This window comes from Lonchura striata, chromosome 1 (genome assembly GCF_046129695.1).
Source record: "Lonchura striata isolate bLonStr1 chromosome 1, bLonStr1.mat, whole genome shotgun sequence".
NCBI lineage: Eukaryota > Metazoa > Chordata > Aves > Passeriformes > Estrildidae > Lonchura > Lonchura striata.
Window position 1 is genome coordinate 36,300,175 of NC_134603.1, and position 67,650 is coordinate 36,367,824.

General features: G+C 39.0%; 1 protein-coding gene across 1 annotated transcript; it reads right to left on the minus strand.

Moving 5' to 3' along the window:
• Positions 1-31,784: 31,784 nt before the first annotated feature.
• YTHDF3 (YTH N6-methyladenosine RNA binding protein F3) lies at positions 31,785-60,287 on the minus strand. The gene is made up of 5 exons (XM_021555626.3): positions 59,985-60,287; positions 57,966-57,990; positions 52,756-52,841; positions 49,874-51,466; positions 31,785-38,394 (listed from the first exon to the last, which is right to left on the minus strand). The coding sequence occupies exons 1-5, from the start codon at positions 60,006-60,008 to the stop codon at positions 38,371-38,373; spliced, it is 1,752 nt and encodes a 583-aa protein (XP_021411301.2). The 5' UTR covers positions 60,009-60,287; the 3' UTR covers positions 31,785-38,370.
• Positions 60,288-67,650: the final 7,363 nt, after the last annotated feature.

The following is a 67,650-nucleotide window of genomic DNA, read 5'->3' on the forward strand; positions in this document are numbered from 1 at the left end:
CTTTGTAGTAGTTTTAAATCATTACTTTTTGCTTTATCTATACAGGAAGTTCCAATTGGAACTCTAACCCAGCTCAAGCAGCTTTACTAGTACTACTTTACTACTACTGCTACTGCTACTATGAGTACTATTGTTGTTGTTGTTGACACAGGGACCAAAACTAACAACAGACTGTTCATCTTGAAAGACCACATCTAGCAGACAAGATTAATACATCCCAGCGGATTTGCATTTTTTTGCAACAGCAGCTTGACTCATCCAATTTGCATCCACTATAACGTGTGAATCCTTTTCTATAGATGAATTTGTCCTTCCTCTTGTATTTATGCAGCTAATTATACATGCCTAAGAGTAAAATTTCCAGAATTGAATTGTATCTCACTTTTTCTCTTAGCTCATTTCTTATTCTAATTCTCTCCTCCAAGGTCTTCCTACCTTGATGTCATCTACAGATTTAATAAACAAACTTTTCATTCCATTAGCCATGTAATGAACTAAAACATTCAGCAACTTAAAACACAAGGCAGGAACAAAACAAACCCCCAAAGCAATGCAAAACACAGTGTTCCATCTTGAAAACAAACTACTGTCAGCACAATTTTTCAGTGTTTACACCTGCAATATAGTAGTTCTATCCAGAATGTTAATCTGCAGTTTAATTTTAAACATCATGCAAGTCAACATCAGAAGCTTGAATATCTATGGTTCTCTCTTTCCCCAGAATATCTGTCACTTAAATAGAAAGATATTAGACTGATTTGATGCCCATTGTTTCCAACAACTCTTCATGATGATTCCATTGCAGCTCATTAATATTTTGCAAATAGCTATATTATAATTTCTGTTTGTTTTCTTGCCTGTTTATTTTACCAGGAATTGAAACAACATTCATTTTTTTCCCACAGGCTTTTTCTTCATGCCTTCTGAAAACAGAAATTTTATTTGTCCTTTTCCAAACTTCTAAAACCCCAAGTACTGTTCATGAGATTTCAAAGGTAACCTTTCAATTTTTGGGATTTGCTTCATCTTGCACTCTAAGGAGCTTTGGATAAATGTTAGACACTTTTGAATTGAATGAATCAGTCTTCTGAATACTCTCTGACCTGTACTTTCTTTAATTCTGCAAAATACTTCTGGTTATCATTCTTTTTTGTTAACTGTATTAATAATCTGAGCAAGGTCTTTTTTTGGTGAGAAGTAAACTCCAGGAACTCCAGAATTTCAGACTTCATCACATTTGATAGTTTTTTCTCTGTTTTGAATAGTGACAATTTTTTCCTTGACTGTCTTCTTACTAATAACATAATCTCCTGTTATTCTTTAAGGTCTATGGAATATGCATCTTGATTTATTGATTTTGTCTTTTTGACTTTTTTCTTTCAGGCAAACTTTATTGTTTTATACTTATGTTTAGCAACTTGATGTGTTTTCTGAATCTACACAAGTTCTTTTTCTGCTCAAGTTCATCAAAGTATTCAGGAGTTGGACATACTTGCTTTTTTACTCTTTAGCCTCCCTCTACCTTCAGTTGTAGCCTCAGAGTAACTTCTTTAAAGGTCTGCTGTCTCTCTTGAGAAACATTTTCCTGAGACTTATTTTCTATGAAGTCTTATCAGTCAGTTTTCTGAGTTGACTCTGTTCTCCTTGCCTTACTTCTGTAAGTTGCTTCAGGTTGTTTGTACAGGAGGGCATCATAAATCACCAATAAATATAGACTTGAAATTTTGTCTTCGTTATAATGCATTGCCTATGACAAATGTGGCACTTTTTTTTCTTTTTTTACATGTTTTCTGATTTTGGGTTTGGTGGGAAATTTGTTGGGTTGTTGGTTTGTTGTGGGGTTTTTTATTATTCTTTTTCTGTTACATAATAAAAAACAAACAGAAATGGTTATAAGCAGACCAACAGCAGGATGAGGGATCATTTTGGTGGGCAGAAACAAGCACCCTCGGTCTCTCTATTTACCCACCTTCACAGAAGGTCAAGGAACAGATACGAGAGGTGTAAAAGCAAACTTTAAACATATCGAGGCAATGATAGCACATTAGCAGTCGCAGCTGGAAATGAACTCATGCAATCAAACACATCCCCTCGGACAAGTCTGCAGCACAGGCAGCTCTCGGGGAGTCTGCACCAGCCTCTTTCACAACGCCATCCATACATGACAGAGCAAGCAAACACCTCCAACCAGCACGGGCTTCTGGTACAGGCACACAGGAATCCACCCCAGGAATTCTGCAGCATTTCAAGGTCAGTCTCGGTGGCAAGGGCAAGAGATTTCCGCAGCAAAGCTCGTCAGTGCTGCGGTAGTAGCGCGGTGCAGCCCCGCAGCCCCAGTGCCCCGTCAGCCGCTGCCGAGCCGGGCAGCCAGGGCTTTCCGCAATTCCGCGGTCACACACTCCGCCCGATCTACTTAACCCTTCCCCGCGCTGTGCTCCTGAAGCAGTGACAGAACAACCTAAACGCACGGAGCTCGGCGTGAAACGTCGGGAGAGCCGGCAGCAGAGGCGAGCTCTGCCAGCCGGCCAGGGCGGGCTCCGGCAGGACGGCCGGACGGGCAGCGGGAGGAGCGGCGCCATGTGCTGCTCCCGCTCCATTGACGCGGGAGAGCTGCTGCCTCCCGGGCCTGCTGAAGACAGCTGACACCCCTTTGTGGGGCGTACCCAGACAAGCCCCGCTGCCAGGCTCAGGCTCCAGTGGTGGTGTTTCTCCTCTCTCTTAGCCCCTAAATTATCAGGCTAGCCCAGAGATTGGAGGCCTTGAGGGGAGGAACATCAGGAGATGGGCAAAGATTTCCAAAAGAGGCTCTCACCCCGATGTATTTGTCCAGCTCTTTCATGTATGGTCCGAGAGGAAGAGCGGGGAAAAGAGGGCGAACAGGAAGGGGTATGGCCTTTTCTAGGCTCTGGACAGGGAGGATTTCTCTGGCTCTCCGCCAGCCCCGTTGGGGCATGAAGGAGGGGACCAGGCTTATCTGATCAGAGCCACAGGGGTCCCGGGGGATGGGGGAAAGCATGGCCTGAGCGCGCTGTAACACCGCGGCACCGCAACCGAGGGAGGGAAGAGAGCACCAGCACAGCCAGGCTGTCGACTCTCCTTCCCATTTCTGGCATTTCAAAGGGATTTTGTTCGGCTCCAATCTCCTCACTCACGTCTCTAAGCCCTCAAGCAGGCACAGGCTGTCTCACCTTTATTTCTGGACTGACATGCCGTGCTGGAGCCTGGAGCTGGGAATGTTGCCCGCTCCTTTGCAGACCCTGCAGAGCACAAGCAGCAGCACGTAGGTTTTGCAAAGCTTTAACCCAGAGCATATCCACTCCAGGCTCACAAAGGTGACAGCTCTCCCACAGTTTGCCACAAGCTGGTCATGTGAAAACTAGAAGTGGAGGTACAAGGCATCCAAAACCATCGCCAAGCTCAAGTTTCCTTAAGATCTGGATGGGTACAGAGGGACATAGAAGAGGGATGGGAAGTTTGTCACATGAACAGTTATGAGACACAAAGAAATAGTTCATATCTGGCTTGAGCCAGCAAAAAGGCCCAAATTTTCCCATCCTCAATATATTGTCCAAAGACAGAGAGTTTGTCCAGCTAGCTGGCAGAAGTTCACTGTTCACTGCAATTTCAATGCTTTTGCACTTTCATCAGCCTGGCAACATTCAAAAATCTCTGAACTGGCCTCAACACAAGCATGAAGTGCAGAAGTATAAGCAAGGGGGAGTGGAAACCTTGCAGCTTCACAGAAAGTTCTTCTGCCTTCAGAGCATTGCCTTAGAATTGGTTGGGACTTTAATTGTGGGCAGATATTTCTACTTTCACTGCAAAGCCAGTTCATTCCAGCTTAGCCACTGAATACATAAATCTTTACAGCATTATTCCACTCTCCAGCACAAGCACCTTTGCCTTACAAGCCACTTGGTTTGTCACTGCTATACAGAAAGAAAACAAGGAAATTTTTCTTTTAATAAGAAGCCTTAAATATTACAAATTGGATGCCATTCAGGACAAAACTTTCAAAAAATTCATCTCTAATGTAAGACAAGACCTGAGCTAAATGAACACGTTTTTACATATCCAAGATTTTCTTCAATTACTGAATATTATTCTTTTTTTTTTTCTTTGAAACATGATGACAGTTCCTGAAATAGCATTTACTGGTAGTAAATTCTCATAAATTATCATACCAGCTATTGCAACTGATCAATTTAATTTTGACTGATACGTTAAAGTGAATATAGAAGGACCAGGCTCCTGAATATAATTGAATTTCAATAGAACTGTGGCACTTAGTTCCTTTCAATTTGTAGAAGATTTCAGACTTTAAGACTAATTATTAAAGCTGCTTAAAAAAATGCTACAAAAAATTTCCAAACTATTCTGCTTTTCACTTCAGAAAGTGCTCTCAAATTTACATCATTTTCCACCACAAAAAAAAAAAAAAAGATGTCATTCCTAAAAGAAAATCATAAGAAACCAGAGAAAAATTTTATTGAATATGATTCACAAAACATTTGTTTAACAGAACACATACAGGCCACCAATTTTCACATTTTTGATTAAAAATCTCACCAACTAATGAAAAATTAACAGATACCTGATCTAAATTAATTTAAAGGTAAGATTAAATATTTAATAATTACCATAACCTACTGTTAGAGGGTTGTAGAAATTTTTTTCTTTTCTTTATTCTATCAGATGAGCTGAGGTAGATTAATGTGGGGTTTTTGGCACTTAAGAAAATTGAAAATAATTAATCTGTAATGGCATTGATGGAAAAAGTGTTCAAAATGTCAATAAAAGTGCTGCTTTAACAGTACTTCAAATAGTCTACTTACGCAACTTTAGAGACACATTATCTGCCAGACTACACACTCTTCCATTAAAATCTATGAAAATCTGCAGGTGTTTAATTACCTGCTCTCCCATTGTTCCTTGGCTGCACCAGGAGTAGTTTGAACACTATGTAAAAATTAATGTACAATTTAACATAACAGTTATGCAGATTAAAATTTTCCCTAGTTTCTGTTTTGTATGAAGAGTCTCAGACAAATAAACCATAAGTTGCTTTTCACCAGAAAGAGTTGTTTTATTATTTTCACTAATTTAAAAATATTTTGGACTTACAGAAAGAGTTAAGTATCACTATTATAACTATCAACATAAGACCATAAAATACCTGGGGAAACACTAGAAGGAAAATTACATCTCATGAGAACAGTTTAAATACATGCTCCTTTTTCCCAAAGCAAGAAGCTGTTCAATAAATTTTTGTTCAGGAGTTCATTTGAGTTTTCACAGAGTCGAAGCAGGACTGAAATTGGAAGGGATTCCTGGGGGCATTTGGTTCCAATCCTGTGCTTGAGCAGGTCCACATTGCTCAGGTTTATGTCCAGACAACTTCTGAATATTTCCCTAAATGAAGAACCGACAACCCCTCTTGGCAATCTATGTCAGGGCTTCATCACTCCCACAATGAAAAAGTATTTCCTGATGTTTAGAGGGAACCTCCCACGTTTCAGTTTGGGCCCATTGCCTCTGGTCCTGGCACAGAGCAGCAGAAAAAGAGCCTGGCTCTATCCTCTTTGCACCTGCACTTCAGATGAGATCCACCTGAGCCTTCTCCAGGCTAAGCAGCCATCACTATCTCAGCCTTTCCTCATATGAGAGAGAGATCTCTTCTCCATCCTTTAGTCCTTTGTTAATTCTCTCTGGTATGTTCAAGTCTCTTGTACTGGGGGAGCCCAGATGTGGGCCTGGCCTCTCAGATCACCAGCAGTGAGCAGAGGGCAGGATCAGCTCCCCGATCTGCTGGCATTGCTTGGCCTAATGCAGCCCAGGATATCATTCACTTTCTTTGCAGCAAGGGTGTTTTCCTGACTTACATTCAGCCTGGTGCCCACCAAGACCATGCCAAGCTGCTTTCTAGCTTGGTGGCCTCCAGCATGTACCATGCATGAGGTTGTTCTTCCCAACATGCAGGAGTTTGTACTTCCACTTGTTGAACTTCACAAGGCTCTTGTTGGCCCATTTCTCCAGCCTGTTGAGGTTCCTCTGGATGTCACCATGATTTTGAAGCCTATCAGCCAGTTTGGTGTCATCAGCAAATTTGCTGAGGGTGGACTCTGTCCCACTATCCAGACAATAAAAGAAAATGTTAAACGGGATTGCACCCAGTATTGAAACCTCGGCATCACCTCTACCCCCTGGCCTCCAACTAGATGCTGCACTGCTGATCACCCCCCTCTGGGCCGAGATGTTCAGCCAGTTTTCAATCCACCTCACCATCCACTCATCCAGGCCATGCAGCAACAGCTTCTCTATGAGGACCTTACAGGAGATGGTGTCAAAGGCCTCACTGAAGTACAGGTAGACATGCTGCACTGCCCACCCTTCATCAGACTAGTTGCTCCACCACAGAAATTTATTAAGTTGATCAAGTCAGAAGTCAGCCACGCTGACTACTCCTGATGATTTTCTGATACTTAACGTGCCTGGAAATGGTTTCCAGGATTAGCTTGTCCATCACCTTCCCAGGGACCAAGGTGAGATTTGGTCTGTAGCTCCCTGGATCTTGCAGTGCTTCCAAGTCTTTTCTGTTAGAGTTTAATCAATGTCAGAAGGACTCACAGTTTGATTATTTTGGCCAAGAGCATCTAGTATCTTGGGTCTGAACATACAAAGAAGGTCAAGATATCTGGGATTTCTTTTGGCATTTTTCCAGGATCCAAACAGCTTTTTTTGGCAGGCTTCTTGTTTTTCTGTTTCATGCTTCATCCTTTTAAGGCAGGCCCACAAAAGACAGTCAGTATTTAGATGTGTAGTTCATTAAATCTGAATCAAATATGCACATATACTCAAAGACCACGAAGGGCATTGCACTACATCTTCATTAATCTGCCCATTGCATGGACTTTAGTACCATGCTTCACCCACCAACAGTCCAGGACCCACTTCTGGGACCAGGCATCTGCTTTCTTTCATTACAGAATACACCTCTTTATTTCTAACACACTGTAGGGTGAGAAAGCAGGAAAGGAAACAAGCCATATTTTGTGGAACTGCTCAGTGATGCTAAGTTGCATACACTCTGCAGGCTTATGTGTTAAATTCAAAGCATCACTCTCCAAGCCAACAGGAGCTGAGGTATCCTCTACCCTTGCCATAGAAACTATCCTACACTACAAAAGGAGAATTAATTAGCAATGGAACAAAGGAAAGAGGAAGTGTGGATAAACAGCATGGAATAGTCTCCAGGATGCACCTGGACCACTTCACGGATAGTAGTTTTAGGTCCCACTCACTGGTCCCTTTTAAACATTTGTTTATCTGACCAAAGCACTCCAGGATTTTGCCATCTATCTTGAGATTAGCACAAGCTATCTATTTGCCTCTCAAGTGAACCAGATGGGATGCCTGTCTGAAAGGACACAGCTCATTTCTGTCAGCCCAGGTCATTGATGCAACTCTGAAGAACCATGTTATGTTCACCTGCCATGGTGCTACACACTGGTTCCTCAGCATCTTGCAACCCCAGTGCCAAAGTTTTTATTCTTCCTGAACCTGGCAAGACAGAGACTGTCATACCACTGCATCTGTATTGCAGACAGGCAGGTCACTGGACAATCTGTGTTTTTTTCAATCCTTTGTGAAAACAGCTCATTGCTTTCAAAGGTATCCTGGAATATATTTTACTGTATTGTTGTTTCTTTAGATAAAAGGGCATTATTAGACCTTTCACTTGGCAGATGTCCCTTATATGGGAATTACTGTCCAGCTCTCAAGGTGGCCATCAGAGGTAACTCATGCCCTAATCTGTTGCGAAAATGTGAGATGGATGAGATGGCTTTGTTATTCATGAAGGCTGTCTGATCAAAGTACTATTTTCCCTGCATAGAGAGCACAACATGTCCTATCAACACCATTACAGTTAGTGATGCTAACTTTAGTTTTATGCAAGTTATTTATAGCTTTCTACATAATCATTTAGGAACTGTAGAACTCCTACTTTCCTCTTTTCAAGGCAAATTTCATCTTTTTCTATGCTCCAGTCTTCTTTGTTTACAGAAAAAATAACCTGGAAGCTGTGTGGTCCTGTTAGCAGGGGATTGCACCCCAAGTAAGATGCTCTAAAAGAAACACCCCGAAAGGTAATCCAGACATTCCCCAGTTTTGGTGACAACAAGATTTTGATTGAACCCCTTGACATAGAAATAGCACAGTCTTTGCTGTTCAGGGCTAAATGTCACTCTCAGTCCTGAAAAGTGCTAGTCCCAGGTTTCCCCACAGTATGTCTGATAGCATGTGGATGCTGTGTGAGGCAGTAGTGAAGGGCTCACCAAGGGAATTTCCTCCCTCTTTATACCTGCTGCTGTTCACCATCAACCCTGACCAGCTGAAAAGATATCATTTCATAGGAGACTTACAGATTTTGCTGATTTTGCAGAAACAAATTGCCTTGTGTAATTTCAATATTTTCACGAAGCTAAAAATACCAAAATAGGGAGTGGAAGGGAAGTGATGCGGTAATCATGTTGAACACTTTAAATATATAGAATAGAACTAAGAGAGCAATACTTGTATTTAGTAGCTGGAAGAACCTTTCGGAGCATGAGAAAGAAAGAGACAAAGACTTCAATTCAATTCTTTTCTTTTCCTATTATGCAGGACTGCAGCATCAACAACCAGCAATTGAGAGAAGAGATACATCATTAAACTTATTTATAGCATTAAGTACTTTGCATTCATCCACACAAGTGAAACTGTAAAAAGAAGAAAAAAATTATAAAGGCAGTGTGTGGTTCTTTCATTAGCTTGTCTGTAATGTTGGATTGGTCCATAAATTAATGTGTAAAAAAGGATGGGGAAAAAAAATAATTCAAAGCTTTGCCATTGTAATTATAGCTCTTTAAATATCAAAAGACACAAAGAAAGATTTCTTTTGAAAAGAGTACCGATTCTCTTGGCAAGCCACTATTAAATACTTGCATAAATCTACAGTCTGTTTCCTGCAAGTTGAGGTGACATTGCTATCATGGCTTATAGGTCTCTTCACATGACTATTGGTGCACTTCAGTATTATTTATATTTATATATATGTATTATCAGGACACTGATAAGATACCTTCTTTCTGTCATGAGTGAAGGGCTAGTAAGTAGCAACCGAGAAATCTTGCAAGTAAAAGGGCCTTGATGAAAGATTACCTAATTGATTTGGGCTGTTCCAGATACAAACTCTGGAAGTCTCTTTGGTACAACTCAGACATGCAGGTGCAGTTTCATCTCAGGTTTGCAAGTAGCTCCTCCACAGTGTGCACTACATGCAAATACCATGCCATAGCAGCAAGACATCTGTCTGCATCCCTCTATCTTCAAGTTCAAACAGTATTTGGGCCCAGAGAGCCACTAAAACTAACAAAATATAGTAGCCAAACATCATCTAATATGCAGAGCAGAGTGGATTGTTGGGCTCTGCAATTTCTAAATTAAATGCCACAAAACTCAGATCTCACCCACAATTCATTCCCTCACAGGCAACCTTTCCTCACAGTCTCCCAGCAAGTCTTTTGAGGGGTGCCACAGAGAACAGATCTCATTCTTGATACTTGCCAGGATAAATCAATGTCTTTTGTTCCATTACAGATTGCAAGTTTCCTCAGGTCCAGTCTCAGAGCAGTAGCCCCAGATATTTTCCAAAATGGCCAAATCTCACACTGCATGTGGTCTAATCCTGAAATAAATCAGATGCAGGCTTTTGATGAAATTGAACCACTGCTCCCAAAAGGTTGAGATCAATACCTTTGTGAGCAGCTGCAGCCCCTGTGGGTTTTTCAAGGGGCTGGTTGTTCCCTCAAGCTGCACAGAACTTGCCCTGTTAATGCTCAATAGTCATAGACAGAGCCTATGTGGAGTGCAGCATCATTAAGCCTTGGTAATGGCACAGCCTTTCTTCTAAATGGACACTTTCAAACAAAATCCAAGACACAGCTCATCAAATACACAAAGGAATGAGAGAGTTCTTTGGTTAAACACAGCAACTTTTCCCCACATGCTAGAAATATAAGTCAATGCCCAGAAATGGGCACTTGCAGGACAGTTTTTTTAGGCCAGGGAACCTGGGTGCTTTCCTCTTTCTGGTCCTCAAGCACACAGTCAGAGGCACTATCCTTACTTACTTCCAGGTATTAACTTAGTTTTAAAGGATAATCCAGCTGAAAAGAAGCAGGGTGGTTTTGTTGGTCCCCTAATGGCAGTGAACTGGATTACAGGAGGAGAATACTGGAATGGACCATCTCAGACTTCATAACTGGGACACGACAGAAATGTAGAGCCCAGAGGCAGCGTGGGGCACACCACAGAGCTTCTTCCCATAGCTCCTACTGAGAAACTGGGTGAAACAGCTAATTTCTGTGTGCAACACATTTTCAAAGCCAGCCATGCGGTTTGGGTAGTCTCTCTTTGGGTAGTAGTTTCATATTTGAAGGAAATTTGATTTAAGATTCATAAGGAAAAAAATGCAGTTGCTACCACAGATGCCCTAACTATTTAAAATACACAGTATTTTTTCCATGGACTTGCCTAATTGCAGTGAGGAAGAAATTCAAGAGCAGACCCTATAGGTACAGTGTACTGCTTTCTAAGAGTGACTTGACACCATTTAGCACAACCTATATGCATTCTTCTTCATGAGCTAACAAGCCAATTAATTATCAAATGCAATGGGTTTTGGCCTAAAGCCAAATTACAGTGGTGTCATTAGTCTTTGCTTTGTAGCAAAATCAAGAGTCCTGCCTGGATTACATTCTTTGAACTCTTCAGTTCAAGGATACTGTGCCGTACAACTCTAAGTAGGTGCTGACACTCACACACACATCATAATAAGGGGCACTATAATAGCAATAATCATCCACATTTGTAAAGGATTTTTCATTTTAAGTGTTCAGAATCTCTTGGTAAAACATGTGACCTCAAACAAACACCTTTCTTTTGCATCTACCCATCTGAAGATGAAGAAAGACTGTGTATTATTAATACATAAAGTTTATCTGGAGGAGCTGATCCACAGCTTGCCCCTGCTCTCAGTAGTGCCCCTATTTCTGACTGCCTACACCTTATACTTTTTGCACATTCTCCCTATAGATAGATTGCTCACAAATGTAATTTAAAGGAACAGTATTTTTACAAAATGGATGAAGGATGTTTACCTGAAAAATATTTTGTTTCAATGGAGATATGTTAAATTAGAATAATTTACACTAAAAAGCAGCTCTGCTGGGTCTACAATATACATTTTAAAACTATAGATGCGCAGAAAAAAAATCATTAAGCTCTGAAGCAGAGACATAATTTCAAGAAAGATGGTGATCCCCTAAAGTTTTTCCCCAGTTAGGCTGCACCTCTACCACAACACTTTAAGGTCTTCCTCCTGAGATATCTTCACTTTCCACCACATTTCATCTGCCAGCACTGCTGTGCCACCCCCTGGAGTCACTGTCTGAATTGCTGAGCAGGCTGGAGAAGCTGCCATGAGCTTCCCAAGCCATCAATGCAGCCTGCATGGCTCAGTGATGTGAGTGAGAAGCTGCAGCCAGCCAGGCAAACGCTCAATTCAGAAACTGGGAGGGCTCAGTCTGAATCCCACTCAGCATTATTTACTATAAAGCATCATATTTAAGCTAGCAGAATCAATGGCTCATCTCATCAGATTTCTGTGTTATGTGAAACAATGAGAATTCACCTTGTGACTTCTGTGGTGCTGTTGCTGCTTCTGATAAAATATTATACAAACACATTAAGGAAACCAATAGAAAACACCTGAGATGTCTGTCTATGTTAAAGTTTTATTACTTCTGGGATCTCAAAAGGCTTAGAAAACATCACTGAACATTGTTTCATACATACTCATGAAAGGGTAACGTAATAAAACCAGGTCAAACAACACTGAATATTAAATTTAATATAAAGTATGCAAAAGAATGAAATACAGGAGGTGTTTGAAGAATTATTAAAAAATAAGGAACTGTACTTGTGATTGGGGGGAGTGGTGAGGATTTTCTGGGGTAGTTTGATGGGTTTTTAACTGGCACGCAAAATTATTTGACACCTATAGAAAGATGCAATTAATTTTTACTTTTTTTTCTGACTAAATTTGGAACAGCTGAGAGGTTGGTTATTTCTATCTTTAAAAATGGACTTATAATGTTGCCATCTGTTGGCATATGACAGATATAGCATCTCACAATTCCAGACAGAGTCACAAAAACACAGAAAATTAAAGGGACAGATGTGAGAAATACATGCTCTCATTTGGTTCCAGTGTTCACATCTGTTCTGCTCAAAGATTTTTCAATCATATAAATCTATCCACAGAAGTTAGTACCTTGAAATGTTATGGCATTTCTGGTAATCATAAAAATCATATTCAAGTAGAGTTTACTGCATTCCAGAACATCACTGGATTCATAAAAATCTGTTTTCCATCAAGAGGACACAATGTACATAGCAACACTACCTGTCTGCTTAAGTTCCCTCTCCTTCACAAACCATGAGCATGTCTCACACAGCTGTAACATCATTGCAAGAACACAATTCCAACAGGTGTCTGCAGGTACTGTGCACACCTAGAAAGGAAATTGGCAGCTCTTTCTGATGGTGCCTGTGCATTGCCCTGTCCCTGTGGGATCCTGGAGAGTGTGATCTCTGCTGGTGTGAGGGCTCTTCTTGTCACTGAAATGGTTGCCTACTATTGCAAGCACGTCTGTCTTTATTTGCAAAGTCACCCATTTCTTTTCACCATGTTTTTGACAGGTTGCTTGCTAATGCTTCCAACAACAACCAAGACTTTTCCCTCTGCCTGCTTCCCTGTCCCAGCTCCTCTAGTCACATAGCACTGTCTCCCTCACTGATTTGGGTAGTGTAAAACCTCACTGCTCCTCACAGACAGAGATGAAATAACCACAAAACCAGTCACACAGATTATTACTCTTCCCTCTACTACCTCATTTTCTACACCTGTTACCTGTTTTCCTTTGGATTTGAACTTTGCATATTTATTTCCATTGAAGAAGACTGAAAAAGTGCAATCCCTCCCCTCCCTCCCCCCACCCCTATTCTCTTCATGGGAGTGAGGACTAAGCATGCTTGCATATTTGTGAGACACACATATTCTTCCATGGGCAAACTTGTACCTCCTTTTTTATTCATGGATAGGTTTTAATGGAGAATAGAGAAATGATGCTCAAATTCTTATTTCGTTTTTGGATACGGCGAGCCCATTTTCATCTTATGTACAACACGCCTCCTCTGTAATACACTACATAAATCCTCTCTCAAAATGGCAGCATCATCAAAAATTAAAAGGTATAGTACAAAGCAAACAATATTGGAACTACATAAGCATGTTGATTATTCACATGAACAGTTTTTGGTATTTACAGAAAGCATTGACTGATGCAGCTCACTGGCCCCATGAGCACTATGTTAAATCATTAAAGTGCAAGAAGTCTTTATTTGTATTGCAGTAATATTCTGTATCCCCATCCCAGAACCCCAGTGTGCTCACCACTTACAAACAACCACCAAATCACGACTTGTATTAGAGAATTAATTTTTTTTTCCTTTAAGAACTAATTTAATCTTTGACAACTCCTCATTTTTCTACCTATTTTCAATTATTTTGAAGCACAACATTACCTGCAGGCTACCAAGTGGAAGGCCGAATTCTTTCACATGTCTCCTGGATGAAACACCAAAATAAGTAGAAAATCCTAATTATTGCATATTCCAGAAAGGTCAGTGACCCATATAAAATTCACAGTACATAAGCAATTACATGCTTGGCTTTAGCTGATAAGTGATAGTTGAAATAGACTTTCTGGTCCCTCTTGAACCCCAGCTAAATGAATAAGAATGTAATGAAAATATCTTTTTCTGGAAAAGATTCTGAATTTATGACCAAAGCAATTTTTGTATCAGCTGGTACTTAGCACTGCTTATCTAAACATGACAGAAGTTTAAAAATAACCATAGATTCAACCATAGAAGCAACCATAGATTCTTAAATTTCAGATGCCAGTAAGCAGTAGGACCAGTGATTCAATATCCCCTCTGAGGGTTGCCTTTTGCTTAGATCTTGTGGCCGCATAGCAGAGCCATGATTTGTGTTGCCATGAGAAGCCAACCAAGGGAATAAGGAAAATACAGCAAATTTAAATAAAATTAGGGTTGTCATTGCTAATATGGAGTCTCTCAGAAGCACTTTGGATCATATTAAATTCCACTAAAAAATAAATTATACTTATATACTTACTATAATCCAGTCAGAAGACAGGTTTAGGCTAGGATTTTTTTACAGAGAAATGCACACTTGCAGTGTTGATCTACAATTAACAGTTTCTCTTTTTTCATGTTTTCCTCCAGACCAATAATTCTGTGCAAGACATCCCACTTTACTCAATGACTTATAAAACTCTTAGATTCCTTCTCAAATGAGTTGGTTTTTGTTTGTTTTGGTTTTGTTTGGTTTTTTGGTTTTGGTTTTTGGTTTTTTTTTTTTTGGGGGGGGGGTGGTTTGCCTTTTTTTTTTTTTTATTCTAGAACTATGAGGAACAGCCACACAAGTTAATTTTCTTCACTCAAAATCCTAGCTACGGTAGAGAGCTGTATCACCTAAATTTAATCATCTGACCAAAAAGCCTACACCAAGTCTAGAGATTAGTAGTTCTAAACTCTTTACACAACAAAACATCAAGAGCCTCTGGGAGTTGTTTTGATGTTCTTATGACCCTGGTCATGAGGCAGGAGAAAACCTGCCTCTTTCCTCCATCCACCGGGAAGCCAGCTCCTGACCAGCTGTAGTGAAGCTGAGCTGCTGACTTCAGGAGCTTTTGAGAAATACTTGGTTCACTTATGAAATAAGATGTTACATAAAAGAGAGTCACCATGATATCAGACTCCAGCTCTTCAGTAAAAAGAAGAGCAGAAGCAGCAGCCAAATTTGTCAGGCACCCTATTCTGTCAGTCTTGCATCTCGTCCACTGTCAGGGACACAAGCAGAGAAACAGTCAATATTCTGAATCCTGAAAAGGCTCAAGCACAAAAAAGGTAGTGGGATGCCTGGCACTTGCAAAATGAAAACAATGCTGGCCTTGCTTTGAATGCATTTAAACAGTTTTTAATTAATACACAAAAATCACTAAACTTGTAGTGTGCAGATTTAGAGAGCAGGGGGGTTCAGTGTGAGACCAAAGCACTCACTCACCTCTTCATCTGTGCATTGGAGGGTATGGCCCATCAGCAGAGCACACTGTGCAAACGGGCACCCCTGCAGCCCCAGGGCGGGAGGAGGCTCTGCAGTCAGGACTGCAGGTGGAAGCAAGACCCACACCCACTCTAGCAAACAAGGGGTTAACAGCTCGTTATATCCCCCTCCAATCAAGCCACTGCTGATAAATGCAGTGCGATGCCACCTTAGGAATCAAAAGTTACCAAAACAAGTCGATTTCAAATCCTGCATTGTGATGCAAACAGATTTTTTTTAAAACAAATACAGAAATCAGAAAAGGTTCACCTGGCTATTTGTAAGAGGGAAAAATGCTTGAAGATGCCCAATGCTCCTGTGTAATTAGGGAACGGCCACGTAAAAAGTGCTTCTGTTTATTTCATTAGCATCCATTTTCATCAATACCCAAGATGGTATCATTTCACACACTAGAAAGCAATTGCCAAAAACACGCTTTCAAAAATGTATCAATTGATCAGAAAGTGCTGATGAGATGAATCAATTTATGCAGACCAAGGAGAAATTTGCTCATAATCCCCTTGCAGCTGGAAAAGACTGAGTACACAGCAGCCTGGAAACAACCGTAGCAAAACCCTTGGGATTTTTGCTGGTCATGCTTAACACTCCTACACCACTGCCACCTGCCGGCAAACAGAAAGGTACACATTTCATTCTGAAAATAGAAGTAAAACATTAGTAGTATTTTTAACCATGAAGTGCTAAGGCTGGAAGCAAGGCTTTTGCAAGATCCAGAGCTGCAGCAAGGCACCTTTGTCTCTCTGGAGACACCACAGGCTTGGAAAGCACATCACCTTCCACCACTGATTGATGTTGCTGCTCCCTTTTAGGAAGGATTCGCCTTTCCACAAGAAAAATTAAGTCTTAAATGTTCCTTCATTAAAGACAATGAAAAAATTTCCATTGACTCCGGTGGGAATCTACAGGTGACATTTAAAAAGCACTGACTGGTTGGATAATACTTTTTTTTCTGACAGTTTACCTATGCAATCAAAAGAAGAAACAAAAAGAAAAGTACACAGCAAAGTCAATACATCACAACATTTTCTCCTCTTACTAGTCAGTTTAGGTTTTCTATAAAATACAGAGGAGTCTTTGGTGACAGGCACAGCAATATGTGCACAGACCTCAACAAATCTTCCTTGCACCTCTTTGAGTGCCAAAGTGCTACGCTATTTACACAAAAAAAATTTACAGCATGAGTGTTCTTTCATTTTCCCTGGCCCTGATCCACAAAGGGTGGATCAGCTGATCAATACAGACTGGAACACCAGCAGTGAGTTTTCCTGTGCATTTCTTTGGGATTAACTGATGAGAAGGAAATACATTCAGTTCTGAAAACTCAGGCATCAGCCCCAAAAGCAGAGCATAAAATTTTTCAGTTAAAAATTAAACTTTGTAGATATATAAAAAAAAATAATAGCAAAAAAGCAAACAATTTCTTGCCAATGCAGTGATGTTCTTTTAGGAAAGAATGTAGATTTTGTGATTTAATGAGTCTTCAGAATTTTTCAATAAAGCAAGATTGCACCTTAGGAAATAAACAAAAAAAAAAACCCAAACAAATCTTTGTTCTGTAATCCTTAATCTGTAAACTGTAACTCTATAAACTTTAATCTACAAATTGACACATCTATATTATTTATGCTACAAGATCTAGGTTATGGAGCAGGCTCCTTTTAGCAGTAGGACAATATAGGAACCTAAAAAGTTTCCAAGATAACAGAAGAAGAAATCACAAATGGAGGATCTCATCCATCAGTTGGCCAGGGAATCATCCTGGCAGCAATAGCAAGAAGTTTCTCTGAGCTGCCTGTGTGATTCACATCACAGAATGCGGCGAGTTGCCCTCATTTCTTGCCATGGGCAGCAGGCACTACTTACGGAGGACTCCTTCAAAGCAGGCAGCAGTATAAAAGCCAGCTGAACCTCACCTTGTGGTGGGGGTAGGGCAGAGACTTGAGCTGCCTGCTTCTGGTCAGCATCAGCATTTCTGGTCACATCACCTAACAATGCTGTAAAAAGGCAGAGAGAGATAAAGATTTTGAAGGAGGGTATGGAGATAAGATGGCACTATGAAAAGAGAGTGAGGATATTTTTAAGAAAATTAAATAAAAAGAAAGAGATTGGCACCTTAGGTTACTTCAGAGGAAGAAGTTGGTACAGTCACAGTGGAAGAAGTGGCGGGTAGGCTGGGAAGGAGCTGTGAAATGGAGTTTGTGTGCAATATGCTAAAGAAGTGATAAAGTCTTAGCATTGGCCTGGGGAAAGAAAAAAATCTTGACAAAGTTGGAAACTGTCCTGCACATTCGAATAAAGCAAGGCAGCAATTCTCATGCCAAAATAGATGTTATAACACACAACACAACAAATTAGAAAAAAATATGTGTGGAATTGGATTGGAAATAAGAGAAAAAACTGCAACAATTGGCTGTAGCATGCAGGAGAGGCAAAGACAATACCCAAGAATATAGTGCCCTTTCTAGGTCTGAAGGAAGTAAGAAAGCAGAGCTGCCTTGAAGATAAAAATGGGTTGTGGATCTGTGGATATATAACAGAAAGGATAGTTTATCTTCTTTTAATATGTTACTCATAGCCTTATATAGATACATGAATGAATAAAAGAAAAATTTTGAATTTATAAAAATGCAAAGATTAAAAATATAGATGCTTTGGGGACTTCAATTAATGGCTAGCCATTGTTGAAGAGATATCACACAGGTGGGATGGGGGTGACTGGGGAGAAGAAAGTAGTTTGAAAACAGAGAGTAAGCTTACAAGTATAGAAATAACACTAGTCTCTGAAAAATTAAAATATATGTATATAAAAGAAGGGACAGAAGAATAAAAGCTGCAACCAGTCTGGATTTCTGAAGGACATACAGTCAACTCAGTATTATCACTGCTAGGAACTAGAAAGAAATTATCAGGAGCTCATGGGAGTTGCTTGCAGGGAGTACAAGGGAAAGAAGCAGGAAATGGAAACTAGAACAGAACTAGAAAATAAAATCACAGCAGGTAGGGTTTCCAGTGATTTTAGAGAAGTGAAAGTGAAGAGGGAGGGAGAAAACCCAAGAGCTGAAATCAACACTGATAGATCTACAGTCAGAGAGTGAGCAAGGGAAACAGGGCATGCTGCATGTAGAGGGGGAAGTTGATAGCAAAATGAAATCTAAGGTATTAATTCACATTCAAGTCAGAGGAAAGCATGGCTTTCTCTTTTTGGCCTATGATCTAAGCAATCTCAAGAGATGAAGCCTTCTCTTTACCCAGAAGCCCAGCTTCCATTATAAAATATTAAAGCATGTGTGTTATAGAACATAACTAGATAAATGGCGCATCATAGAGATGTAAACAAGCAATATGGCATTGAGCAGAGATCTTGCAAATGAGGGGGGGAAAATATCAGCACTTTCTTTCAGTTTGGGTCTGGAATCTATCCTGAATTTTAATTAAGTATGAAGATCAAAAGTGAGTCTAGTTAATATTTAAAGATATGCTTTGGGGGAAAGCCTTGATTTCCTGATTATTTGTTACTAACTTTTAATCTTTAAATTTTTTTTATTACACTTTCTGTTGAATAATATTTTAAGCAGCGTGTCTTCTGAAGTTCCCCCAAGCTTCAATTTGAATGTAATAACATGCCTTGGAACTCAGAAATTATCTTCCATACTCAAAATACTATAAACTTGAAAATGTTGCATTATATTTTTTCCTTCCTCTTTTGTGCAGTTTCTTTTTCTTCTTATAACTTTGAGGGACTTTTTTGGGTGTAATGGAGAGTACCATCTCACTTGCTGCCCATGCAGGCTCCTAAGATCTATACCTAATAGAAAAACAAGACTCAAAAGTGTAATAAACACTAAAAAGGCTTATATAGATCAAGTATATTATTCTTTAACCCTCTTGTCAACATCAGAACAAGTATGGATTATTGATTATTTATTTCTAACACCTTTCATTCAGAAGGATCAGCTCACTCCCCAAACTGTGAGGTGCTGCCATTCCCATTCAGCAAGGAGCTAATCTAAAACAGTGAAGCAGTGTCAAATCTAATGTAAAAACAGCATCTCACGACACTTCAATTCCTACTCTGTCCATTGGACCACATAATCTGATATCTAACATGATACAATTCACTAGAGGAGATCTTCTATCCCACTTTTTGGAAAGTATTGTTTTACTGCACCAGTAAAAGGTCCCTACATCAAATATTCAGGAAGCAGCCATCCTAATTGCATATTAACCATATCCTTTTTCAAGTAAATGATATGAGATATCTCTCACAACAAGTATAACACCAACAATTAATATGAAATGCATTACAAACTCCTCAGCAGTTACTAGTTTAGAACTATTTTTTGTCTTTAATCAGAGAAAGAAAACAGATTTCTGAAGGTAGATAGCGTTATATTGTGCTTGGCCAACTGAAAGCTATTTAACTGAGAACTTCATTCCTACACATTGTTTTATATCTACAAATGATCATAAAATCATCCAGCTGGAAAAAAAAAAAAAAATTAAGCCAGAATGAGTCAAAGTAATACAAACTTGGTTACAAGCAAATATTTCATTAATTAACTAATTACAGACTCTTGGAGAGTGAACTGATCCAAACTTCATTCAGCTGCCCCTGAAGTAACAATCAGCCTCTTTTAATAGCATTACAGTTGTAGGATATAAAACATTACATGGCCTGAGTAATAACCTCTGAGAAATTTAGTTGCAGGCATCAGTAACCTTTGATATCACTGGCACAGGGGAGCTGTCAGCCTTCCTGAGGAGCAACACAGGTCTCCAGTCATCAGAGGAACATTCTAGTTCAGGCTTGAAGCTCTGTCTCAAACACTGAACAGCCAGCCACAGCTTAATATCCACAACAAGAGACCACTGTTTACACACCAGAGAGGTGTGTGCTTCCATGAAGGACCACACTGTGGAGGGGACTGGAACCTCCGTGCATGACACCAAGCCATATTATCCCAAACACAGCCACAAGCTGTGGTTTGCTCTGTTGTTTGTTTGCTTTGTCATTTCTTTTTAAAGCTTTCCCAATGAGCAGTTAAGTTGTCAGAGTTCATAGAGTGACTTCAACCTGATGATCTCATGAGTGTACATCTGCCCACAGGAATAAAAGTGCCAACAAGATTAGTTGTTTATTTCTGGCCCCAATGGCAGAGTACAGCTATGAAGGTCAGACTTTACATTTGCAAGAAGTGACAGAGTTTCTGCATCTACTTCATCATTTCAGCACCTGTAACTGAGAAGTCTCCAGACATGTGAATGGCAATCAGGAAGGACAAGTACATATGGGATGCTGAAGGTTGCTATAGCATATAATACCATGTTGTCATGTGTATTACTGCATGACAGCTGGAACTTCAGAAGGTCAACCCATCACTAAAGCAAAAAAATCTTAAGAAAGTAATTACAGTGGACAGACATGCCAGGGTGCCCCTGCTTTCATTTGCTGCTGTGTCTAGGAATTAAGAATGCCATTATTAGATTACAGAAAATAAAGAATGATAGAAACAAAACTGAAGTGAAAGAGAGGTTAATACTGCATGCTGGAAATGTGTATACTAACAGAAATGTTTTCAAAAACAACTATCCAAAGTCCTTGGACTTCTTTTCTCCTATTTTTAAAATTTTTTTTAACTTACATGTTTAAATTAATTGTAAGTTCCTATAACACTACATTAATAGATATCTGCATTTTAAACTCAGGAGCTGTTTCAAATCAACTGTAAGGAACCATAAACAAAGAATGATAGCCATATTTTTTCTAGGAAGACACTAACATGGCCAACCTTTCAGAAACAAATGGATTATTTGAAAGAATGAGTGGGAATGAGAGTAAAAAACAACCCATAAGGATTGCATAAATCTTTAGTTTTAGTTAAAAGTCTCTCATGCCATAAACATACAACATAAGATTAAAGGAAAAAAAAAAGGTTTTCTTTTGCAAATCTCATTTTGTTAACATTAGAAAATTTCAAAATAAAAACATTAAGGAGATTAGGAATATCTGTAATGACTCATAAAAGGCCTCAGTTGCCTTCTGAAAAAATAAAATACATTTCTGAAATTATACTTTAATTCAGGCATTATACATTTAAGTAAAAGAATTAGCTGGTATAACAGAATTTGGAATGTAATTACTATACGTAATACAATTTTTTTTTATTTTGATTCAAAACGTGTCTTAGTGTGCAGTTAAAAAAAAGATTATTTTTTAAATGTAAAATTTAATGTCCCCAGACTTTTTCATCCCTTTGAATGAACAACAGTGGAAAATCTGCTAAGGCAGATAAATTATGGCTATTAGATTTCAGAAGGATCAGTCTTTAAAAGGACAGGAGCTTACTGTTCCTTCTTTGCTGTCCAATGCAAAATCCCATCAAGTTACAGCTGTAGCAGTTACTAAATTTAAAAAAAAATGAAGAGAATACTCATTCTGCTTTACTCTAAATTTTAATAAGCCAAAGTCTCAAGCTATTGGTAATTACTTCAATTTTTTTAAAAATTCAAAAGCCAGAATTCGTTTCTGCACCTCAGAAACTGGTAAAAGCAGGACCTTGGCTGCCCAGGTGCAGATGCAACACATGACAGCACCACAGAGGCACAGGTTACTCTAAGAGCAGCCCAGGTATAGGGACTCTCTAAGACCAGAGACGAGAAAGTAGAGAAGGATTAAGACTTCAAAACTCTCCTCTTTTCACACCACCTCTGTGCACAACTCATACCTCATCTCGTCTACTCCACAAAGGCTTTCCACGGACCTGGAAGTGGCAAACAGCAGATGTGAATTCACAATGTACTTCAAAGAGCTCACATTATGTCTAAAATCTCTGGAAGCTTAGTTTACTATCTGATTTTCTATGTTTTGGGACTAGGAGGTGGCTACTAACAGAAGTGATGGGGTCAGCAAATTTGTCCCTGCTCTTGATGGGTTGAGTTCTACAGGTGGTATAGATGCAGCAGTGCTAGCATGAAAACAATATAAACTGCCTGGCTGCAGTTAGGTCTTCTAGCAAGTCTATGAAGTCTCACTTCCATTTGTATTTAGCCTCTGGACTCTCTTTTTTGTTTGTGTGTATAAAAGTCTAGGTTTGCTAAATTGAGAACAAAGTCTTTAGTTCCAAGTGCATTTTTGTCTTCCACAGATGCCTAACAACCTCCAGTTAAATCCATTATTATTTAAGAAGTAAACTGCGCTGAACTCTTACAGGTCTATGCAGAATTTTGTGCACAAAAAATGCCTATGCACCATCATTTAAAGGACAGAGCTTTTTCCACTATCCAAAACCTTCAGCATCTTTTGATAAAAAGACAAATCTGCTTGCTCCCTGCCCACATAGGCAAATGTTAAAAAAAGAAGTGTGTTGAGGTCCAAGTTCCATTCCAATATCCGTGTTTGTCAGCAAGTATTCAGTGGCTTTAGAAGGTACACCAGAACAATTGTGTAGATGAGATACTAAGATAAGAATGAAATTTAAATCTCCCCTCAAGTACATGAGGAGTCAGCATTGAATCTTAGATGTTTCACAAAACAAAACAAAACAAAAAAACACAAAAAAAGAAAGAAAAACCACAAAAAACCCCAAACAACAAAGACAGACAAGACTACCACAAAAGGAACAGAAACCTCCAAAACACAAAAACCCCATCACACCTGTGAACTGAAGATGAATAGCTGTTTTTAAAGACTGATGTGCATTCAGGATGTAACTACATGGGAATCATCATGAAGGGTAATGTGAAACTCCTACTGCTGCTATTCAACATTGGGTAACAGGTATCGCATGATAGCAGAGTCCTGATGCAAGCTAAATGCAGCAGGCATGGCAAATAGAGGCACAAACCTAGCTCTGGTTTAAAGCAGCTGTGATGCCTGGAGTAAAACCTCAACTGGCATCGATCTGCTGTAGGCAGCTCACTTCGTCTTCCCCCCTCCACTTTCCTCTCCTGCACCACAGTTTGTGCTGCACCCTTTGATTCAGGGGCCACGTGCTTCAGTGCTTGTGCAGACACCATGCAGCACTGTGAGCTACCATTTCTTTGCCTTGGTTTGTTTCCAGCAGGTAATAGGGAGAATCAATAATAAGATTTGAATTCATTTTTCTTCTTAGCCAATTGCCACAGCCTATCAGTTAACAGGATTTCTGAAAATACAGAAAAACATTTTGTGCATACATACCTTGCTTTCGGGAACTTCTGTTAACATTCTTACAAAGCCCACACAGCTTCAGGCACTGTGCAAACATATGGGAGTATACAGACTGAAGTAAACAAAACAGTAGAAAGAAATATCAGTAGACATAAAAAATTATGCCAGTGATACAGATTAAAAAATAGCAGAGATTTATAGTATTGATTTTAATAAATAACACTGCACATTCCAGTGGAGACTTCATGCATTTGACACACTAGTGTTATTGCCTGCTGCACAGTTGTGTTCCCAGAAATTCTTTAGGAAAGTGCCCAGCACACTAATATAATCAAATATCTGGAAGCATCTCAATACCACAAGTGGCACCAGTGCAAAATGTATTAAACTAGCATGGATTTACACCACCCCCCCACCCCCCCCCAGTCTAATTCAGTTAAATGTGAAGGGGAATAGGGCTCTATAACTTGAAGTCACTTTATTTTTTTTTTTTTTCTTTTAAAACAGAACCAAATAAACCAAATCTCAATGGCTCCCTCTGCTGTCACGTCTTAGAAGTTTCACTATATTTGTAAATTCTTTTTTAAAACAGTTTTCCCCTTCCCCGGTCAGTGAACATCTGGTATTTTCACAATATCACACAGTGTGCCCGTTCTAAAGAGTCAAAGAAACCTTTATTCAAAAGCAAATTTCTCAAAGTGCAATTAAATGCTTGCTTATCAAGGCTGGAATAAGTAACATCCCTTCATGTTTGCATGGCAGCTACATGTAGCATCATTTAAAAAATTGTAATCAGCTTTGGGTTGATCTGGATTTAACTGCATAGGTGAGGATTTTGACTCTAACGAAGCCAGACCACTTTGCATCAAACAACTGTATCTGTAACAAAACAACTGTAACAAATATTTCAGAGCTCTGGGAACAGTCCTAGAGAGAGGACATGTTTCTGCTGAAATAAAAAAATATTCTGTAACACATTAACCAAGCTGGAGAGCTGTACTGCCTTTGGCAAGCATTCTAGATTGCTCTTTGCCAGGCCCCAAGGACAGATAATGGTCATTACCTGGCACAGGTGAGCAGCAAAGCCGCAATATCAGGGTGTCTTGTCACACAGCTGAAAACTACTTGTCTGCCTCTCAGCATCCCGGTAGGAAGCTTAGCAGCAAATACTCAATCAGGGACCTAACTCCAAGCCACAGAAGTCAACAGATCACTCAAAAGAAGCAAAACCAGACCCCAGGATCTGCTCTCCCACACTTAAAGAATAAAGAACTCTGGAGGATATAATTTATTCTCAGCAATGTACAAAAAGGGAGGATAATAAAAATCTGTAGTGCTCGGTGAGAACACCGAGGTGTAAATTTAAGAAAAAAGCAAAACGCCTCAGTACTTCACTTTCCAGTCAGTGGAAGCACCTCCCAGGCACAGAGTGCATGGGGGCAGGCAGCTGAGGAGGGACATCCCCCCCAGCAGTGCTCCTTCGTGGCTTCCTGGCAGAAGCACACACTGCTGAGTGACAGTCCCTCAGCACCCCCTGAAAGTAGATTTGGTGCTTGAAGTTAATGGACTGACAGCAGAGAATATTTCCATACTAGCCACGGAATTTGTCTCAATTGCCTCCGTCTTCTTTCCGCTCCGAACCCGATGCCTCTCAGACCGGGAGCTATATTTATTCCTCGCACACAGGGATGTTCTCATGGTTCTAAATTAAGCAGCTTCTGTCACACCCAGGACCAGCCATAACCCTTCTCTATTGGTTCTCCACATCAGAGTTCTTGCTGCTTTTGTGGCACCCTGTCTAAACCAAGCACAGATGTACACACCGAAATAGTCACCTCACTCATCTGGTGGTGAAAGCTGAGATCGCTGGATGTCCCACACTGTACACGTCACTTTTCACACAGGATGCATTTAAACTGCTGAGAAACAACCTCTCCTTGAACTGCCAGGGTATCACTGACACCTACAGCCTAATTCTGCCTAAAGATTATACCCACTGCATCTACCTCAATCCCCTTCCTCCAGGAAACATGCCAAAACCCATCACATTTCCAGTCTTCCCATATCCTTGCCAGCACAAAAACATCCTGTAGATTTCAACTGTTCTTTTCTTTGCAACTTTTTCCCAGCTCATTTTTTACTGTGATAGGCTAATTCACCTGCAGGAGGGAAGGTTTATATTTTGTAAAGACATACAAACACTAATTTGTTACTAACAACCTCTTAGCTTGAAATTGCTTTGCTTTCATTTTGCTAGGCTAGGCTCACACCTTAAATTCTACCCATCCAAATACAGTTAATACTTATAACATCCCAGATTTAACTTGGAGTTATACCATCCTAATCTGACAAAATAAAATCTGAAAGGGCTTTTGAAATAGTCCAAATAAAATCTGCCCAAATAATATTAAGACAGTTCCAATGCTTTCAGCTTACAATGATGGTTCTTTGCTAAAAAAAGTCCATACCCATTGAATGTCAGGCTGGTCTTACTCACCTAGACTGCAAGTACAAATTACTTAATCAGCTTCTTGGAGGCAGATACTGCATACCAGAATGTCCAAAAAACACTAAAGAATTACCCTTGTAGGGAATTTTGTGTTATCAAAGACACAGTTATAAGAGTGATCTATGTATTACATACCCTTCAGATTAAATCTTTTTACTCTCATGTTTGTAAGAAGCTGGATCTTCCTTTCCTTGAGTTGGGCCCAACTGCTACAAGCTTTCTGGTTTACTGGCATTACTTGTAGTACTTTCCAGACTGGCAGGCTTGGAAGGAGCAATTTTCATACAAGAATTGCTAATATTACAGAGAGAAAAAAAAAAAAAAAAAAAAAAAAAAGCACCCAACTATTTGGCACATTTAAACTTGTCACTTCAATGTATTTGGTGCTGGAAAGCAAGAGGCTTGGAGATGAATACAATTAGTTAATGGAAGCAGTGATCAATCCTATTCTCTGTGCTTTTTTAGACAGAGGAGAGAACACAGCCTCTCAAAGCTCCTCTTGCATTTATTCCAGACTCTGCCTACGGAGCTGGAATAATTATCCTGACTTGGGATCAACTAAGTGTCAGAAAGCCTGAAACAAAAGAAGCTTGTTAAACTTAACGGTATTTGCATGCTCAGTTAATTTATTCCTTGATAAAGGAGCACCCACATTACTGACATGAAACCATGGCATGAAGGTTAAAGATGTTTACTATTCTACAGAAGGTCTGAAGCACCAAAATCCCTATCCCCTCCTTTTCTGTAATGCTGTTAAGCCATGAATTTAAGGCAAATCTTCTCATTTCAACCCCATTGCAGACACACTAAGTCAGATGTATCTTTTTGTTTGCTCACCCAGTGGATTTGAACCGATTCTTTGAACTTCCCAGGTGTGATCCAGCTGTGAGTCAGAAACCTGCAGCAGTCCAGGGGTACTGCTGAGCTGGTTGAGAACAATCCAAGTAGCAAAGCTCTGGGCCAGAACTGTGCTGCAGAGGACAGCACACAGGCAGCAGAGGTGCCTGACACAGCTGACTAGATCTGCACTTGCACAGGTAACAACCAATGACCACAATGTATAAAAAGGACTTTTTCCATCCTAGCTGTTTTCTTTCACAAATAATAACTCTTTGTAGTGGCAGTAAAATAATCTGAGCTCTGTGTAAATTACAGTACACTTGAAATTCCATCTCTTACAAAAGTGCTCTACCCTGAGCTGAAGAAAAGAAAAAAGAAATATAAATAATATGTAAAATCTGTAGAATAAAAGAGGCAATACCCAGCAGCATCTCACCCCTCCTGGGAGAAAAACCTGGTTGTGTAAGCACTTTATTTCAGGAAGTATTTTCTCAAGTAATTACTTGAGAAAGCAAAGGACCCAACTTTCACCTGGGAGCAGGTTTTCCTATGCCAGTATGCCTAGGCCCCAGCCTGAGCATGATGTAAAGAATCTGTATGGAAGAAGAAACCCAAACCAGTAACTAACCTTACATCAAGTACATTTTGTCTTTGTACAGGGACAGAAGCACTTGATTAAGTGGGAGTGCAGCACCTGCCCCCATCTAACTCCTATATTTAGTTCTCCTGTAGGTTGCTTTAGAATGCTTCCTCTGTAATACCAAATGCATATAAAGATGAAAACTTTGGCCAAATGCTCCAAAGGTAACATTGCTGGAACTATGAGGTATTTTCCAAGGGAAGACAGTGTGAAAAGTCTGTGCATAGCCCTTCTAGACACACCTAGTAACAGAAACTTTCCAACCACATTTCTATCAAGTGCAGCCTAGATTTAATCTTGCAATGTAAATGCCATTTTGCCTCTAGAATAACATACCATTTATCATCTTGATAATTTTTCATATTTGGTAATTTCTTTTTAACAGAGAAAAACCAAGCTTAACATTGTCCTTTTAAGAGATCTCAGTGGACTTTTTTGTTCTTGGCTCTCAAATTAATCAATATTGCTACTGTAGATGATACACTTTGCTACAGAATTTTCCTTTATTTAAAGGTTTTTTGAGTCTATTCAAGTTGTGTTGAGCAACTATTTATGTAATCCAAAAACCATAAAGCAACTGAAATAATTCAATGAACCAAATATGCAGGAAGGGTCTTGATTCAGAAAGTCTCAGTAAACTGGAGGTTAGGTGAGCATCCTGGGGGCAGCTTCTTTCCTTGCTCTCACACTGCTCTTCTTGTTCTCATGATTGGTTGTGGTCAGAGTATCAGATTAGCCAGAATTTTGGTCCAACTCTCATATGGATTCTTATTAATTGTAAAAAACAACTGCAAAAAAGGCTGAGTTAAAGTTTTAAAAATATTTTTGCAACAAACTCCTTGACTTTATTAAAACCTAGGACTGAAGTATTTTCATACATTCTGGATCCTCGTTCGGGGAAGATAACAAATAAGCAAAAAAAAAAGGAAAGACATTCAGTTTTATTTACATATTTCATGCACCTATTTTTATACTCTTTTTTGAGCATAATGTTATTAACACTAAATAACAAAAAATGTTGAGAGTAATTTGATTTAGAAAGAATAATGAAAAACAATGGACACTGTGCAATTTAATACACCATTTTTTCATCCAAAGTTTTGGTGCATTTCTTTAGCTATTGGGATAGAAGATGCCAATACAGGCATGCTTTTTTGTGTCAAAAATACAGGAAGATTTTAATTTGATCTGTATTGGGTATTAGTCTTTGTGACATTACTAGCCAAGGACTCTGGGCTCATCATAAGTCTGGGAAGCTTTGTGATTAAAAAGAACATGGCCTCAAAACTCTCTGCAATACCAGAGCATTCCATACAGATTGCAGAGACCTACATAACTGGATCCAAATCTGCCAACAATGAGCCTTTTATTATTCATGATGTGAGAGAGATGACAGGGGAAGGCTAAAACTTCATCTTAAACCTCTCCTGAAAAATTTCGTACTCAGAGGTTTAGTCTTCCTTAAGACTCAGCAGTTCTTCTCTTTGAAAAGCTGCACAGAGCTCATCCTTCTTTAAATTTTGCTAGCAGATCAGAGGGTAAATTACTTACCAACCTGGATGTCTCCCTTTTGACTTCCTTCCTCAGGCAGATGTTACTCAAGGTCAAGCTCTTACCTTTCTGAGCAAAGGTGCAACCAGCAGAGTACTGCAGCCATCCTGGGAGCATGCTCATGTATTTCCACCTCTTCCCTCCTACTGTGATGGAATACTTGTACTAAAATTGTTTCTCCCAGATCAAATTCTAGACTCAAAAATCCTTAATTATTATCAACTATTTTATTTAAAGACCCATTTGCAGCCATTTCTGCGCATTCTCTATCATTGGCTCAAACTGTACCACATCATTAAACCCTTTTCAGTCCCTAACACTCTACTTTCACGGTCCTTTCCCTAAGATTTCCATGTATCCCACCACTACTGACTTCTATTTAACCCTTTTCCCACTACATACACAAAAATATTTGCTGTCAGCATATTCTTCTTTCAACTATCCCCATTTCCTCAGTTTTATTTAGAAGCATTTAAGTCCAATGACATCCTTTGTGAAGTCTAAAGCATCTCACCCTTTGCATGTCCTTCAAGTCTCCTGTAGAAAATGTGATTTATTATAATAGGATTATCATATTATCAGTTAAATATAGATGAGTTTATGCCTGCTGGTGGTTGACTAAGTAGAAATGTAAAAATTACTGTACTACATTTGTGCATTCTAGTTGAGGACCTGTTTCTCAAAAAAATACAAAGTGAAGAAATTTGTGCACACCAATGTTTGCTGAAATAAAAGATTTAAAATATCACATTCAAGATTATCATTTGACTGCCAAGTGAATATAAATTCCTCTTTCTCTAGCAGTATTTTGATGCCAGAATTTAAGAAAAAATAACTCATTTATATAAATAGATCTTATTATAATGAATGACTTAATGGCACATCACAGTACGCAGCTATTCTGCTCTGGGCACGCCATTACGCCATTATCCCAGTGCTTCATCAAACCATTAATTGCCAGTCTGTAGTCAGAGGATAGTTTTTTTCCCAATGCTCAGGGAAAGCAAATACTCTGCAGCAGGGATGGTCTCACCTGAGGTCTCTGGTGTCTGTGCCTCAGTGGTACCTTAACTTTTGAGGAAAAAAAAAAATTGTAAAAACCAGCAAGTTATTTGATCAGAGCTCTGACATGGGCTTAGCCCGTTCCAAGTCTCCTTTCACAGGCTTATCTTGCAAAGTGAGTTGCATTATCTTCCAGGGTCATGCAGGCACCAGCGCCTCAGTCTCAGCTTCTCTTTGCACACCCCTTTATGGTCTGGGAGATTGCCCCTGAGCTCATAAACTCACAGCTAATTGTTCACTTGTCTGCACTGCTGATACGTCTTTCTGAGGGATTTCTAGATGGACAGGTAGACAAGGAAAAGTACCTTCTGACTTAAAAAAAAAAATTAACATTTCCCCAGTGGAAAAAAAAAAACCACCCCAGATTTTTATTCTTAGTAATAATTAGAACTGTAGATTTAAGGTCAGAAACTCCTTCAATTATAAAAAGGCCCCAACAAGCACCAAATATACCCAAAACTCCTAAGAGAAGCTTAGCTCCATACTGAACCTACATACAAATGTATAGCAAAACTGCACATCTGGACAGCATTTCCTCCATTTTCTTTAACCTTAGGCTTTATCGGTGTATTTGCTCCTTATAGTTGAAAATACCACACAATTCATCTGTTTCAAATTTTTTTGAAAGATTTCCCATTATCCCTCCCACTTGTTTCACCCAAATGCACCAGCAGCTCATTGTTCTTTTACATACCATAGTTATGATTAATTGAATTGCAAGGAATGGGAGAAAAACACCACAAGAAGGTAGAAACTCATGGCATCCTTCCACGTGAAATTTCTGTTGCAGACAAAGCAAGCAGGCAGGTTCACTGAATGAGACTGCAACCTTACTCTTAGATATAAAGACAGTAAGTGAGAAACTCCATCATTTTGTAATGCCGCAGAAAAGCAGCATTACAAACTTTTTCAGTCCACTTAAAAAGTCTTGAACACCATTAAAACAGATTTGGCACAGAGAAAACTAAACAGAAAGTTAAGCTGCAAAGTGTTCAAAACATAGCTTGTGTGGGACAACATCAATATTTTTTTAATGTAAAGCTTATTTTTCATTGTCTTGTCATTTAATCAGTATGAGAATAAAAATGATGCAACCCATCACTATAGCCTCCTCCAACTATTATTCTCAGAAAAACTAGTAACTGAGTAACTTCTTCAGATAACCAACAAAAGTAGGAATAGAAATGTTACTGACCATGAGATCAGCTGGCTAAGCCTAGCACAGCAGCAATGATTTGTGACAGGGGAACAGCCAATGCTCTAAACAAAACTAACATTCCAAGTCTTGCAAAATACACTGCTTACTAAAAGAAAGGATTAATCAGGGAACTTTTTACTGGAAAGCAAGGTAAGACTGTAAACTAATGTAAGACCAAGAGCAAAATCATAACGCAAAGTAAAAAGCAAAAGAGATGTGATAAATGGGGGGGGAAAAACAGAATAAAAAACTTGCTGCATGCAGACCAGTTTAGGAATTCAACTGGACCCTGTGAATGTACTTAATTATTTGTTCAAAAGATTCTTCCAGCTACACTAAAAAGAGAATGAAGACCAATTTTACAAAACTCTCTTGGCTGTTTAATATCTTCTGTCTCATACAGCTGTAAGTTCTCTTCAGTATTCCAGCATTTCATCTACTGGCCAAGACAAGCATTCCTGTCTCCATCTTTGATTTTCAGTTTTCAAAAAACCCATCAATACTCACCAGCAACCCAAAGAGCATAATGACAGTTATTTATTAACATTTAAAATAAGCATAAATTTCAGTAACTAAAAAAATTATCTGAATTGTTCTGTATGTGATATTCTTGAAATTAAAGATCAATACAACTGAAAGACCAAGCATTATCATCAAATATGAAGTTGGATGGAATACAGATCAAGTTAATAGCAATTACATTAACTTGACAAAATTAAATACAGTTTTATACATATTCTGATGAAGCACCACACTCACAAGACCCAGTGAAGCATCTCATGAGAACTGAGCTGCAAATCAGTTGAGCAGCTGAAAACAAACAGGTAGTCAATTTAAGTTAAAAAAAAAATTATGCTAAACATTTAGTAGCCATGTTTTCCAGAGGGTTAGATTTAACATCCAATGTATTCCAGTCACACACCGCAAACATCTGAATTTTAACCAATTTAACTATTCTTTACTTCTGTAAGAAGAGATCCCAGCGCTCTCACCATCTATTTCACAAAGCTGCTAATCCAAACTGATGCAAATCCTGTTAGGATTCTTGGGTAACACTGAACAGCAGCTGCATCTATTAATGCTTGCAAAATAAAATTTCAGCTTTTTTTTTTTAATAGTAGATATACAATTACAGTAGGTAATGAATGATCCACAACCTTTAATCTCACCTCTTTGCTGAAATGTAATAGCTTAGCTCAAACTAAAGCTAAACCTCCATTTAGCTTGCTGAAATGCTTAGTTTGGAAATTCTTATTCCTGGACTAAGCATGAAGGGAGAATTACTTTTTCTAACATCTGAGGTTCTTTCAGATGTTTGCAGAACAGGAAAGAAAGGATGTGTAAATTCAGAGCTCAAGATGAAAGTGTAATGCTTTACATAAGAGGGCACAAATCAAGAGAGCTTGTACATTTGGAAGTCCAAAAGTTCAACTTAAATACAGTCATTGATCTAGAGTATCTTATTTCATTTCACATGAACATCCACGTCATTCCCAAGATGCACATAAACTTGTGCAGGCAGATGAAAAGTTATGGTATGCCAGAGTGGATGATATTCAAAGCAACAATAAAAAAGTTAGGTTTCTCAAGAGTTACAAACTAATTTAACAGGCAAAGGATGTTAAGATGACAACTGCAAATGCACACAGGATATGCAAACAGCTTATAAACTCTTACTGTGAACACTTTGGTTATCACCAGCACTGAACCTCAGAAGAACACTTAAAAGTGGACCCTTGTATTTTAACTACCATGTCCTTAAATTCCAATGAAATACTGTATCTGTTTCCACCTTATGAAGGAAAATGCTGCAGTTAACTTTAAAAAATGGCATACACCACATAGGAGGCTGAATGAATCCAGTTATAAAAGCAGTATTTCTCTATCCACATTGGAGCAAACAAGGCAGACTGAGACAAGCTAAACTCAGTCAGAAGACTTCCTCTCTCCAGAGAAAGAAACTAGTGAAGTCAGGAACTTTTTTGTAGATTATGAAAACAGGATCCAAAGTCAGGCTTCCCTTATGGACATTCAAAGGCAACAGCTGGCAGACATACCCAGTGGAGTTTTCACAGAAAGGGTAGGAAACTAGAAAGGAATGCTTACTTAGATGGGATAAAGAAATCCACTGCCTCTTGGATCATTTAACTGAGAATTGACTGCTGGAGGAAGAACATGAAGACCCACCCATCTGCACTCTGCCTGCAGTGTGGCAGAACAAGTTTATTGGTAAACACATAGCTAAATTGATTGGAGAAGACATCCAACTGGTCAATGACGCCTGTTTGTTGCATTTTCACTTGCAGGTAGGACAAAGAGAGAAAATAAAAGATAACACAAACATTAGGCACCTCCTAATATTAATAAGCAGCAAATTTTATTATTATTTTGCTTAAAGAACCCTGGACATCAACAGTATCATTAATAAGAATGCTTCATATCATTATGAGAAGAGAAATGTTGAAAGCCTGGACTAGATACAAATTTAAATTTGTGAACTGAAAGTTCATATTCATCATATTAAAATGCACTTTATTAAAATATGTAAAGTAGAACAGACAGAATAGAATAGATGCTTTGAGGAAAGTCTGCCAGCTGTACACCAGTATTTGTATATGAGACCAAACTAATTAGAATTCCTATGACCCACAGAGAAATTCTTTCCTCTCCCATGCTGAACTACACTAAATGTATCAGGTGAAAAATAGAACAACAAAGGATGTGAACAGGTTTCTTCTGAGGAAACTTTTAAACATATTAAATAAGATCCAATGGTCAACTCTCATGTTAAAGAACTCATCTATGTCACCACACTGTAATGGTACAAACAAAACAAAACAAACAAACAAACAAAAAAAAACCAACAAAAAAAAACCCCAAAACAAACCCAAAATTGAAACCAAGTTTGCAGTTTGCTACACCTAGATGCAAAAGAACCACTCTCTTGATCTCGATTTATCAGTAAATTACATGGCTCTTCACCCAACAAAAGGATAAACAAGATACTGAAAATCTTTGTGTATTTCCTTAACTAAATAGAAAGAAAAATTAGTAGAAATGGCTTTGCAAAGCCACTACTAAAGGGGGTTTGCATTTGAATGCCTAGAATTATTAATTTTTTAAAAAGTGCTGGAGAAAATTCAAAAACTGTCTCCACTGGATTTTCACTGCACTAGACTCAGATGAAGATGAAATCCTGGTGAAAGTCACCAATAATTCTGAAAAATTAAGGTAACTGTGACTTAAAGAATTCAAAACACTGTTGCTTCAACTCAGGTTCAGCTAGGAAAAACACATTGATTTAATTAGGAATTTTCTAGGTTGACCCTGATCACACAGGATGGTTGGACCAGATGTCCCCACTGTGGTCCCTTCCAATGTGACCCATTCTGTAAATATACTTTGAGTGTGCTAATTCTCCTATGAAATAGAAAGCAACTTCAAAATAGAACTTGACTAAACAATGAAAAATATTTAAGATGCTTCCTCCCAAATATTACATTATCTGCACTTGACCTCGACTTATCTTTTGTTTGGTGCCATAGATTTATCTGGAATAAGAATAATTTTGGCATGCATCTACATTTTGCAGACAGTGAACATTGAAACTGCCAGAGTAGCCAAAAAGAAAAAAAGCAGAAAGAGGATGTCGAGAAGTCAGTACTTCATAAATTAAGCACAGAATAACAAAATACCTGAAGAAATAAAATTTGTCTAGTTATGAATATTGACTTTTTCTCAATCCAAGTCCCTCAAAATAAAGTAGTGCTCATGTTTTTCTTAAGCAAGCAATGTGCACGCTCAACTGACAGAAATTATTCCTGTCAATTATCAAAAACACTACATGAAAGATGCTGATGTTACAAAGTCAGATGCTCAAAGGTGAGCAAAACTCTTACAATCTTAGTTTTTCCCACTTGTGTTGGTAGGACAAGCTTTTCCAAAGCAATTTTCTATGGCAACTCTTAGGCCTCCTCAGACTGGAAGAAGTAATCAAAATGGAGAATACTCAGCATTTACTCCCTCCTCCTTGTATCACTAAATATATGACAACATCATATCTCACTTGTACACTACCAAAATCTTGCACTGGAAACAGAATTGATTTTTTTTTTTTCCCCCCTGGGGAACCTTTCCCACTTTTAAATATTCTACTGCACCTCTGTCTCGCCAACGCCAGATGTGTAGTTCTAGTGCAGCTAAGCAATTCAACAGTGGGTACCTGCTTCTGAAAGAACAAATCTCTTTTTTACCCTCCCACCATCTCCCTTCTAAACAGATAAAATCACAGAGAACTAGAAAACCCTTAAAGCAGCAGAAAATGGCTTGAACTGGCTCAGTTTGAATCACAGGAAAACAAAGACTGGCACAAAGGAGGAGGCATCAGGAACAGTAAAGGGGTTCCACTGACTCCTCCATTAGCAAGTTAGAAAGCAAGCATTGTAAAACCTTCACCATATTGAAAAATCAGACCAAAAAAAGGCATTTCTACATTTATTTGAGATAATAAGCACCATTCCTTTTCTTTCTGGAGGAAAAGAACTTGTGCATAAGGAAGCTGAAGATTAGAAGCTTCACATGTCCATTAACTAATACAGCACTCCACAGCTGATTTTACAATGTTATATACTATTTTTACAGTACTTTATATGCACATAGAATTCCTTTTAATTTCAGCTGCACATACTAAACTCTCAGCAAATTGGTCACAACATGACTAACACCATCAGCAATCAAACTCTTCTATTTGTAGATTTGCTAACAATCCTGAAACAGTGTAAGAACTGTCACAGCTCTCTAAATGTGATCACCTCCTTCTCTCACAATCCTGTCTCATCTTTCCAGCTTTCAAAGCCTGCAACAGAGCGATGAACCCACTTGATGCTAAACCTGATTCAATATAAGAGCAGTGTTCATGCTATTAGAATAAAAAAGGCATGGGGTAAGGCAGGTAATATTAACAAAGCCTGCAAAAATGTGAATACTGCAGTGAAAGCAAACTAGGGTTGCACATGCAATCAGTTCCTGAACACTTGACTCCAACATTAGCTTTCTGGTAACTGGGAACTTCTGGGAATTTTTGTAAGATATTGTTGTAACAAAGAAGAAGAAACATGCTGATACCTTGAGAGATCACAGACGAACTTACATCCTTTGGACTCACTACACTGACCTTTGCCACTTCAGCTGATCAATGACAGCTCAAATAAATTAGCCCACAGAGGGAAACAAATAGCTCTAAAACCTGTTAGTAAGAAACAGATACACATGGAAGCAGTAATTTTTGGGCTGAAGCCAAATTTCATAGGGATTGGGCTTGAAACCTTTGTCTCCTAGTCTTGACTTACAATATGCACTTGGCTTATCCCTCCCTTATCCCACTTGCTATTTATGACACAACTAACATTTAACTGACATGGTATCTTTACTCCAAAATTCAGGAGTAGCCTCCCTTTCGAGCTTCCAGATAACTGGCAGTAAAAATTAAGATTCGTATCTGCTACTCTGCAGTCTCTTAACAATATTTAAAACAATGAGTAAGAAGTGTGCACTGAGCTTCTTGTGTTTGCATGATTGCAAGAGTGCAAAGGGCTTAAGAAGAGAGAAAGCGAAAGTCAGCAAAATCATCTGTATTAAAGACAAACCTTTGCTACTTAAGCTCCAGAACTTTGACTGCTAAAATATGTAAATAAAGGACTTGAAACACAATATAAACATCTGTGTTGGACAGTAAGATATGAAACATGCTCAAATAATATGTGCTACTGCTATTTTAAGCTATAAGATATCTGACTTCTACATCGCTGCTCTAAAAAGGGAAAGCTATCCCTGGAGTTTGGTACAGGTTGTTCAGTAATTTGTACAGTCAATACACCCTCTTAAGTTTTTCAATACTCTCTTCCAGCAGAGAGAATGTGTTGCTATACTGATTGAAGCAGAAGATATACTCTTTAGAGGTTAAAAATTACTATAGAGCTGGCACATTTAATATGTATTCTATAACTCTTGTTGCATGGTTCTAACAAAAATCATCTCAACATGGTTATCAACATGTCAACTCCATGGACCAAAGTATTTTTCTCAAAATATTTTCAAATGGGGAAAAACACCTCAATGTTGGCACAATGAAACAAAAAAATTTGAGAAACAGAGTATATGCTTGCTAAACAAGAATTATGTTTATTTAGCTAGTGAATCACCTAGAGGAGTAAATTTTCACTTTCATGATAGCAATCTGTCAGGCTTGCAAACACCCAGAAATAGGAATTAAAGATTATTTTAAATGTAGTTATAAAGGTCATAAAAAGTCTGATTTAGACTGAGGTACATTTACTCAAAACTGAGATTCATTGAGTGGTAGCAAACAAACAGTTCCTCAGACAAATGCACTTTTTTTCAGTATACATGTTACAGAAAAAAAATAAAGAAATGTGCATTAACTGGTGGTGTCCACCAAGCTGCATATTAATATTCTCTTACACCAAACAGTTTGAAACAAGGGAAATGTCATTCTATTATAATTTCATGTTACAATTCATTTGGCTAAACTGCAGCTTAAAGTTGCTTTGCCATATTAAAAGATTACTACAATAATTTTCACATGAACATTTAGACTTGAGTTTTACTCCAGGACTAAATATGGCATGATTTGCTTTTAATCTGTTGAATAGCTAAAAACTGACAATTAAAAAAACTACAACAAAGAAAAAATTAAGTTGAAGCAATGTGAATCTCACATCATTGAACCACTTCTAATGGTTAAATGTTAGTATTTAACAAATTCAAAGAGTTAATGAATCCTTGCATTCGTTCGGTCTCCTGTGCCTTAGCTAGGATGCATAAATACAAAAGACAGCAGATACTGGTAAAAGCTTCAGGACAGAAAGTGCTTGACGAAGGTACAGTTCTCAAGTGTGTTTGGTGAGAGAGTATAAGGGCAGATGCACTGATGAGAACCATTACAAGAAGAGTCAATTTCGTGTTAAAGTGTTCAAAGATGTCACCTTAAGCAGAAAAAAGCTTTAATAACGTCTTCTTAGACATATTAGGCATTTCCAGAGTCTACATCATTAGTGTTGTATTCTAGCAGGACATCTCCATATAGTTATTGTTTGTTTCTATTTCTCTCCTGAAAAAAAAAACAAAAACAAAAAAGGACAATCATGTTAATACACAAAGATCAATATTAACTCCTTTCATTACAGCATTTTCATTGCTTTCAATTTAGCTAAATCAGGCAACATGCTTCCAAGGAAAAAGCTTCAATTATTTCCAAGAATATGAAATTATACTATTTAAGTGAACTTCTTAAAGGAAAACACAGAAGTATATGACACACTAAAAGGCAAACATGTTCCAAAAAACTGCTATCATAAAAAAAGACTCGTAATGTCAGTTTTAATTAACTTACAGTATCTCTCTCAAAGCCCCATATAATAAAAAGTGCTTAAGATCAGAAGGTAAAGTAACTAGTTGGCCCAACACCTCATCCTCCATACAAATGCTCAAGTGGCAAAAAAAAAAAAAAAAAATTAAGAAGGCCATGCATACCTTTTTTAGAAATTACTTTCAATAACAAAGTGAAAAGTCAGTAAAATAGGAACGGCTACAAAGAAACCTCACTTCAATGTGAGCCTGAGCCACAGTGAGGACTATATTAACTAGACAGACCTCACAGCACTATGAGATGCCACATTTGGCATTTAGGGCTAAAATACTAATGGCACTGTAACTATCAGGGACTAACAAATCTGTATTCTGTAGTACAGGTTTATTTATTACAGGTACATTTATTGAAATGACACTTTGAGTGCTTTATCATCATCCTCCACTTTCTTTACTTAGTTCAAGATAAACATACACTTCAGCATTATGACTACCTCCAGGAAAAAAATCAAAACTGATCAACAAACTATATATTGTTGCCTTCATAATAAATCTCTAGCCTCTAAAAAGACACCACTCAATACAGAAACTAAGGCCTTCTCTTTAAATAGCATTTTCCGTAACACCTTTCTTTATATGTACAACTGAGCACATTAAGGAAATATACAAATACCTTCATGGAAGAGAGGTAGGTTCCCATTCCCATTAAAAGAGAATAAAAAGTATAAAATACCTCTCCATATTTTTATTATTATTGCATATTATAAATGGAACAATAACATAGCAGAGAAAATAAAATAACCCAGGAGGCATTTGAACAGCGATTTGAAAACCACACTGAAGCTTTATTATGCTAGAAACTATTTAAGAAAATTGCAAATGAGCACATGACCCCACATAGATTCTTCCAAAAAGACAGTCTATTGAAAGGTATATAATGCTTATACTGCTTATTACTGGTGATCTAGTCCTTTCCAAGGCAGATCTCCAAATTCCTTCAAGATGAAAACAAAACAATAAAGCCCAGTCTTGGTCACAATGAGCAGCTCATGGTCCCAGCAGCTGTCTATGACTGGACATTAGCTAGAGCAGAATTTTAGTATATTTAAAGTGAAAGCAGTACTTGCACTACTCAGCTAGCAAATTATTTTTCCTAGTTCAAAAATATGTAACTAGTATTTCCATAGTAAGATACTGCTTTTTAAGATTGATAGTATCAGCCATTAATACAAGCTGATATCTTAACAATGCACTCTTGGCAGAAAACAGATGACTGGTCTCATGCCTCACTATGCATGTAAGGCATGCAAAAATAGCCTGCTCAGGCACATCTCAGATTATTCCTCTAATATTAGCAGACTTCAATAGCAAGAACTACACAAAGTGTTGAAAAACATTCCTGCAGTGGTAAGTAGGAACCTATGAAACAGAAATGTTCAAATATGTAACAATTTTAAATGCAACCTGCGTAGAACTAAAATCATCAGTTCCTATTAATTTGCAAGTATTACATACATAAGCACTCACTGAGGCTGTCTACAAAGACACTCTGCATTTCAAACTGCTGTACTATAAACAGACCAACATTATGCTTTGTGAAGCTACCAACTCAAAATGTATTTCAGTTCATAAAAACTCAAAGTAGAAAAGGAATGATATCCTGACTACCTTCTTCCAATTGATAAAATAAAGAAGGTGTTGCAGATTTTACATCCGCTTTGAATTCTACAGAGAAAAAAAGGCTTCAAAACATCAGCACATCTTTCCTGTAGTCTCAAAATTACATATTACTGAATTTATATTTAAATACTTTAAGTAGATATACAAGCATGACATTTTTCAATGCACATGAACATTACATTCTTCAAATACTGGCATCAGTGACATTTGGCACTCTGTACTGAAAAACAGAGAGAAAGAAGACTTGATTTACTCAAAACACAGGCAGTGCTATTCCACTCAAAACTAAACTTCTCCCCAACTCGAAGTCAGATCACACTCTTGGACCACTCTCTTTTCCTATCTCAAAAAGTAGCTTTCCTGGGGGGGTTTGGGTGTTTTGTTTTTTGATGGTTTTTTGTTTGTTTTTGGTTTTTGTTTTGTTTTGGTTTTTTTTGTGGTTATAGACAAACTATCAAAAGAATTTACCTCCAGAAGGTTTCCAGCACCAGACTAGAAGTTTCCAGCATAACCACTTCTCTTTTACCCAATTATTTTAATTTCTTATATTCAGAGAAGCAAAACTTTTGTCACATCTCTTGCAATGCTCTAGGATGAAAACTTTCCCCTGTATATTTAAGTTCCCTGCCAAAGGTCAACTCACCATGGTCAGATTACCCAGCTCTAGGGGAAGTTTATGAATAGGACATGGAAATTAAGTACCATTCAAATCAGGATGATATGGGAACATATCGTTTGGTTAAAGGTACTGTCAGCTGCAGACCATATTCCAAGCACATTTCACACATGCAAATAACTTTCTGCACAAACCAAGTAAAGGTGAATCTAAAAACTGCTTTGGCCTTAAAAATGTGCATCAATCTAGTACAAACAAAACTATGAAATTAGCTTGATCTGAACTGCAAAGCTAACTTACTTCCCAATTTTAGTTGTCTGAATTCAGAGCATTAATTGAATGATCCCATGCTGAGAAGTAGCTGCAATACAATTTATCCTCTGATATAATGAAACCTCTGTGCTAACAAAATTTAAAAATTCAAAGCAACTAAAACATTTCCTGATCTGATTTGAAAGAAGCTACTGAGATGCACACAACCCTGACTTTGGGATTTCTTTGCCACAAAAGGTAAATGAAAAAGCCTTGCTTTAAGTAGTCTACATGTAAATGCAAATGTAGCCTAACAAGAACAAGAAGCTACTACAGTCTTTGGCTGTATTTTTTTCCCAAGGTCTTACAAACTGAAGCTCAAGGTCAGGAAAGACATCTGAAAGAATGACTTTGGCTGATTTTTATAGTAGTTGCAAGTGCAAGCATTTCAAGGTGTCTATTTGGAAGCTATCCAGGGTTGCAAACTTACAAAGGCCAATTGCAGAGATCCTACACACCCTCCAGCACTATCAGCTATAATTAAAAAAAAAAAAAGTAGAATTTTGCCAAACCTCTGCCTCTTACCGCAATGTTTAAAGTGTTCATGCCTGGAGCTGTCTACTCTGCCCCTCTCCCAAGAGGGAGCATTCTAACAACAGCTTTAGAAGCTGCTTTACTGCAAACTGTGATTTAATCTTCAACTTAGAAGCCCTGCTCATCTGCAATGTAAGCTAACATGTCAGACTGCATTCTGTGAAGTGAGGCACAGGCACTCATCTGCTCTGCCAACTGTGCTGCGTGGGCAGAAACACCTGGCAGAGGCAGAGCAGGCAGCTGTAGAGGTGGTGAAAAGAAGCCACAGCAAAGCTCATGAAATCTCATTTACTAATGGCATCCGCCATAATCTGCAATTTATTTCGCTCCAGTGTACCATTAAAGCTAGGACAGCATAAGCACTGACCTTAGTGCTTACAAACCACAATGAAAAACAGATTACTAGAAAAGTGAAAAATTCCAGAAATTGTTACCTCCGTTTATATCACTAGCTGTTAACATAAACTGGATTACTGAAACTTTAAAGCTGTGTAAAATGTTGGTCCTTTTTAACTTCTCACTCTTGAACTCGAAATTAAGAGGGCACATCTCAACACAGAAACTACCTCAGAAACAGATAAATATATTTAAATACATTTCTCTGAGAAGCACTTCTGGGAAGAAGTGAGAGAATGAATCTATGAGAAGGTTCTCTTGATGTCTTAAATGAACCTACAAATTTTTCCTGTGCAGATGCCATTCCCTCCCTAAACACTAATTTTCTTCTATTCCTTGACCCAACATGAAAACCACAAGGCACAAATTAAAAATCAAAGTTAACACACAAAGTCAAATAAGGTTTTACAACTTCAGAGTAGCTCCTTCTCCCAGTAAGCTTTGAGAATTAATACCCATCTGAGACCCTGTTGCTGCAGATCAGTTGAACTACAGATAGTATATAAAAGCTCTCAAGCACATAAAGAAACTCTGCAAAAGCCAGAAGACTAAGCTTCTAATTTATTTATTCTTCCTACTAGTTTTGATGGCATTTTACTTAGTCAAAGAAATGTACTTGTAAGCATATTTTCCTATTATAGAAAAAAATGTGAAAAAATTACTGTAAAATGGTAAATAAATTTAAATTTTATCAAACTCACGCACTGTTAGTAGAACACGAACAGATCATATTTTATGATGGTAATGATACAGGCAGTAAGAAGTTAATCCCCATCTGAGATGCCAGAGGTGGAGAAAGAAACCAAACTACTTGAAGACAATATATGATAACACACAAGAAGGAAAAGCTCTGCAGAAACCAAGCTTTGAACTCCATGAGCCAGAAAAGCCCTTCCAGTCTTGTCTTCCCAGGAAGGTACTTTCAGTGACAGATCAGCCAGTTCTAACTACAAGTAGCAAATGCTTTGCTTCAGCGCTGTATATCATTATACACTGAAATATCATACTTTAATTATCTACAAGACAGCCATTTCAGCAAGATGATTAAAAGAAAAAAACAAGCCTCCAGATCCTCATTATTATTTGTTAACGATGCTCAGAGTACAACATTGGCTTTTGAAGACTGACAAGTGACAGCTTCTTACCAAATCTATAGGAATTGCATTTAGTGATGAGACCTCTGTCCCAGCAAGAGAAGCAGAAAGATGACTCTGACACCTGGGTTAGCTGTTCTCAGATGCCCATGGGCAACAATAACACATTTTTCAATTGCCCTGCCAAGGAATTTATGGTAGCCTTGGAAGGGAAATAACATTCACTGCAGGGCTTACAAAATGTACTGCGGAAGAATTTCTCAGGCAGTTTTTCTTTTAGCCTCACCACTCAAACTCTTTGAACAGGGGTAACTCAAATTCAAATCTACCATGAGGAAAAATGAACTTATTTTATCTTGGTTTCCTATTTATATGAAAATGCAGTGAACACAAAAGTTTTCATTTACTTTTTTCAACTCACTATAATCTGTATGGTACAGAACAAAACAACAATCATTCATCAATATTAACTACACTACCAAACATCTGAGAAATTCACAAAGAACTGGGCTTGAAAAACCTATAATCTGCTAAATTTTGTAATGTTTCATTTCATCTAGATTATTATGAAGTTTTAAGCAAATCGGTTTTGATATAAAACACAAAAATCCTAGTTCAATCGAATCTACAGGAACAGCTTCAATAGACATGCAAGATCTGTATGTTTTAAAGTCCTATTTTTTTCCAGGAAACCAATTCCAGGAATCTCCACTGAGTTTCTGCTAGCTAGCCTATCTGCAGTATGAATCCATGAAGCAAGGCTGTGAAGAGTCAGATGGGTTCCTTGCGATATGCAGGACATATTTCTTCCCTGCAAACTGCAGGAAAAGCATTACTGTTCTAGACAATTTGTTGTTAATAGAGCACTGAAATCTGAGCAGAAGGATGCCTCATGAATTTTTAGAGCTATCTGTGTATACTTAAGATGCTGTTTCTGCTCTGGAACAAGAGATATAGAACTTCTCCTTTGCTTTAAAAATCACAACTTAAAAGACATAGCATTTAGAAAAGGTACATTTGTCACAGATCCAGCTCAATTCAAGTTTGAAGTCTTGTCTTAGGTAGCTCCCTTGATATTTAAGAACAAAGTATTAGATTCCAAAAAAGTGACTGGTCTCTTAGGCTTTGAAGTAAACCATTTGGTTGATATTCCTAGCTTTTCCAATAGGGGTCCCTATTTTACAGGAGAAATTGGTCATTCCACTCCCAAAGTAAGAGAAGTTGAATTCACTCTGTAAAAAGGACCTTGTAGGCTTGATTTTCAGGTAGGGATTTCAAACAAACACATGACAAGATCTGTACAAGTGTTGCTATGAATTAAGACTGCCTGTGAGTTTAATTACCTTCCACCTCTTTTGTTCAACAGTCCAATACTGCACTTTCTCTCTTGCATCATCATTAGAGAAACGCAGGCAACATCACTGCTCAAACTCTTACATCTCTCACTTTTTACTCTTACTTCTCTCACTCTGTAAGAGACCACAGTATAACATCTATCCCCATTCTGTAATGGATTCTAAACTATACCTTGGAACAGAAACAATTTACCAAATGCAGACAAAACAGGCACATTTGAAATCCCTGTGTCTGTATCATAAGTACATGAAAATAATTTTTAAGTTTTTCTGAAAGACTTAAGATGGTAAATAAGCAAATAAGCACACTATCATGGAAAGGAAATTCTGGAGCAGTATGGTCAAAATTATTCTAGCTCCAAATAGTCTTCTCCTATGACCAGGGGTACATACATATTCACCTCACAACTATCAAGGGAGGGAAAAAAAGTGTTTCCTGTTTCTACTTTCTCACTTCCAATTATGAAGATGATACTCTTGATAAATATGAAGTTCAAGGAAATTGAAAAATAATGTCCCTTGAAACTTCATCAAAAGCATACAGGAAATGAACATGTTTCTCAGAAGATATTAATTACACAACCCTGTTTTAAATAGTTTAATGTTTGTGTATTTACATTTGAAAGAGGTTTATTACATAAAGTTTTAGAAGTTGTTTAGTACAAGTATCATTTACTGCATTAAAAATTTTTGTCAATCATCTCTTTTCCTTAACTGAAAATCTGTCAATGCATCTATATCTGACTTTGACATTATCATATAATAATTGATGGTTGGGGGTTAAGAGGAGGAAGAATCAGCTACAGTTCTCATAATGGACGATTTCTACCTTCAAGATATTTTTAAGAAATATCAAATCAATCACAATGTCAGCAATGTCCTAGAAAGGAAAGGAGTTACACTACATAACAGTGCAGCCTGATATTGACCCAATTATCAGAGAAACAAAAGTTACACTAGTATCAGAATGAAGGGGGGAAAAATTACTCCTTTTGAGAGTCAACAAGTTCTAGGTATGTCAGCATTCCTATTACAAAATATGCAATAAAATAGAAGAAAGCTAAAATTTTAAATGCTTATTCATCTGCCATTTAAAGGCTTCCTGAAAAGTAAAAAAATTCAAAATGCAAATTAGATAAATACAAATATATACTAAATTATTCTATCTCACTTCATTAATAAAAATCAATTACTTTTCTGGATTATCGCACTAAGAAAACTATCTAAAGCACTCTACAGCTACATGAAACCATGACCTTTTTTCCCCCACTGCATGCTACAAAACTAGATTTCTCCATCAAAAAGCACCAACAGGTAACAATGGGTAATAAGCCACCATCTGAGGGCAAGGAAGTCATAATCTTCCAACAATTGCATTTTTAAATGCAGAGCCACATTTTATTTTCACCCATATACTTACTGAAGATCAGATGCAAAGCTACTACTACAGATGTTTTTCTTTATTTTCAATACCATTTATTTTCTAAAATGTAATTATGTCATCTTAAAAGGCACACTTTCAGATTTCTGTTTCATTCATTTAAATATTACAGCTTTTTGCTGAATGACAATCTAACATCTTTAAAAAAACATATGTATACAAGTCGCACATTTACACCACAAAGCAGCAGTTAACTAAGGACAAATGGAATTCCAGACAATTTCAATGTATGTCTGACAGAACTCATGAAAAGCATTGCTCATTTTTTCTGATCCTTTGGTAAAAGATCACACCACTTGTATGTTTAAAATAGGAGTCTGGAACCTGAGCTGTTAAGAGAAAGGGAACCACAGCAGGGTTACATCAAACAGTGGTAGACACTACAGTTCTAATTAAAGAGACTATTCTTCGTCATTTTCAAGTTACCCTTATCAAATGGCAAAGTTACTGAATTTTCATGTTTATCAGAGACTATTCCTTGTACTTTCAGAAGTATACTGCCATATTTTAATAAAACATATTGCTAGAACATATTGGAAATGAATTATTGATCCCCCCGAGTTGTTAAGATTAAACTTTTACAACCAATTAGTTTAAGATAAATTAAAGAGTTATGAAGTAAATTAAATCCCTAAATCATTTGCTGTTTATGATATTTAGATTGCTGGCCATATGAAAGTTTGTAACCACCTATGCAATAACAAAATATTAACTGAATTTCAAGGAACATGGAAGGGACTAGTGCTGCCTGATGCATTTAATATTTTATTAACAGCTATAAGCATATTTTTCATGACCAAAACACTGGAAACAAAGTGATTGCCACAGCCACCTAAGAAAATAAACAGAAACCTAATTTACATAGTTCTACAGGCAGTAGAAAGTGCACGTATTTAAATATAGCTCCATTAAAACTTAGCTAGCACTAGGTAATAAAGAGTTATTCAATTAATCATAAACCAAAGCTTACAACACTAATTGGTGCATTTACAGACATGAATCATAAGAGTTAACAATGCAATGGTATGTTTACAACTTAAAGACAGACTGCTTGTACACTGTGTGATAAAAGAAAAAAAACACAGATTTAAAAATCAACATTCAATCATAAGAGAATGCTAAAGAAACTCTCAGTAGATGTCATTAGTCTAAAGTGAACTTATATTTTAAGTCTATATTAATTTGCTGAAGGCACACCTCAAATCCATCTACAAAGAGAAAACCTCACGACTAACCTATACAGTTCTACAACCATTTTTGATAATTGGTTATAAAACCAATTTGTACAATGCTGTAAAAGAGCCAATGGCCACTATTGCAAGTATCTTGACAAGTATGTTTTCTCTCAACAGTGTTCGAAAGGTAACTATTTACAAAGAAACAAAGAGGTCAGTCTTGAGTCATACAAATACTGTAGGTTTCTCTGAAAATATTATTCAAACAGCAATGTTACTTTATTATACAAATACCCATCATCACAGTTATGTAGTTCAAGACCTACTAAATGCTGAATTCAGTACTTTGAATTTTAAGTTTAGCACACATAGAAACACTTCCACTAATCTACAGTCCTCCTCTTCATTACATTTTGTGGCTTTTGCCTACTACTGAGGGAACAAAACCACAAATAAAACAATCTTCCGGAGTTGCTAGGGCATGTCTGAATTATGATTTGTTTGAAGTGAAGATTTTTTTTTAAAAAAGGATGTATTTTTGAAGCAAACCAGTTATTTGTGAAATATCTCAAAATTTTGAAAATTTAGAAAATATTGTGTGAAGGCTACAGAGGTACACTATAATCTTAGTCCTCCTGAAACATTACAAAATTACAACAAATCACAGAAACAGAATGTCTGGAAAGGGCCCATGAGGATCACTGAAGCCCAGATCCTGGTTCTGTGTCCAAGAACAGAACCTGAGAGTGTTGAAGAACAATACCTGAGAGTATTGATCAAACACTTCTTGAACTCTGTCAGGCTTGGGAGTTGTGACCACTTTCCTGGGGAGCCTGTGCCAGGGCTCAACCACCCTCTTTTCTTGTATCTGATCTACATCTTCTCTGAGACAGCTTCAGGCCATTCCCTCAAAACCTGTCACTGGTCAATGAGTGACTAAATCAGTGCTTGCCTCTCCACTTTCCCTCATGAGACCACAGTAAGGTCTCCCCCTCAGTCTCCTCCGGGCTAAAGAAACCAAGTGTCCACTTGTTCTTATCACATAGCTCCCCCTCCAGACGCCTCACCATCTTTGTGGCCCTTCTGGATGCTCTCTAAAAGCTTTATGTCTTTCCTATATTGCACACAGGACTCTAGGTGAAGCTTCACTAGCACAGGGTAGAGTGGGACAATCACCTCCTTGACTGGCTGGTGGTTCTGCACCTGATGAAGTGGTACCAAAGCCTGAAAATGTCAAAGTCGCTCCCTTACATTTAATATTAGTTAAGAAAGCAGTCCATCACCCCAGCATCGAGATACCATAAAAGGTAATGATACTTATTTAGGGCACAATCCACTTTCTTTTTAGGAAAAAAATTCAAAAGGCATTACATACCCAATTGGGATATTCATCTAGCCTCCCAGCAACAAAACTTTCAACATAACTTATTTCAGAGTCATGCAATAGAACTACAAAACTGGTTTGGGGTATGACTGGCACTGTTCTACATGAGATGCAACACACATGTTGAACAATTAGGAATGTACAACAGGGGTGAAACCACCACAGTACTAGAAATCTAAGAGAAGTAAACATTTCACCTGCTTCACAGCTTCATGTGCCAGCTTCAAGTGAACAAATTCTCCAATTCATATGTCTCAAAGCCCTTAGCATAAACCCTAAAATTTGGGGGTTTTTATTCAGTGAGTGGTGTGACATGATGAACAGAGATCATTAGCAACAAACCATACTGATGGCAACTCCCACTTTTGAATACTTGCATATCATCTAACTGGTAAAAACATCTCCTGAAATGTTTTTAACCATGAGACAAATAACACATTTACAATTACTGGCAAGTCTGGAAAGCAAGTAAATATAAGAAAAGTAAATATTGTAGCCGATGCTGAGCAAAGTCTTATGATTAGGGACCGTACATAAGACAAAGTAAACAAGTACTATGAAACTGCTTGAATTAAATGCTTTTCCCTTGTCTGATTTCTTGAAATGCCTCCAAAACTAAAAATTTCTCTACAGAGCTATCACATTTATTCTCCCTTGCAGAAATGAACTACAAATTACTTTTTTTTAGGAAATGCACTATGAGAAAGGTCAAAAAATTATTTCGACACTATTCAAGTCATCACTGTATCACTTCTGTTTTTCACAGTTCCACAAAAGAGAAATCGAATCAAGGAGAAAACCTGCTTTTAACACTAATCATGCAGTTAACATTTCATTAAAGCAGAATTTGAATTGAAATGCTATGTTAAATAAAGTATGCTTCTTCTCTAATTTCTGGTCCTTTTTGTGACATCCAGAAACTGTAAAAATCTAAACAAGAAGAATTAAGTTATGGATAATGGACTCAATTCAGTTTTCATTTGCACTGAAGAAGTAGAACATGTCTACTTATTCAGGCCTACCTTTGTATTGTGATTGAACAAATGGCTGAACTAATAAACAAATTACAGGAACTTAAATCTTTTCATTAAGAGCCAGTTATATCAAGTAGACACTTTGAGTAAGAAATACTACTTTCTGATTTAACACTTGCAGACAGAAATTCCAGATGAGTGAAAAGCGAGGCTTCTGAAAACAGAAAAAAGAGAGCTACTGTAACAACACTGATTTCTTACCCTACGCATGGCTTCCTCCTCCTCTTGACGCTTCTCATAATGTGCAAAGTCATCAAAGATTGAGGTGGTATGCTTGAAAGTAGCAATTATTTTAAGCACTTGCTTGGCTTTTTCTAGGGGTACCTCTTGAGTGTCCCTCGAATTGGTAACTGGTTTGTTGTCATTGTTTTCCAAGCGAATATGTCGCAGTTGGTTATTGGGAACGTCTTTGACAAAGATCCATTTGACATCAAACTTCCCCTTCCACTTATCCTGAGACCAGACACCAGCATATGCATTGTAGTCCACAACAGACTTCATCTCAGCCACTCCGCAAAAGTGTCCACTGCCATTCACACTGAAGAGTAAATAGAGTGGGCCTTTTCCATTCAGGGACCGGTAAGCAGCATCCAAGCGCTTATTCCCATGCTCAGTACTACACCAGATAGAGTACTTAATGGAGCGATGAATATCGTCCTCTGAATAACTTTTGATTATAAACACACGTCCATTCTTCAGATTCCAATCGAAGTCTTTGGGATTGTAGTTGTTTATGGCCTTTAGTTTCTCCAGCACTGGGTGCACTTCCACACCAGAAGGTGAGGAGCTGACAGATACAACACCTAAACCAAAGTTCTCACTACCAGCTCCGTTGTTCTGGCTGAAGCCCACACCCCTATTACGAGGAGCTACCCAGCGGTTTTGCAGCTGTTGTTGCTGCAACTGGTGAGGCTGGGCCTGCTGCTGAGGTCCTTGTTGCTGTTGCGGTTGCTGTGGCTGAGGCTGCTGTTGAGGCAGTTGGCTTTGCACCAGTGGTGGTGGTTGAATTAATGGCTGAGGCTGCTGGATTATAGTCTGAGGAGGCAGTACTGGTTGAGCTGGGGGTGCTTTTACCACTGACCCTTTGTCATCCCAAGTTCCAATATTCATGTTGTGTTTTATGGGTGGTGGCGGTACAGCAGGGCCCCCAATGCCCACATTACCTTTAGGCTTGAGTTTCGGCTGAGGTTTAGCAGGTTTCCTTGCAATTGCAGCCCATGAGGTTGGTTTAGGTGCTGAACTGCTAACTGGGGGCACGCTGTTAGCTGCAATGCTTGTCATACCTGTACTGCTCAGAGCTGAACCTACAGTTTTTGTTACAGCAGCCGTCATATCTCCACCGATTTTCAGTCCAGTCATGCCTTGCTCAATACTGCTAATCCCAGGCACCTTGCTCAGAGTATCACTGCCAAATCCAGCCTGTCCATCTGCTATGGCTCTCCCAAGAGAACTAGGTGGATAGCCATAGCTGCTGCTATAAGCAGAGCTTTGCGTTGATTGTCCCTGAGATCCACTCGTCCCCCATGTAGAGAAGTCTGCATTCCCAGGAAAAAAATTAAATCCATGCTGCCCAAGAAATGGAGGGGTATTTCCTAATGCCCCAGGTTGACTAAATACACCATCAGGTATGTAATGGTGTTCACCATTGCTCATCTGTCCATAAGTTGTCAAATATGGCATTGGAGGGTCACCTGCAGTTGACCATGCTGCTTCACCTAAAGAGTATGGAAATCCAATGGATGGAGCATAATAGCTAGGCATATATGGGTCTGACATTGGTGGATAGCTGTTACTCTGCAAGAAAAAAAAAATTTAAAATCAGCAATACTGACAATTATGCTCAAGGGGAAAAAACCTGTAATACAGTCCAAAACATTTTTAAGAGTTATATTAATGTATCTGTAAATTCCACCATTCCTCACATCATAAAAGATGAGTGAGTATCTGCTAGATATGGCCATTTCTTCAAGAGATCTTCTCAAAGCATTAAAGGGCCCCCTTTTGTTCTGGAACATTATCCTCATTTTTTAGCTACTAAGCTAGGTTTAAAATGCCTCCATGCCAACAGTACAAAGAAAATAACAGACTACTCTAAAACAAGTCATAACTGTACCTTTATAACTAAAGAAAAATAGCTGCAACTATGATTTAAAATTGTGGTATTCTTTGATTTTGTCGTATTTCTCACTTCTAATTGAAGACTCCAACAGAATATTAGAGTGAAATGGATGCAAGGATGTCTGTTTGCTTCAGGAGTAGCAAAAAAAAAAGAGGTAACATATCCATGCTATGGAGAACGGGCATTAAATCAGTACTACCCCAGACAGACTCCTGGGAAATCACACAATTTATTTCTTGAGACATTTGAAGGACTACCCCCATATGATTTCTGCTGGTTTTTTGTAGAAAAAATTGCACGTCATCCTCTAGCTGATGCTTCCTTAATGCTGAGTTATTGGGGAAAAAAAAAGTGAAGGCAAGCAAAAATTCTTAGTCTTTTAATAACTTGGACTCCCTCTCTCAAGATCATGCCAGTTTACAAACTTAACATATCTCACATTAACTTTCAACTACAGAGGCAATTCACAGCTCTGGAAGTCAAGCCATTAGCTTCTTGGCAGAAGAGCTGTACCAAGCTGTAGTGATATCAAGCTTCCATCTATTATGCCATCAGCTGTGAGCTACTTCTATCACCTTTAAAGGAAACCATATCCAAGCAGTTAATATATTCTCAGAGCCAATAAAACTGTTGTTTTGGACTGAATCCAAAATTATGATTTTGTTTTAAATGTATGGGTTTGGGGTTTGTTTTTTAGCTCAAGTTTCTTGTAACTGCGTCTTTCTGAAGCTAGAACAGAAGCAAAAGAGGAGGACATGAAAGTATGCTTTTTAACTGAAGCTTTTCCAGAATTTTTAATAATCCTTCATCTGCTTAAAATTCATGATAAGATGAAATATGACATAAAATTATATTTCTGTGTATATTCAGGTAAGTCAGTAATGGTAAGAAATATCCAAAAATTAAATCTGGAGTCAGCTAAACGTCGAAGTTAACTTCAAGGTACTAATCAATGTTCACTTACCTGATTTGTCTGACTACTTAGATATGGCTCAAAATCATCATCATTTACTGCATCCTTTTGATGAATCGAACCGTTTTGTACTGAAACTAAAAATAAATCTGTATTAGAATAGTTCCTAGAAAATCTATGCTGCACTTTCAATCTAGGTAACACTTCTAAATCACCTGTACATTGAAAAACATATTATTTTTAAGTACCATTCCAATTTAAACAAAATAACTCATTCTACTGACCATGAGGATCAAATCTCAGGAGAGGTCCGCAAAGATGGCAGCTAGAACAGTCTGTTCCTGACTATTCTTTCCTGAGACCCACAGACATGTGGATGAAGAACTACAGGCACACCTTATTTGCACAGGCAGTAAATCCAGCATTTCCGGAAGTACCAGACCAAGTGCAAATGTGCAGAGCAACCCGATCTATAGACGTATTCAATAGGTTCAGGGAAAGTTGCAACATACAGCTTTCTCCTGCCAGGAGGAAAGGCAGCTACCCACCAAGACAACCATGAAGGACATCACTATCCAAATATTTAATCCTGTATTTCTACATAACTGTACTGCATTAGTGACATCTCTGAAGCTCTGAGGTGACAAAGCAAGACAGAAATAAAAGCTTAAGTCCCAAAGGGTGATTACAAACCTTTCCCAACACATATGCCACTATATGCTGGAATCTCTTCCTACCTGCTCTCCTTGGTCTCCTATTAACCTTTCATTTCATCTATTACACCTACCTGGGATTCTCCAGCTGCCAATATTACTTGAAGAGTCTCTCTACTATCCCTCAGGCTACTATTCAAACAAAGCCACACTACACAAATTTCTGCTAAGTTCCACTGTTTCCCATGGTGCAAAGCAGAACAGTGGCTTAAACCAGCACTTTCAACCTGAAGATGAAGATCTGTTCTCAAAAATAAATTTACTGATTATCCAAATGCAACTTTTTTTCTTTTGTCAAATATGTTCAGTGGGGGAAAAAAAAGTCTCAGGATGATCAGTAGGATGCACTGAAAAACCATGACTGCCGAAGTTACAACAAAACAGATTTTCTGAAACTTAAACTGAGTTAGGAGCCAATTTTATGGGCTCCCTCTTTTAGCACAAGCTTCTGAAAAGCATATACAGCCATGTAATGAAGTATTCAACTTTGCTGAAATTAGTGTTTAAGAGTCAGGGGTTTTTCTTGCTTCACTAGGGGAGGGGGGTTGCCACCCAAAATTCACATTGTAAACCAAGTGGTGCTTGAATTTTTTTCCACATTGACTTCAACATCCCTAAAACAAAACTGCCTTCAGTGAAACTAGCTGAAAAAAATGACAAAGTAATAGATATAATCACAAGGAATAATCAAAATCCTGGAAAATTTTATTAACTTCAGAGAGTACTAAAATAAAAAAGGTAAAAAATTCATAATTTAGCACAGAAGGTTTTTTCAAAGCAATTATCTGGGAAGAAAATAATCTGTGTTTTGAATACCTTCTTGAAGTTTTAAAAGAACATCAGACACTTTGTAATAACTTCAGTTACTACAAGCTGGCACACTGCATTTCTATACTAGCAACAGTCAAATATAACCAGCAATGCTGAGCACAGTGCAGTTTATAAGTAGATAGAACAATATCCCTAATTAAACACCACATTTAAATTAAATATTAGATGTTGGGGGTTCTTTTACCCCATAAACAGAGTTTCAGTTCAGGTCATGGATCATCCTGAATTTACACACAATGGTAACATATTAATGAGCTGGAATTCCTCTTTATATCTGGCTCAGTTACACACAGGATGAAGCCTCAAAACATTTTGTCTATGTCACGTCCACTGCTCAGACTTAACCAAATAGAACAGACAGCACAACTCTCAAACACAATTCTATTATAATGAAAAACATGGGCAACAGCATACAAGTTCCTTAAAAGTATGCAACCACAAGTAAACGAATAAACAAATGTATATCAAGACTAGCATCCCATCAAAATTAATCTCCTCATACTGACAGCTAATCTTCATAAACCATCATCTGCTGAGCTTATTGTTCCACAGGTAACTAAAGGTCACTGAAGACAGAATTATTTTTGGTCTGACATTACAACTAACAAAATATTCTTGTAAATATATTTTCTTTCTTATTCATTCTGTACCGAGATATTAAGCAAGTGACACAAAATATTTCTACAGTGATGGTTTTGCTGGTGAAATATATACATTTCCCAGTGAAATAGCATCACTAGAAGCATGTTTCTTTAGCTCTTCATTCTAACTTTACAAAATGTGTTAACAGTGAAGAATGTAGCCCGCACAGACATTTAACAAGAGCCATTGAATGCCTCATTCCCAAAATCTCATGTTAAGTGTTCCAACTGAACAGGGCAGTGATAAAGAATACTAATTGAAACTAATCTACAGACATTAAAAATATCTGTATCAATAAGATTCTAAAAATACCGTATGTTTCTGGAAACACTGTGAAAACATACAGTGTAATTAGATATTGGGAAGAAGCAACTCATCAAACAGAGCAATTTAAAGCTAATATTCTTTTAACTGCTACTATCCTTGGAATAACCACTTACAAAAAATGATAGCCCAAGGTGCAAGAATAACTTTTTCATTAGAAGTCATCAGACCTTAATGTGAAGAATAAACACTAAAAGAAACATGAAATATTTAATTCTTGTTTTAAATCTTATTATTACATTTAAGCCTCCTACAAAACAAAAAATTGTTACACACACAAGTGTAAAAATAAGTCAGCACCTTCTATGACAGATTTGATACACTGGCATAATAAACAAAAGGGGGGAAAACCAAAAATGAGTTCCAGGAATGCCTTTTTTATTCACATCCCTATAAGTCATAATTTGATGGATGTCAGTTTTATGTCAACTGTACAGTAGATGACAACTAGAATAAGTAAAGTTTCATGACAGGATGATTTACTCATTCAAGTCTCTGAAATACCAACACAAATATCTGACACAACAGATAGACAGTACTGTTCTACACACCAGAACTTCAGTCCCACAAATTGTGGCTGAAGGAAACAGCACAGTATACCAGTTTATGATCAATTAGTTCAAAGAATCCAAAGTATTTTACTAGAAAATAAAAATCAGCTACCTACCAATATAATTTGCAGGTCTAATATTTTTCATTTCAATATGAAATATGTATACACCCCCTTTTATTGCTCACTCATTCTCTTATATGTTCTATGTGGACAGCTTCTGCCATCCTCCTTACCATTACTACTCTTAGGCACAGAACCAGTTTCAGATTGGTCTGTTAACTCAGTATCACATCTTCCCTCAAAGCTCCTCTAAGCTGAAACCTACCACGACAACTGAAAGACTATTGTCTGCTAACATGCAGTCAGTATGGACTGCTGACACTGACTGAATTCAACCACTTGAAAAAGCTTCTAGCCCAAAGCCAACAACTTTTGCTACATTGAAAATGTTAGCACAGTCCCCTACACCTTTAATGCTAAATCATAACTTAGTTTCACTAAGTAGATATTACACCAAATAATTTAACAGAACAGAGATTAATTGTTCTGTTTCACTATTATTTTCACTTAGGTCATAGTCTCACAAAGAGAATACATCATGAGTATTTGTTATTTAAAAGGATGCACTACATAAAAAATCCAAATTCAGAAATGCAAAAATCTCTTCCTTACATAGCAAGCAGAGATGTGTTTTGATTCAAACATTCCACAGCAGTGACAAATTATAGAACACAAGAATATGCTAACAAAAATAAGCAAAAGTAAAGCTGACTAGTGCATTTTCACACACTGCAACATACCACCCAAATAGAAATGCTTAATACTTCCAGTCCAATTCACATATACAGAGTACAGTTCAAAAGCTACCTGTGTGAGTCTCTAACAGATGCACCTAATTAACCTCACTTAAACTGAGAAATGATATTTTAAAGATTGTGAAGCCATGAACTACTTGCTACAACAAGTCTGACTTTTCTTCTCATTTAAGGGCAACATGGAAGGTTACAACCACAAACTATTTCAATAACATGAAACAGTTAATAAGTGCACTTTGAGCAAAAAAAAAAAAAAAAGAGAAAACAAGTATTCAGGAACAATCAAACTAAGCATGTCTGAGGAGGTAAACATGTTCATTTTTCTCTGAAGGCAGAGAAATCAGAAAGAACAGGCCTCAATGAGATCTGGGAACCATGTGCCACCTCACAAGCAATACATGTAACAAGAAGCAGATAGTCTGCACGTAGACAGAATAATAGAATAAGTATGCTGTGAATAACATTAAATGACAGCTCACAGAGAACAATTAAATTAGTTCAGATAATGAACTAAGAGGGGCAAAGAGTACCCAAGCTCAAAAAAAAGGTTCTTATCTGCATAAGCATAATAAGCATATTAACACACAGAGGTAGTTACGTGCATGCTGTTCTATAGCTCAGTTTGCTGAGCAGCTAAGAATTAAATAGGCACAAAGTAGACTGTTTAGGCAGAAAGAAATTCCAAATAGACTATTAGTAAGAAAACAAATTCCAGACAAAATATGCAAGATATAATCTGAAATGCTGTTTACAACTGACTTGCCAAGAATTTTTAGATAAAAGAATATTAAGTAGTTAGTAGTTCCTTCTGTAGGAAATAAATCCCACTGAGTATGGTATTTAAAAACTAAGACCTTGACAGAAACATTAAAAAAAAATCAGAAAAGCAGAAGGCCTACAAACACAGACAAAAGATCAGTTACTGGTGCTAAAATGAAGCAAGACTACAAAAATTTTGAGAATAAGGAAGGTGATGTTTTCTGCTCACAGATATGAGTAACTAGTCACATGGTTGCTGTCTAGCAAACTAAGGAAGCTGTTCAGATGATTCTTCCTGATGATTCTACTCACTACACAGAAAGACCCAAGGTGTACTGTTAAGAAAAGATTATACAAGCATATCACAACGGCAGCTAAAAAGAAGTAACTATTTAACTGTCTGACTTCTGACATTAATCTTTTGGAAAATAACACATCGTAAACCTATATACTGCTGTGCCACAGTAAAAGTGCTGGGAAGTAATATTTTGGCACACAATTTACTGTCATCCTGCTCTGAAATAAAAGACACCCTATAGTTACAACCTCTTGCTATGATTGTCAGACATTATACTCTATAAAAGCAATATTACAGAATTTTACAGAAATACAAGGACAACTTACCTTTATTTCCCTGTCCTTTAGGTCTCTGTATATGGGAAAGGGGGGAGGGGGGGAAGCAAAACAAGGTCAGTTAGAATCCTCTGGCATCAACTTCACTGTAATTCTATTTATTTGCCAATTCTGCCCTTTTCAACTTAAAGATCACTTTAAATTACTAAACCATGCTATTATGAAAATGTTGTGACATTACTTAAAATAACAAAATCAAAGCCTGATAGAAGTTAACTAAAAATATTGAAATAACCTAGGACTTAACAGCATGTGAAGTTTAAATGGTGCTGAAAAGCTGAACAAGTGAATTTTAATTGCCCCAGGGCCTGAAAAACATCAGCAATAAACAAAAATAACACAGAATCTAAAAAAAGGTTAGTACCTAAAGATTACTACCAACACCCAAATTGCATTATGATATGTCATCTTTTGAATTGACTGAGAGGTACTAATCACAGAATAGCATACAAATGCCTTGCTTTTTAGATATACAAAAGAATAGAGAGTTGTATCATATGCTGAACTTCAAGTTGTGCATTCCTCACCTAGGCAATTATACAGTCTGTACCAAGCTTTCACACAAGGAAATAATTCCTTAAGGAGGACTTTTTTTTTTAGGATTAGTCATTACAAAACACTGTTAATCTGTCATGCACTAAGAATCAATGTAACATTACAAGTTACAGTATCTTTAATTCCTCTACAGCAAGACAAAATAACTTCAAAAAAACAAACGCTATTCCATGAAAATCTAATTCACCTTCTCATATTACTTTCAACTAAGCAGAAGCGGATCTCCAGGCTCCATAATTCTCCTAACAATTTTTAGCCCTGAAGAACTCAGTATTCAGAGTTTTGAAAATTTAGGAGGTAACCACCTCCAAGTTACTTTCATGAGAATTTGTCTCGGTTGCCATAAAACTGTTCAACACTTCTTCAGCTAGAGGTACACTGGTTAGACACTACCCTCTCCCAATACGGGAAGAATCTCTGAAACCTGAAAAACCCCAACCACCTCATCTTTTGGGATGACTCTAATCCAGACACAAAGGCATGCAAAAGCCAACAAGAGACACAGAACTAGAAAAAGTTGGGAAGAAGCAGCCCTCATGAAAGACAGAACAATGAAAAGCTAAGAGATCACTGAGCTAGAAATAAATGCTTAAAGGAAACTGGAGAGCATGCACAGAGACAAAAGAAACAGAACATTAAAGGCACAGAGAGAAAATAAAAGGAGGCAAGAGACTGCAGGGCTAAAACTTTTGGGGAGTGGCAGAAACCCACGGAAGAAGCAGATATCAAGACAGAATAGCTTCCAGCCAGAAAGAAAGACCATAAGAGGCCTAGCAAAGGTAAAAAAATAACAAATTCTAAGCACCGTGAAGGACCAAGTTTACAAAAGTGCTACACAGCGCAAAGAGAAAAACTGAGAACTACTGGAAGAAGCGAAGGTCGAGGGAAAAGGAGAAGTCAGAGGCCCGAAGGGAGAAAGGTGGGCGAGGATAGCGAAAGGCAGGAAGATGCGGTAACGGGGAGCCTGGGGTGCGCAAGGAGAGGAGTCGGCGGCAGGCGCCGCGGGGAGCCCGGCTCTACGGCGCTCCGGAGCGAAGACCCGGCAGCCCGGGGGCCTGGCCGGGCAGGGCCGGCTCCCGAGGAGGTCACGCACAAAGGGGGCCGCGGGCGGGGGCCGGGCCGGCGGCGCTCGGGGCTGAGCGCGGCGGCGGGCGCTGCGGGCGGGCGGGGAGGCGGAGCGGCTCCGGCGCGGCTCCGCGGTTATAAATAGGGGCGGCCGGGCCGGGAAGGAGGCCCGCACCCCGGCTGCGATGGACAGCCGCTCCCCATGGCGGCGGGGAGGGAAGGACGGAGGGAAGGAAGGAGAGAAGGAAGGAGGAGGCCGCGAACCGCGCCGCCCCGGCGGCGAGGGAAGGTGCAGGTGGCCGCCCTGCCGCCGCCCTCCCCCGCCGCGGGTAGCGACGGGGCCGGGAAGAGGGGAGAGCGGGCGGCCGCCCCCCGCCCCGCGGGCGGTACCTGGTCGACGCTGGTGGCTGACATTCTTCACGGGGAGCCGCGATCCCCTCGCTCCGCTCCGCCTGGGCCTCGAGTGATTCCGCACGCCGGGGCCGCTCGCTCGCCTCCGCCGCCTCCTCCCCACCGCCGCCGCCTGATTGTCGTCGCCGCCGCCGCCGCCTGGGCTCGCTGCCGCCGCCGATCGGGTTCCCGCTGGAAGGAGCCGGCCGGCCGCACGCAGCGCCGCTTCCCCCCCCTTGCTCCGGGCTCCGCTTCCCCACAATGGCGGACGAGGCTCCGGCTCCCACTTCCGCTCCGCGCCGCCCTGACCTTCCGCTCCCCCCGCCGCCGCCGTCGCCGCTGACCTTTCCCTTCCCGTCCCCGCCTCCTCCATGTCACGTGGGGCGCCAAGCCGCGCCGCGCGCGCGCGCCCTCCCGCCGCCCAGCGGCTCCCGCGGCGCGGGGGGGCGGGGCCTGGGCGGGGGGCGTGAGCGCGCGTGCGCGCGGCGGGAGGCGGCGGGCGGAAGGAGCCGCGGCTGTTCCCGCCCCCGCCGGCCGGGGAGCGCGCGCGGCTCGGGAATGGCCGGGAAGGGGCGGCGGGGAGCGGGGAGCGGTCTGCCCGCTCCGCCGCGGGCTGCCGGGCAGGGCAATGGGGAGCGGGGAGCGGTCTGCCCGCTCCGCCGCGGGCTGCCGGGCAGGGCAATGGGGAGCGGGGAGCGGTCTGCCCGCTCCGCCGCGGGCTGCCGGGCAGGGCAATGGGGAGCGGGGAGCGGTCTGCCCGCTCCGCCGCGGGCTGCCGGGCAGGGCAATGGGGAGCGGGGAGCGGTCTGCCCGCTCCGCCGCGGGCTGCCGGGCAGGGCAATGGGGAGCGGGGAGCGGTCTGCCCGCTCGGCCGCGGGCTGCCGGGCAGGGCAATGGGGAGCGGGGAGCGGTCTGCCCGCTCCGCCGCGGGCTGCCGGGCAGGGCAATGGGGAGCGGGGAGCGGTCTGCCCGCTCCGCCGCGGGCTGCCGGGCAGGGCAATGGGGAGCGGGGAGCGGGGAGCGGTCTGCTCGCTCCGCCGCGGGCTGCCGGGCAGGGCAATGGGGAGCGGGGAGCGGTCTGCCCGCTCCGCCGCGGGCTGCCGGGCAGGGCGCTGTGGCGAGGGCGGCGGGCGTCCGGCCGCGGGACCGTGAGGCGGCCCATCCTGGCTGCCCAGAGCGGCTGTTCTGCCTGCGGAGGGCTCGGGCGACCTTCTGGCGGCCGCTCCTGCTGCCCATCCTCTCATGGGTCACAGGATCACTGAATGGGTCCGGTTGGAAGGGACCGCTGTGGGACATCTGGTCCAAGCTCCCTGCTCAAGCAGGGTCGTCCCAGAGCACAGGGCACAGGATTATATCCAGACAATTCAGGAATGGCTTTGGGGGGGCAGTCTGGTCCAGTGCATGGTCACCCACATAATAAAGAAGTTCTTCCTCGTATTCAAGTGGAACTTCTGTGCATTGGTTCCTGTCCGTTGCCTCTTGTCCTGTTGCTTGACATCGCTGTGAAGAGCCTGGTCCATCCTGACAGCCTCCCTTGAGATACTTATGCACATTGATGAGGCCCTTCCTCAGTCATCTGAGCAGGCCCAAGTCCCTCAGCCTTTCCTCATGAAAGAGATGCTCCAGACCCTTGAACCAGCTCTGTAGCTCTCCACTGGTTCGGCTCCAGGAGCTCCATGCCTCTCTAGCACTGTGGAGCTCAGAAGTGGACACAGCACTCTAGGTGCTGCTGGCACTTCCACAGCAGGTTGTAAGCAGGGTCCAGGGCGCTGCCTGGGGTCAGAGCCTGCAGCTCAGAGCCCAGGCTGTCTGCACTTCAGGCAGGTGAGCTCACAGGTGACAACGCCTGCTCATAACCCTTATCCTGCAAGCTCTCACCCCTCCGCTCTGCTCCTGCCCAGGTACCTGTGCTGTAGTACAGGCTTGGTGGCAGAGCACATGATGCATCATCAAATGCAGATTTTTTTACCTAGCTGCTTTCAACTCCATCATTAATGAATTACACCGTCCTTAAGTGATGGGAGTTTAGCAATTGTGTAGGGGCTTCCTGCAGCAGCTGTCAGTAAAATACAAGACCACTTCAGCTATGCCCCAGGGATAATCAAGTATTTATAAACTTGAACCAGAAAAGTCAGCATTGTAGTTAATATGCTGCTTAGACTCTGAAGGGAGGAATGCCTGAAATCAAATACAATTGTGTAAACAACTGTCAGGGCAATGGGAAAGTGCCTACCTCAGGACCCTGAGTCCAAGTCCCTTTTAAAACTTGGTTGCATGTGTTTTTTTCTTCTCAAATTAAAGTGTTCTTTTTCTGTTTTGACTTTTTTTTTTAACAATTGCACAAAGTGATCTCGGGGGAAAAGTCAGTTTATACTGGCAAATAATTTCTCTAAAATTGCCAAAAAATCAACTTTATACTGGATGTTACCCAGAGTTTGTGTATGTAAGACTTGCAGAATGCTCATTTACTCTGTTGCAGCTCAGTCTGTCATTTTGACCAGTACACATGAAGGGACCCTACATTACAGAGGGAAGCAACAAGGATGATGTAGGTCAGGATGTGTAAAATAGGTCTAAAAGAAAAGATTGAAAAAAAATGGCCTTAGTTGGGTTAAAAGGAGAAGAACGAGGCTGGGATATCATAGGAAGAAAGCAATAAAATATTTGTATGTATTTCAAACATCAAGGACAAAGACAAAATATCATGGATTTAAATTAGAACTGGCAAGGTTAAATTTGATCTTTTATGACACCTGGGTGAACTAATTGACCTTTAGTAGATCTGCAAATTTAACTTTGGATGAGACCCTTAAAACACTATCCACAAGTAAGACTGCACTCCTGCCTCTAGCACAACAGAAAAGCAGGTAGAACTCTTAGATTCAGTCTTTCAAATTATATTTCTTTCTCTTTTTTACAGTTTTCCTAATCCATAGGCAGATATGGCACGAGGGTATTTTCATTTCTTAGTGAAGTGTTACAGCATACCTACAAAAAGATTGAATAGGCAGAAGAAAAGTACAAGTGCAAACAGAGCACAGGCTCAGGAAGGAGTGCCCACATTAGACAGTGTCCTTACTGATAGGCGAGGCATTCATTTCTGCCTTTGTTGGGGTTTTTTGTTTGTTTTCCTGGCATCTTCTATCCTTATTTCATTTAGCCACAATGAAATAACTTCAGTCTTGGAACACATTTTGGTGTGGTGATGATAATACTGCTGTGAGAAATGTGGCTTCTAATCTCTACCCAGTGATGAGAGAATTCAGATCTCAGCATTTCTTAGGTCGTGGGGACTACCGGCCATGGGTACATCCCACCAAGTTGCACAGTGAATACGGCACTGAGAATTCCAGTTGCAATCTTAGAGACCTTAAATTTGACATCAATAACATTCAAAAAGAATCAAACACAGAAGTCCATTAGGGAATCTGGTCCAGTGAAACAACAGCCTTTGAACCATCTGGTTCATAGAAAATTGCCAGTTCTCAAGATTTTATCCTGTGATCCAGGAAATGTGACTTAATACTCTATTTTTGGAATCATAAAATTATATTAACATGCCAGTGTTTAAATGTCTTTGGCCCTCCTGATTAGACAAAGAAGTCTGGAAGGAAAGCAGCCAAAAACTTTAAAAATGGGCATCAGGAAAGGACAACTCAAATTTACTTCTTAACATCTCATGGGTTTTGACCCAAGGCCATTTATTTTATGAGGCTGACAGTTGTTTTTAAATATTTGGAGTTTTAAATGGTGCTTCTTTTGTAGAAGTACTGTATTGCCTTTGAGATAATGATGGACCCTGGTGACTTTATTACATCTATTTAGTTAAATATGCGATGTAATACAGAAATAGATAAAGGCACTATGATTTTTTAATTCACTTTATCATGGTTCCTTTGATTTGTATGATGAAAATCCAATGTGATGCAAATATTTCCAGTTTTTGATAATGTTGGTGTCTGTGCTTGCAAGTGGTTCTACATTGTTCCTCCTTATCTATACCATTAGGAATGTGGTAGAGTGAAAATTATCCTTAAGGAAAGTGCAAGTTCAGCAGGATTCCAGTCTACATTGCAAGCTTAGGCTCAAGTGAACCTTTTTGATGGGGAATAATGCAAGCCTCTGAGGACTTACTGGAATGCTCTGTGGCAATTAGTTCTGTAATATTATAGTTCAAGTTCCGGCCTTATGTGGCTCTAGAGACTTGGGAAATATATACAGTTCATTTTTCAAAATGCTTTTAGGACTCTTTTTTATCCCTCTAATTTTCCATCATCCAGTAGTTATGTTCAGTAAGATTGTTTGTGATCAGAACTATGATGGTTTGATTCCACCACCCTTTGCTGTCAGACTATCGTACTGAAGGCCTGCGTCATCTGTGTGCATGACTTGCAGTGTTGGTGCCAATGGAGCCATTTCTAGGCCACTCTGCTGGCTGTTTTCTGAATTGACTTAATTGGACAGGGAGTGCCAACCAACAGGAATATTCTTGTCAACACTCCATTTCCTCGTGGTTCTTTGAAATGCCTATCAGATGGACATGTGTTCATGACCCTGGAAAGGACTTGGGGCCCTTCTAGAATTGGGGCTCTAGACTGCAACAGTGCTCAGGAGGAGGACAATTTTCTTTTTTTAAACTTGAAATCAGTAGGTCCTTATCAAAGTCTTCCCTGTTACATTCAGCAAAACCTTTTGGATTTTCCCATTACTGCATTTAGCATAGTTATTGTGCCAGCCTAAAAGCAAGCTTAAAGGATGACTGCATTTACCATTGCATTTACCATTTTGAGATACTTTTTCCCCTTTGGCTTCACTGGACAAAACCAGAAGAAGAACATTTGGGGGTTTTTTTGGTTTTTTTTTTTTTGAAAGTGAGGAAAACTGTATGGTAGCAATTTCTTTTGGAATGATTGAGATTTAATACACAAGTATTGAAGTGCTCAGAAAATGCAGAGAAGTTTCTCTTCTTAACCATTAAAATGTAAAAAAAACCACTATGATTTTCTCCTAAATCTCCAAGGTTGTCACTGGACTGTAAAACAGATGCTTTGTCCAGTCTTGGCTACACACAGAAAGTGGCTCCAAGAATCTTAAAAACTAATACTAGACAACAGACAAACTGTAAATAGCCAGCTGCCTCTGTTTCTCAGTGTAACCAAACTGTAGCTCTAAAGAATTATGAAAATATATGTTAAATATGTAGAAAATACATGTTACTACTATTCTTCTGTTTCTCCTGTCTCAAAAAATATAAAAAAATATGTCAGTGCATTATGATCTAGTTTTAGTGATAGACCATCTCCAAATAGCAAGCTGGACTATGTGTGGCGTTCAGCTATCAATATTTTTATTATTGTCTGTGATTGAGAAAATCTGTGAGTGATTCATGAGATGAAGTCAAAGCTCAGGTGTGGGTAACTGCTGATGAACATGCCTTCCAGAATGTCCCAGTTATTAGCACTCCTCCAGCTGCCCCTTGGCTTTAGCTCTGGTCAAGAGATTGGGATGCCCAACTTCATCTAGCATAAAGGATTATTGCATTAATGAAAGTCCTCAAAACATGGATTATAAAGAAGTGACAAACAGAGCTCAGCTGCAGATAAATAATTTCCCTCTGTGTGCATGAGACTTACTAGTTCTGAGCTATTAAATATAGGAATAAAGATTTTGTCATATATAATATATATATAATATAATATATATATTATATATATATATATATAATCGGTAGTTATTAAACAACTATGTGTTCTGCCCCCTGTGAGAAATTCATTCCTATGAAGTTGAAGTCCAGGGCAGGTCCCAAATTCCATGAAGCATTCTTTCACAAGATTTGAACACTTCTGAATGTATAGTAGCATCTCCATGGCAGGGTTTTTTAAAATATGCAACAGGCATTCTGGAAAATACACTGGTCATAAAAAAATTATAAAGTTATACAGTATGTTAATGTTGTTGATGCACTTTTTGGGAATGAGGAAATACAAGTTTGCACTAAGGAAAGAATTTCAAGTAAAATATTGTATGAAAGGATTGTAAAATTGATAGACTGTAAATAATCATAGAATAAAATTACAATTGGCGGACAATTAAATATAATTTAATAGCTCAAAGCCAGCATTGTGACAAAATAAAGCAGCTAAATTAGTGTACACTGTCTTTAAAATAGAAATTGCTGCATTTAACCAACAATGATTTCACGTCCTAGATACTTTATTTCCTTTGTTATACAGTGTGTTATTTTTAGTGGGCTTCATTATCTGGGAGCATGAGGCAAGACAGAAGCTTTTCACACAGGCAAGCTCCTCTCCGCAGAGATATTAATGTATACTAAAGTATTGGTATATTTGATACCAGTGTATGCTAGATGTTTGGCTTAAGGGAACATGTAGCCTTATCACAGCAGGCTGTGTCTACAACAATGATTAGTTACTGACAGATCTGCCCTTGTTAGTTCTTATGAAAGACAGTCTTAAAAATTAAATAAATATGCCCTTTATTACTTACATCCTCTCTGTGAAACCCTTCTGTCCGTCAGTCTATTTTTTAGTTTAAATATCACTCATATTTTGTGTAAAATGAATGTCTCTTACTGCTTTTGCTCCTAATCACATAGAGGAATCTATCTTTTGGTGTACAAATTGCTCATCCTTATTGTCTGCTTGAAGCTGGGCTCTGCCATCATCCTGACTACAGCCTGAGTGCTACAGAAGATTCCCAGTAGATATAGTTTATATTGCTTGGTTACTTCTGCTCTGCATCATAGCACTATTTGGACTGTACTTTTCCTAGTCCATTAGCAAACAGCTGATGGCCTGTTCCTACCTGTCTCAAGATATTCCATATGCCAGATCAGAAAAAGCATGAAACTGTTGTACAGATACTGCTAGATACCCTCCCTGTTTGTCAAAGTAGTTTTTGGTGACCTGTAGTAAGAAAAGCTTCTTTAGTTCTATTTAGGATGTGACATTTTTACTCCAGCACAGCTGCTTATATGTTTCATCCCTGTCTCAAGATTTGGCTGTGATGAGCTGTAGGTAAATATACACAAAGCTAGTATTTTAGGAGCCTCACATGCTAGCCCACTTGCCTGAGAGTATGCACAGAGTGCTATTCTCTAGTTTTCATTTAACTTCATAATTTCTTGATGTTCAAGGAAAATTGTCAGGAACAATTCCATTACTATTTAAAACAGAAACTGTGTGATTTCCACATCAGACATTCTATTCAAGAATAATCTTTGTAGTTAAAATGAAGTGAGATGTGGTGTTCATTTGCTGAGACAGTCACCTCTGATAAATTTGCTTTTGGCATTTATTTTGGAAAAGAACTATTAAATATATTATGGAAAGAGTGCACAATTTTATCACCTTATTTATGATCTTTTGTTTGCCATGGTGGAAAATAGCTGTAAGCTTTTCTGAAGTCGTATTCTGCATGTGACTGCGTAATTTTGACTCCTGCACTCTTGATTATTTCATTAGATAAATGAAATATTTTTTACTGCCTGCTCTTCATGTCACAGCAGGGCCCTTTTTTTTTTTTCTCCTAAAACTTTTGCTATATTTTTTTTCAGAATTGGCAGAAAGTTGGGTCTTTTTCACAGGATTCTCTGGTTTTCATTCTTGCTCAAGAAGTCCTGCAACTTTTGTCTTTGGTAAAATGA

What these genes read in the sequence shown, in the direction of transcription:
- YTHDF3 (XM_021555626.3), bottom strand. Translation starts at nt 60,008, where the DNA reads ATGTCAGCCACCAGCGTCGACCAG. An exon ending in TAAAGGACAGGGAAATAAAG is followed by an intron (nt 52,842 to 57,965) that starts GTAAGTTGTCCT and finishes ATTTATTTTTAG; the next exon opens with TTTCAGTACAAAACGGTTCG. An exon ending in TAAGTAGTCAGACAAATCAG is followed by an intron (nt 51,467 to 52,755) that starts GTAAGTGAACAT and finishes TTTTTCTTGCAG; the next exon opens with AGTAACAGCTATCCACCAAT.